This window comes from Staurois parvus, unplaced genomic scaffold (genome assembly GCF_062004578.1).
Source record: "Staurois parvus isolate SC_StPar_1 unplaced genomic scaffold, SC_StPar_1.0 ptg000151l, whole genome shotgun sequence".
In the NCBI taxonomy this organism is placed as follows: domain Eukaryota; kingdom Metazoa; phylum Chordata; class Amphibia; order Anura; family Ranidae; genus Staurois; species Staurois parvus.
The window spans coordinates 23,798,748-23,870,836 of NW_028317947.1; the positions used below are offsets into that span (position 1 = coordinate 23,798,748).

At 44.3% G+C, this 72,089-nt stretch overlaps 2 protein-coding genes across 2 annotated transcripts; both read left to right on the forward strand.

The window, feature by feature from the left end:
• The first annotated feature begins 9,987 nt into the window (after positions 1–9,987).
• SLC13A3 (solute carrier family 13 member 3) lies at positions 9,988–54,545 on the forward strand. Its single transcript, XM_089674681.1, has 13 exons — positions 9,988–10,138; positions 25,185–25,450; positions 27,312–27,475; positions 30,593–30,659; positions 36,602–36,787; positions 38,038–38,163; positions 38,998–39,093; positions 41,868–41,972; positions 42,960–43,057; positions 44,757–44,869; positions 45,427–45,588; positions 46,089–46,226; positions 48,519–54,545. Exons 1-13 carry the CDS (start codon positions 10,028–10,030, stop codon positions 48,684–48,686), a joined length of 1,800 nt encoding a protein of 599 aa, XP_089530807.1. The 5' UTR covers positions 9,988–10,027; the 3' UTR covers positions 48,687–54,545.
• Positions 54,546–60,998: 6,453 nt separating this feature from the next.
• OCSTAMP (osteoclast stimulatory transmembrane protein) lies at positions 60,999–70,411 on the forward strand. The gene is made up of 3 exons (XM_089674743.1): positions 60,999–61,045; positions 67,831–68,881; positions 69,851–70,411. Exons 1-3 carry the CDS (start codon positions 60,999–61,001, stop codon positions 70,223–70,225), a joined length of 1,473 nt encoding a protein of 490 aa, XP_089530869.1. The 3' UTR covers positions 70,226–70,411.
• Positions 70,412–72,089: the final 1,678 nt, after the last annotated feature.

Consider the following 72,089-nt stretch of genomic DNA (forward strand, 5'->3'; position numbering starts at 1 on the left):
AGGAGGGGAACGATGGGCCAATCTCTCATGGTTTATGGGCTACTTAAATGTGATTGGTTGGTGCACGCAACAGGCCTGCTTGTCTTGGCTGGCGTTTCCCAGGAAAGGTCGGAGGTCACCCAGAGAGAGAGGGGCGCAGGGACACAAAGGGCGCTTCATCCAAGAATTCGAAACATTCCTGTACACAACCTGACCACGTCTCACAGGAGGCCCTCCTCATCACACCGCTCCTCATAGTGTATGATAACAAACTTCTGCTGACTACAAGAGGTCGCCCGCCGTGACTACAATCTGCGCAATGTTTACAATGCATACGCTGTGGTCGGTTTATCTTTTACCCCTTTTTTTTTTTACTCCTTAAAGTGGCTGCAGGCACAGTACACATCACTCTGTCCTAAGCCAGAAACAAGGAGAGCAGAGAGGTGTATTCCTTTTTTTGGGGGGGGGGGGGGGCATTAGAGAGATGATTGACCACATAGATGAACACAGCGATCACTGCTATCTACTTTAAAAGTGAATCAACTTTCACCGTTAGGGTCATTATAGGGGCATATAATTACTGACCAACCGTGCTATACCAAAAGAAGAAACCAAACCAGTAAAGCTTGACTGAGGCATAGTCCCTGATTGCGATGGATGTACACGGGCTGGATGCTATGGTTGTCCTGCTCTTAGCGGCTTATCTACTGCTAACAGTACATGGTGGGCCCACGGCCATCCCACCAACTCCCCAATGTGGTGATAAGATCTTGCTGGCCTCAGCAATCTCCTTTCCACCCACAGGTTTCCTTGTGCTGCCTTGTTTCTCCAACAAAATGACCACAAAAAAAAAAAAGGACTGTAGTCAAGGGACCAGGACAATTTGAGCCTACGGGGGTAAATCCACTAAGGGTCAATACATATTGTAAGCAAAAAAACCTTTATTGAAAAATAAATATCACAATGATACAATTGTCAAACTAAATCAATAGCACTCTTCCCTCTCCCACAGTTAAAAACACAACATTGTCTAACACATTTATATTTTGGCTTAGCCTGTTACACAAAATGCATTTATATTTTGGCTCAGCCTATTATACAAGACGCATTTATATTTTGGCCTGGCCTATTACACAAAACGCATTTATATTTTGGCTTAGCCTATTACACAAAACGCATTTATATTTTGGCTTAGCCTATTACACAAGACGCACTTGTATTTTGGCTCAGCCTATTACACAAGACACATTTGTATTTTGGCTTAGCCTATTACACAAAACACATTTATATTTTGGCCTGGCCTATTACACAAGACGCATTTATATTTTGGCCTAGCCTATTACACAAAACACATTTATATTTTGAATTAGCCTATTACACAAGACGCATTTATATTTTGGCTCAGCCTATTACACAAGACGCATTTGTATTTTGGCTTAGCCTATTACACAAAACGCATTTATATTTTGGCTCAGTCTATTACACAAAACACATTTATATTTTGGCTCAGCCTATTATACAAAACGCATTTATATTTTGACTTAGCCTATTACACAAAAGGCATTTATATTTTGACTTAGCCTATTACACAAAACGCATTTATATTTTGGCTTTGCCTCTTTCACAAAATGCATTTATATTTTGGCTCAGCCTATTACACAAGACGCATTTATATTTTGGCTCAGCCTATTACACAAGACGCATTTATATTTTGGCTTAGCCTATTACACAAAACGCATTTATATTTTGGCTTAGCCTATTACACAAGACGCATTTATATATATATTTTTTTACTTTTTTCTGATCTCCGGAATGGATTAATTGGTTTTCAATGCATGTACAAATTTTTTTTAATCATGTCCCTGTACAGTATTTATACCTTCAACCACTTGCCTACCAGGCACTTATACCCCCTTCCTTACCAGGCCAATTTTCAGCTTTCAGCGCTGCCGCACTTTGATTGACAATTGCGCGGTCATGCAACATTGTACCCATATGAAATTTTGATCATTTTTTTCTCACAAATAGAGCTTTCTTTTGGTGGTATTTAATCGCCACTGGGCACTTTACTTTTTGTGCTATAAATAAAAAAAGTGCAAAAAATTTGAAAAAAAAAAAAAGTTTCTTTGTTTCTTTTACAAAATTTTTCAAACAGGTATTTTTTCTCCTTCACTGATGTGTGTTGATGAGGCAGCACTGATGGGCACTGATAGGCGGCACTGATGGGCACTGATAGGCAGCACTAAAGGGCACTGATAGGCAGTACTAATGAGGTGGCACGGATAGGCGGCACTGATAGACAGCACTAATGAGGTGTCACGGATAGGCGGCACTAATATGCGGCACTGATAGGTGACACTGATTATGGGTACTGATAGACGGCACTGACTGGCATCACTGCTGGGCACTGACTGGCACAACCCCTGGGGACTGACTGGTGGCACTGACTGGCAGCACTGCTGGGCTGCACTGGTGAGTGGCACTGGTGGGCAGCACTGGTGGGTGGCACTGGTGGGCACAGGTGGGTGGCACTGGTGGGCACAGGTGGGTGGCACTGCTGGGCACAGGTAGGTGGCACTGCAGAGTGGCACAGGTGGGTGCACTGCTGGGCACAGGTGGGTGTTCTGCTGGGCACGGGTGGGCGGAGCTAGTGGGCGCACTGCTGGGCACAGGTGGGCGGAACTTGCGGGTGGCACTGCGGGGCACCGATCATCAGGGCACTGATCATCAGTGCCCTGATGATCTGTGCCGATCTCCGCTCTGACAACTGCCGGTTCTCGGCAGTACTTTCCTCACGTTCTGACAGCGTGAGGAATGTGCAGCCGAGAACCGGCACTTGCAATTCCCTGTGATCAGCGTGTCATTGGACACCGCTGATCATGTGGTAAAAGGCCGCTGTGATTGGCCTTTTACCACATCACGTGATCAGCTGTGTCCGTAGGACACAGCGATCACGGAGATCGCCGGGTGCGCGCCCCCTGGGAGGACGTCATATGACGTCCACTCAGAACTGGCCGGCCGCAGTGCAGCCGTCATTCGGCTATCTTCGGTTTGCAGCTAGTTAAAGTGCACTTTATAAAAGACTTTTTAAAAAAAAATTTCTGTCCTCCGGAACGGATTCATTGGTTTTCAATGCATTTACAAATTTTTTTTTAAATCATGTCCCTGTACAGTACTATGCCTTTAAAGTGCACTTTATAAAGAGTTTTGAACAGATAAGACTTTTTTTACTTTTTTCTGACCTCCGGAACGGATTAATTGTTTTTCAATGCATTTAAGAATTAATGTTTAATCATGTCCCTATACAGTATTTATGCCTTTAAAGTGCATTTTATAAAGAGTTTTGAACAGATTTTACTTTTTTCTGACCTCCTGAATGGATTAACTGGTTTTCAATACATTCCTATGGGAAACTGCGTTTTGGTTTACGAATTTTTCGCAATACGAAAAGTCCCGCAGAACGCATTAAATTCATAAACCGAGGTACGCCGGTAGATAGAAATCATAGATGACACTTGTTTATTACAGGTTTACATTTATATAGTGATGGCAATTTACACAGTTCTTTGCATTGTACATCAGTCCCTGCCACCAAAGAGCTTACAATCTAAGGTCACATTCATATATACACATACCAGAGGCAATTTAGATAGAAGCCAATTAACCTACCAGGATGGCTTTAGATTGTGGGAAGAAACCCACACAAGCACAGTGGGAACATACAAACTCCATGCAGATAGTGCCATGACCCGGATTGGAACTAAGGACCCCAGTGCTAACCAGTAAGGCACTGTGATGCACAGCACTGTGGGTCATCACTGGCATGTTTTTTAAATAAAATAGTGTTTTCACCTTTTCTTCATCTTTTATTGCATTTCGGTGCTGCCGACCTCCTGCAGCCACTTTCTGCCTACATCCACTGCGGCAATAGCTGCATGGAGTTTACTGTACTTCTGTCCCTTACATTGAGACATCCTCTGTGCAACATAGGAGAACAACCCAGAATGAGACAGAGCGTTGTCACCCTATAACAGGAAGCTCCTGAACAAAGGCTCTTCATAGCCGAGTCCTCAGTTACTATTCTAATGAAACCTGCAGACTTAACAATGTTACATTTACTTTTTAAATGACATCAACATGTTGCTGTTTATAGGAAATTAAAGTGATTGGGTTTACTTGTACTTGTCAGCCTAATGTTTGGGGTAGACAGAATGAAGACAGGATTTCCTTGGACCCGATTTCACACCTCCTGGGGTGGACCTGTCTGCCTTTTTGTCTTTAAATTCTATTAAATAAGGTGTTAAATGTCTGTGAATGACACCTATCCACCACACCCAGTGACACCTATCAGAAAATAATCACATTTCATTGGAATCAACAGGGGCAGAGGGATCGCCAGGACCAAAGCATAGCAATATTTCCTTTTTTATAAAATTTTTATATAAAAAGTCCTTTTTAATAATATCAATAAATCACTGCTGTTGCCACACTCCACCATGTTGTTCAAGTAGAAGGAATTTTTCAAAGGTTTGGCATCTTCATTTTTTCTAAATTTAACCCTTTAGTGAATGGTACACCTTATTCATTCACAAAGGGGGGCAGAATCAGAGTGGCCCCTTATTTAAAGGGGTATCCTGGTGCTAATGGGCCCCCCTGCCTGCAGACCCCCACAGCCACCCTGGGCTAGAGTTGTAGGGAAAAGGCTCTTGTCCCCTTTGGTATGGTGACACCCAGGGGGGGACTGACCATTTGGAAACTCGGCACTGCCCGAGGGCCCGGGGTCAGTAGGGGGCCCCATGAGATGCCCTGGTACCTTTTTCATAGGCTTTTTTGATTTTGGGCAAGGACACAGGGGCCCCATGATCCCCTATTGCCCGGGGGCCCCATGAGTTGTCAGTCCGCCCCTGGTGACACCGTTCCTAAGCCTGTGGTCTGGTAAGGCACGGGGGCACTTGTTCGTCCTCCTCCCCTTTCCTGGCCTGCTGGGCTTGTGCTCGAATCAAGGGTCTGGTAGGAATTTAGGGGGGACTCCATGCTTTTTTCTCCCATTTGTTTGGGGTGGGGTTCTCCTTAAAAGTCCTATCAGGCCTGAAGGGCCTAGTATGGCTTTTAGAGGGAACCCCACACAATTTTTAAAAACATTTTTTAATGTGGGGTATATCCTAACCTTCCTCCCAGACCTAAAGGGTCTGCTATGGATTAGAAGAGGGACCCCATGCTGTTTAAAAAACAAAAATAAAAATGTCAGTCTTGCTGCAGCAGGTTCTATACATTGTACAGATGTGCAACTTTGCAGGTAGTTCCCCCAGGGACCAGGGTTCTCCAGGGACCTCCCAGGCATGATATTTATAGGAATTTTTCTTTTTTCTTACTTTAAGCAATGAAAAATGACTGCCCCTTTAAAAACTGTAGTTTTGGGATTTTTTTTTTTCACTGATTCATGTCCCTTGAGGCAGTACACAAGTCCCCATACCCCTTTTAGGGCCAATAACTTGCATAGAAGCCTTCCAAATGGGCACTTTTGAATTTACAAGTTGGAGTCCTGTATTTGCATTGAGACTTGCACTGAGTTCAAAGTTCGTGGTCAAACAGTCATTAGGTTCAAACGTTCGACCAAGAACTGAACACAGGGGGACTTCGGCCATCACTACTGGTTATGTGGTGTAATGCGGCAAAGCCTAGGTAAGGCTCACATGATCTCTGGTTATGAGGGGCAATGCAGTAAAGCCTAGGTAAGGCTCACATGGTCTCTGGTTATGAGGGGCAATGCAGTAATGCCTAGGCAAGGCTCACATAGTCTCTGGTTATGAGGGCAATGCAGTAAAGCCTAGGCAAGGCTCACATGATCTCTGGTTATGAGGGGCAATGCAGTAAAGCCTAAGCAAGGGTCATATGGTCTCTGGTTATGAGGGGCAATGCAGTAATGGCTAGGCAAGAGTCACATGGCCTCTGGTTATGAGGGGCAATACAGGAAAGCCTAGGCAAGGGTCATATGGTCTCTGGTTATGAGGGGCAATGCAGTAAAGCCTAGGCAAGGCTCACATAGTCTCTGGCTATTAGGGTCAATGCAGTAGAGCCTAGGCAAGGCTCACATGGTCCCTGGTTATGAGGTGCAATGCAGTAAAGCCTAGGCAAGGCTCACATGGTCTCTGGTTATGAGGGGCAATGCAGTAAAGCCTAGGCAAGGGTCACATGGTCTCTGGTAATTAGGGTCAATGCAGTACAGCCTAGGCAAGGCTCACATGGTCTCTGGTTACGAGGGGAAATGCAGTAATGCCTAGGCAAGGGTCACATGGTCTCTGGTTATGAAGGGCAATGCAGTAATGCCTAGGCAATGGTCACATGGGCTCTGGTTACAAGGGGCAATGCAGTTCAGCCTAGGCAAGGCTCACATGGTCTATGGTTATGAGGGGCAATGCAGTAAAGCCTAGGCAAGGCTCATATGGTCTCTGGTGTTTAGGGTCAATGCAGTACAGCCTAGACAAGGCTCACATGGTCTCTGGTTACGAGGGGCAATGCAGTAATGCCTAGGCAATGGTCACATGGGCTCTGGTTACAAGGGGCAATGCAGTAATGCCTAGGCAAGGCTCAAATGGTCTCTAGTTATTAGGGTCAATGCAGTACAGCCTAGGCAAGGCTCACATGGTCTCTGGTTATGAGGGGCAATGCAGTAAAGCCTAGGCAAGGGTCATATGGTCTCTGGTTATGAGGGGCAATGCAGTAATGGCTAGGCAAGGGTCACATGGCCTCTGGTTATGAGGGGCAATACAGGAAAGCCTAGGCAAGGCTCACATGGTCTCTGGTTATGAGGGGCAATGCAGTAAAGCCTAGGCAAGGGTCATATGGTCTCTGGTTATGAGGGGCAATGCAGTAATGGCTAGGCAAGGGTCACATGGCCTCTGGTTATGAGGGGCAATACAGGAAAGCCTAGGCAAGGCTCACATGGTCTCTGGTTATGAGGGGCAATGCAGTAAAGCCTAGGCAAGGGTCATATGGTCTCTGGTTATGAGGGGCAATGCAGTAATGCCTAGGCAAGGCTCAAATGGTCTCTGGTTATTAGGGTAAATGCAGTACAGCCTAGGCAAGGCTCACATGTCTCTGGTTATGAGGGGCAATGCAGTAAAGCCTAGACAAGGCTCATATGGTCTCTGGTGTTTAGGGTCAATGCAGTACAGCCTAGACAAGGCTCACATGGTCTCTGGTTACGAGGGGCAATGCAGTAATGCCTAGGCAATGGTCACATGGGCTCTGGTTACAAGGGGCAATGCAGTAATGCCTAGGCAAGGCTCAAATGGTCTCTAGTTATTAGGGTCAATGCAGTACAGCCTAGGCAAGGCTCACATGGTCTCTGGTTATGAAGGGCAATGCAGTAAAGCCTAGGCAAGGGTCATATGGTCTCTGGTTATGAGGGGCAATGCAGTAATGGCTAGGCAAGGGTCACATGGCCTCTGGTTATGAGGGGCAATACAGGAAAGCCTAGGCAAGGCTCACATGGTCTCTGGTTATGAGGGGCAATGCAGTACAGCCTAGGCAAGGCTCACATGTCTCTGGTTATGAGGGGCAATGCAGTAAAGCCTAGGCAAGGGTCATATGGTCTCTGGTTATGAGGGGCAATGCAGTAATGGCTAGGCAAGGGTCACATGGCCTCTGGTTATGAGGGGCAATACAGGAAAGCCTAGGCAAGGGTCATATGGTCTCTGGTTATGAGGGGCAATCCAGTAAAGCCTAGGCAAGGCTCACATAGTCTCTGGTTATTAGGGTCAATGCAGTAGAGCCTAGGTAAGGCTCACATGGTCCCTGGTTATGAGATGCAATGCAGTAAAGCCTAGGCAAGGCTCACATGGTCTCTGGTTATGAAGGGCAATGCAGTAAAGCCTAGGCAAGGGTCATATGGTCTCTGGTTATGAGGGGCAATGCAGTAATGGCTAGGCAAGGGTCACATGGCCTCTGGTTATGAGGGGCAATACAGGAAAGCCTAGGCAAGGGTCATATGGTCTCTGGTTATGAGGGGCAATGCAGTAAAGCCTAGGCAAGGCTCACATAGTCTCTGGTTATTAGGGTCAATGCAGTAGAGCCTAGGTAAGGCTCACATGGTCCCTGGTTATGAGGTGCAATGCAGTAAAGCCTAGGCAAGGCTCACATGGTCTCTGGTTATGAGGGGCAATGCAGTAAAGCCTAGGCAAGGATCACATGGTCTCTGGTTATTAGGGTCAATGCAGTACAGCCTAGGCAAGGCTCACATGGTCTCTGGTTACGAGGGGAAATGCAGTAATGCCTAGGCAAGGGTCACATGGTCTCTGGTTATGAGGGGCAATGCAGTAATGCCTAGGCAAGGCTCACATGGGCTCTGGTTACGAGGGGCAATGCAGTAAAGCCTAGGCAAGGCTCATATGGTGTCTTGTGTTTAGGGTCAATGCAGTACAGCCTAGACAAGGCTCACATGGTCTCTGGTTACGAGGGTCAATGCAGTAATGCCTAGGCAATGGTCACATGGGCTCTGGTTACAAGGGGCAATGCAGTAATGCCTAGGCAAGGCTCAAATGGTCTCTGGTTATTAGGGTCAATGCAGTACAGCCTAGGCAAGGCTCACATGGGCTCTGGTTACGAGGGTCAATGCAGTAAAGCCTAGGTAAGGCTAGGTAATCCAAATATACTGAATGAGGAAAGAACAAAGAGAGGGCGCACAGGCCTAGCGCATTACCATAAAAAATGTTTAATAAGAAATAAAATAGGTGTTGTACTCACAAAGACAATAAGGTCAAGGCACATCATAAAAGAACAGCTGGGTCAACACCACGCTGAGTAACAGTCCGTAATGGGTAATGTAAACATCCAATAGGCTGACGCGTTTCGAGGACTTGCCTCTTCGAAACGCGTCAGTCTATTGGATGTCTACACTCCCCATTGCGGACTCTTACTCAGCGCGGTGTTGACCCAGCTGTTCTTTTATGATGTGCCTTGACTTTATTGTTGTTTGTGAGTACAGCACCTACTTTATTTCTTATTAAACATTTTATATGGTAATACACTAGGCCTGTGCGCCCTCTCTTTGTTCTTTCCTCATTCAAGGCTCACATGATCTCTGGTTATGAAGGGCAATGCAGTACAGCCTACGCAAGGCTCACATGGTCTCTGGTTATTAGGGTCAATGCAGTAAAGGCTAGATATGGGTCACATGGCCTCTGGTTCTGTGGGGCAATGCAGTAAATCCTTTGCAAAGATCACGCTTTGTGAATACCAGGAGCACGGCAATGAAAGCCTAGGCATCAATCACATAGTCTCTGGCTACCAGGAACATTGTGGGTATTACTCACCATTAAAGACTGCATGGAGTCTATCATTTTCAGTTGAACAAACCCTGTCTAACAGTCCCACAGTGAGACGAGCAGCGGCAAGGGACACACAGAACACATCGCCTGCACATGTAATGAAGAAATGTGCAAACTTTAGACATGAGTGGTAAATTAGCGACACCATTGGACAGGAAGACTTCCATCAGGCGGTTATTGGGGCTCTCGCTGCAAAACGATTCTCATTAGGTACAGTACAGTCTGCGTTTAGATGTGTATTTTCTGCACGACTGAACAATCATTACCGGACTGCAGGATCCTGTATGACATCCATGCCCATACTCCTGGTCATGCGTGTACATTTGTACCGTTGTACTTTTTTCCTACGTGACTACACGCAGCGCTCATTGATGACTATAGTGCTTTTTTTTTTCTGCCCGTGTGAATGAGCCCTAAATGTGAACTTTGGATTTTCTTCCGTCCTGTGACTACTCATACCAGTCCCTCTGCTGTTAGGGAACTTAATTCTTGCAATACAAAAAATGTGAATATATTCCAAACTTGAAGGATCAGTCCTTCTTAGAAATCAGTTTCTGAAAACCAGCGTCTGGTTGTATGTTAATGGCCCGGTGGGCGGAGCTCCTGGTAGGGGGTGTGTTGTTTGCAGTACAAAGTGACTTGGTGGAGTAGCTGTGGTCCAGGCTGATATAACCAGCAGCTGAGCCCAGGCTGTCTCCAGTCCTCCTCCTGTCCTCACTATGTCTGTCCTGGTCACTCTGGTCAAGAAGATCTGGTGCATTAAGAGGTTTATCGTCCTGATCGCCACGCCGCTCATCCTGTCCCCCATCTTCTTCTCTCTGCCTCCGCAGGTAAGATCCACCACTTACTAGGCACATTTTTTCTTTTTTTTAAAACTTTGACAGAAGAGAAGATAAACGTTTTCCCGGCTGCCGCAGGTCCAACGCTTGCAATCGCTTTAAAAATGCATTCTTGTGCGATTTTTGAACACATGTGAGTGCTCTTGGGTTGGGAAGTTGTAGGGTTGCCCCATATCACTGCCGTGGTGTCACTTTCTTGTGCACTTCCATGGTGTCTCTGCTGTGGTGTCGCTGTCATGGTGTCACTTTCGTGTGCGCTTTCATGGTGTCGCTGCTGTGGTGTCGCTGCCATGGTGTCACTTCCATGGTGTTGCTGCCGTGGTGTCGCTGCCATGGTGTCGCTTCCATGTGTGCTGCCATGGTGTCGCTTCCGTGTGCGCTGCCGTGGTGTCGCTCCTGTGTGCGCTGCCGTGGTGTCACTCCCGTGTGCGCTGCCGTGGTGTCGCTCCCGTGTGCGCTGCCGTGGTGTCTCTCCCGTGTGCGCTGCCGTGGTGTCGCTCTCGTGTGCGCTGCCGTGGTGTCGCTCTCGTGTGCGCTGCCGTGGTGTCGCTCCCGTGTGCGCTGCCGTGGTGTCGCTCCCGTGTGCGCTGCCGTGGTGTCGCTCTCGTGTGCGCTGCCGTGGTGTCGCTCCCGTGTGCGCTGCCGTGGTGTCGCTCCCGTGTGCGCTGCCGTGGTGTCGCTCCCGTGTGCGCTGCCCTGGTGTCTCTCCCGTGTGCGCTGCCGTGGTGTCGCTCCCATGTGCGCTGCCGTGGTGTCGCTCCCATGTGCGCTGCCGTGGTGTCCCTTCCATGTGCGCTGCCGTGGTGTCGCTCCCATGTGCTTTGCAGTGGTGTCGCTTCCATGGTGTTGCTGCCGTGGTGTCGCTTCCATGTGTGCTGCCGTGGTGTCGCTCCCATGTGCGCTGCCATGGTGTAGCTCCCATGTGCGTTGCAGTGGTGTCGCTTCCATGGTGTTGCTGCCGTGGTGTCGCTCCCATGTGCGCTGCCGTGGTGTCGCTCCCATGTGCGCTGCCGTGGTGTCGCTTCCATTGGGTTGCTGCCATGGTCCTTTGCCAAGTCCTTCAATTCTGATCATTGCACAGATGAGATTCTGATTTTTAACATCCTTGAGGCTACGTTTAGATGTGTGGCTACATTGCTGTGCCTCTGATAAGCGATCTGCGCTCAGATCACTTTTCAGAGGTGTTTGATAGAGGAAATGGAGGGGATATGATACCTCCTCACCTCCTGTTTTCACCCCGTAAATGCTACAAATGCGCTTCAACCTTGTGCAACCTCCTTTACCGCATGACCCTATTTGCGCTTCAACCTTGTGCGACCTCCTTTACCGCATGGCCCCATTTGCTTGAATTAGTGATGCTCAATGGTGGCGCTTTTGAACATCCTGATCCCTGCCTTTGCAGCTTAAGGGGGGGGTTTAAAAATGTAGCCCAGCCGTATGTTTTTAAATGCTACAAATGCGGTTCAACCTTGTGCGACCTCCTTTACCGCATGGCCCTATTTGCGGTTCAACCTTGTGCGAACTCCTTTACCGCATGGCCCTATTTGCGGTTCAACCTTGTGCGACCTCCTTTACCGCATGGCCCTATTTGCGGTTCAACCTTGTGCGACCTCCTTTACCGCATGGCCCTATTTGCGGTTCAACCTTGTGCGACCTCCTTTACCGCATGGCCCTATTTGCGGTTCAACCTTGTGCAACCTCCTTTACCGCATGGCCCTATTTGCGGTTCAACCTTGTGCAACCTCCTTTACCGCATTGCCCTATTTGCTTGAATAAGTTATTCTCGGTGGTGGCGCTTTTGAACATCCTGATCCCTGCCTTTGCAGCTTAAAGGGGGGGGGGGTAAAAATGTACTGTATTTTGTTTATTTTACCGCAGTGGTGTAACTAGACCTATTGAAATACATTTGTTTTTCTTGCATGTGTGTTTAAAAACGCATTTCACTGCCTCTAGTGTAATTGAGCCCTTAAAGCAATATTAAAACCCAAATTGTAATATATTGCAGCTTACCAATCCTTAGATGTGGTGACTGCATTAGTTTTCTTTTTTGAGGCTTTTCCCCCCCTTTATTTTCACCTGATGATCTGGCCGGTAACACAACCCCTGTATTAAAGCACCCCCACTCTGGATGAAGGAGCACAGGGGGCACATTTAGACAGCAGCATTGTCAGTCTGGGGGGAGGGGAGTGTTAGATGTACTAGCAGATTTACATACAATAACAAATTGAAGCCAAACGGCAGCGCACACGTTATAAGCAGTTACAGCAAACAGCTTTTTTTCCCTTTTGAGATAAAGGTTTTACTAAAATAACTTACTGACTGGACCATCAGATGATCTAAAAGGGAAACTAATGCAGCCATCCTATGTAAGAATTGGTCGGCTGCTATATAATACATTTTTGCTTTTGGATTTAATGTCACTTTAATGTCCCGCTGACCAGGCTTTCATCTGACTGGAGGTAAAGGAATGCAGATGGAAATGAAAATGCTTTCTTTAGTAGGGTAAGGGAAGGGTAGGATACCTGTCACATTTGTATTCCTATCAGTGTCACTATTGCAGATCTTCCCTCACTTCCTGTCTGGTGAAACCGTTGTCACCGGGACAGGAAGTGAGGGTTAATCTCTCTAATGGAGCTCTGGATAATAGTAGAACCTGACAGGGGTTCCAATCCTTTCCCACTCAATTAATAGCTAAAAAAAAGTTTTTGCTGGACGTACAATTTAACCACTTGCCCCCCAGAGGATTTCCCCCCCCTTTCCTGACCAGGCGATTTTATTTGCATTACGGCACTACGTTACTTTAACTGACAATTGCGCGGTCATGCAACGCTGCACCCAAATTAAATTTACGTCCTTTTTTCCCCACAAATAGAGCTTTCTTTCAGTGGTATTTGATCGCCTGTGCGGTTTTTATTTTTTGCGCTATAAACAAAAAAAAACCCGACAATTGTGAGAAAAAAACTATTTTGGACATTTTTAGCTATTAAACATGTCCAGTAAAAAATTACAAAAAATCAAATGTCATCATAAATTTAGGCCAAAATGTATTCTGCTCCATGTCTTTGCTAAAAAAAATCCCAATCCGTTTTAAATTAATTGGTTTACGTGAACGTTATAGTGTCTACAAATGTCGGTATAGATACTGAAATTTTTTTTGTTTAATACTAGTAGTTGCGGCGATCGCCTGGCAATAGCGGGACTACGGTGGGCATTCTGACACTGGGGGGGAACTGACTTGATGTCACTGACATACCCAGCGACACCAATGCAGTGATCAGTCTGATAAAAAGCACTGACACTGTACTAATGGCACTGGGCAGGAAGGGGTTAACATCTGGGGTGATCAAAGGGTTAACTGTGTGCTGTGTGTGTTTCACTGTAAGCACACTGCTTTGTATGGCTGTGCTATGCAGAGCCATACAAAGCAGTGTGCAGGAGCTGACAGGGGAGAGATCTGTATTGCTCACATACAGGTCTCTCTCCCATCAGTGATACTCAGCCGATCGCTGGGTGCCAGCAGGGAATCATCGTCTAGGACCCGGCGATTGACAGTTGAGGCCGCCAATGGCGATGCAGGTAGGATACACATGCGCCCCTAGCTAAGGAAGGAGGAGGTCAGCAATAATCACCTACATAGGTACGTGCAGCCTATTGCATTGGGGTGTGCACCCTAAAGCTCAAACACACATGCATGTATGTCCCTTTCTCTGCAGCCTCAGCTGGACTAGACAGTGAATGAATGGTCAGTGTTCTGTGCTGAGCGGCTTCCTGTTCATTCACAAACCGTAGCATAGTAAACACAGCTTATTATACTTCAGTTAGGAATGGACACAGTGATTAATATGTACCGGGCAGCAGGCAAAATCTAACCGGCACAATGTGATTAGGCACATCCGGCACACCCTGTGCGCATGCCTATGATCACCTACCTATTTTTTATTTATTACATAGCGCCGTCAATTTACGCAGTGCTTTACATGTATATATATATATTGTCAGGTCAGTGCTAGACTACTTTGTGTCCTAGGCAAGACCAGCTACTCGCACCTTCCAAAAAAAAGTAAAACTTCACCTGTAGTTCTATTTCACCCCTCCTAGCACACATCCTCTTTCCCCTCAAATTTTCCACCCTAGCACAAATCATCTCCCCCAAATCCTCCCTCCAAGCATAAATCACCCCCAATCTCAACTCCTAGCACAAATCTCCCTAAATCCCTCCTCCTAGCACAACCCCCTCCAAGTTACCCTTCCTAGCAAAAATCTTTCCTCCCCACCCAAATCCCCCTCCTAGCACAACCCCTCTCAATACCCCCTCTTAGTACAAATCCCTCCTCCTAGCACAACCCCTCCCAATCCCCCCTCTTAGTACAAATCCCTCCTCCAGGCACAACCCCTCCCAATCCCCCCTCTTAGCACAATCCCCCCTCCTAGCACAAATCCTCCCTATCCTCTCTCCTAACACAAATCCCCAAAATCTCCTCTCCTAGCACAAATTTCCCTCCAATCCCCCCTTCTATCAGGAATCCCCTCAATCTCCTGAGCACCAATCCAGTGGCCATGGCTGCACCCTACACAGCAGTGCACCCTAAGCGCCTAGTGGTGGCAACGACCCTGTATATTGTACATTCACATCAGTCCCTAACCCTCAAGGGGTGTACAATCTAAGGTCCCTAACTCACATTCATACATACACATACTAGGGCCAATTTAGATAGGAACCAATTAACCTACCAGCATGTCTTCTGAGTGTGCGAAAAAAAACGGAGTACCCAGAGGAAACCCACGCAGACACAGGGAGAACATGCAAACTCCAGGCAGGTGGTGCAGTGGAAGGGATTTGAACCAAGGACCCTAGTACTGCCAGGCAGAAGTGCTAACCATGTAGCCACTGTGCTGCCCAATATCTTTCTGTGCTAACCATTTAGCCACTGTGCTGCCTACCTCTATCTCTCAGTGTAGTGCAAAGGTAGAAACACTACATAGAGAAGTCACAAGACTCTCTGTAGACAAAATATTTTGCTCTCATGTTGATGTAATGGCAGGTCTACATATATACTTGAAATCTCCAGTATAGCTTGCTGACTATTTTCTACACAGGCATGAATGATGGGTTTCCTATAGACTAGGGCCATGGTAGAGAATCAGGGACCTCAATACATTTTTCCCTCTTGTAGAGGCCTCTGTTCTTCCTCACTGTTTTCAACCTGAAGCCCCATGATTGCAAAAAGTTTTTGCACTCCCCCCTGGTAGAAAATCATGGACAGAGATTGCAGAATTCAATGGTGATTGCTAAAACAGTTGCATACCTGGCCTCACTGTCTTCCCGAATATTAGAACAAATGTTCATCTAGTTGGGTCTAAGGCTATGTATGAGATGGTGGTTGGAAGACCTGACTGGTGGACTACTTTCCTTATAGAAGGTCTTTAAATAAGAAGAAATGATATTTTGTAAGTGTGGAGCACAAACTGCTGACCTTACCGACTTTATCTCGGGGAACCATGAGGAACTGTCCATCATAGATAAGAGATCCACCCAACACAGTTTAGCCTGTCAGAGGTCACACAATGCATTCAGGTAGAGGGCATGTTTGCTGGACTGGCAGTAAGTGGCCAGCTCAACCCGTATAGCTCTTGTCTTTGGGTTTCCCTAAAATAGCCAGGCAGATGGGGCAACCAAATCTTTTGTCATGGCTGAAGGTGACCCATGCCCACCATATGTAGCATTTCATGGTGATGGATTCACCTAGAGGTGGGTACAATATAGAGTGATTGTATGAGAACCACAAACATGGACCAGGTCAGCCCACATGACCATGTCGTCCACCTGGACTATCCAATATCTAAATGCCTACGGTCTATCTATCTGTCTATCTATTTATTTGTACGAATGTTCGCAAACGTTCTAATGTATGGCCAGCATTACAGACTGAAAAGATTATTGGTGCCCTACAACTGGTTCTGCCAAATGATATTAGAACTATGTAGGCCCATAAAATTAGAGATCAATAACCATTCAATGAGAGGTCAAGTAATCAGCTCAAGGAACCCCCAGCAACCTCAGGAGGAACCCTGGTTGACAATGATTTGGCCCGGGGTCAGTAGGGGGCCCCATGAGATGCCCCTAGTACCTTTCATAGGCTTTTTTGGGTCTGGTTTGAGTGTGAGCAAGGACATAGGGGCCCCATGATCTCTTATTGCCCGGGGGCCCCATGAGTTGTCAGTCCGCCTCTGATATCTACATAACTTTGTCCTCATTACTAATGGATAAACATGTATGATCCATCCATAGACCTGATGAAGTACAATGGGGTACCATAGTAGAGCAGTATTAGATTACATTGATATTTTGGAGTCTAGAAGTACCAGGATTCCCCCCACCCCCCAAGGTGAGAGAATTATCCAGAGAGAAAAGAAGAAGCAGAGTCTTGGCTGATCCCAAGCACAGTGCCCGTATTCATTGTGTCTAGTGTCCCATTAGTCGTAGTAGACTCATATGGCCTGTGACCTGACAGTGCCCAACTGAGTTATTGGTCCACTAATACAACTACACACACCTTAGACATGGTGGAATAGCTTCTTCTTCCCAGCAGTGCATCACCTCTTCACAATACTACATGCCAGTATGCCTGCCATGTTGTTAAATGCACAATATGTCCCAATTAGCAGGGTGCAAGGGCGGACTGACAACTCATAGGGCCCCCGGGCAATAGGGGATCATGGGGCCCCTGTGTCCTTGCCCAAACTCAAAAAAGCCTATGAAAAAGGTACCAGGGGCATCTCATGGGGCCCCCTACTGACCCTGGGCCCTCGGGCAGTGCCCGAGTTTCAAAATTGTCAGTCCACTCCTGGCAGGGTGTCAGTTTTTTTGGGCCCCAGGGTCAAGAGTGCTATTGGTCTGCATTGCACTTCTTAGTGTTTCAAGGAGGCCTCTGTGCTGCTAACGCAAATATCAATGCCATGATTCTGAGACCCCAAGTGTCAGAGTACATTGACACATTTCAGCCTAGTTCCCCAAGAATCAGTCTGTTTTTGTTCTAGATCGACACATCTCAGTCTAGTTTCCTAAGTGTTAGTTCATGTTAATTCTAGATTGACACATCTTAGTTCAGTTCCCCAAGTGTTAGTCCTTCTTTGTTCTAGATAGACACCTCTCAGTCTAGTTCCCCTTTCAGTTCATCTTTGTTCTAGATCAGTACATCAATAAATCTCTGTCTAGTTCCCCAAGGGTCATTCCATCTTTGTTCTAGATTGACAGCTCTCAGTCTAGTTCCTTAAGTATTAGTTTGTCTTTGTTCTAGATTGACACATCTAAGTCTAGTTTCCAAAGTGTTTGTCCGTCTTTGTCCTAGATTGACACATCGCAGTCTAGTTCCCCTAATGTTTATCTGTCTTTGCTCTATATTGACACATCTCAATCTAGTTCCCCTAATGTTAGTCTGTCTTAGTTCTAGATCAATACACCTCAGTTAATTTCTCCAAGTGTTAGTCCTTCTTTGTTCTACATTGACACCTCTTAGTCTAGTTCCCCTGTCAGTCCATCTTTGTTCTAGATCAATACACCTCCATCTAGTTCCCCAAGTGTCAATCCACCTTTGTTCTAGATCAGTAAATCTTCGTCTAGTTTCCCAAGTGTCAGTCCATCTTTGTTCTAGATTGACACTGCTCAGTCTAGTTCCTTAAGTGACACATCTAACAATCTAGAACAAAGACAAACTAAGTCTATCTTCCAAAGTGTTTGTCCGTCTTTATCCTAGATTGACACATCGCAGTCTAGTTCCCCCAATGTTTGTTCATCTTTGCTCTAGATTGACATATCTCAATCTAGTTCCCCAAGTGTTAGTCTTTCTTTGCGCTAGTTTGATACATCTCTGTCTTGTTCCCAAGTGTCAATCCACCTTGGTTCTAGATCGACACATCTCAGTCTATTTCTTCAAGTGCAATTTTGCTAGAACCTCAACTTTGACAAGGCCAAAGTGTTCTGGATCTCATGTATTCTGGGACTGATTTCCTAAAGGAGGAAATTTTCCAGTTAGAACAGCAAAGCGGTATTACTTCGTGCATGATTGGGTGTTCAAAATAGAGACACGTTCTTGGCAAAGTGAAAAATGTCCTCCTCTGGTTAATTTAGCCTATTATTATATCAATGAGCTAGCATTCTGGATCTAAAAATATTGATATGCCATTGTTCTGGGACTCCAAACATGAGAACTCTGTAATATGTAATGACAACAGAGGGACCCAAAATTGGATTAGGGTTCTCTACATACTATTCCAAACCTCACCTCCAGTTTACCAATCCTTCTTGGCTGTGACCTGGTTCCCAAGTCTCCCAAATGATAGACTTCCATCCACTAATAGACCTCCACCCCTGTCTTCATTAGGCCTTATTTATTGTCCTCATTTTCTACGGCAGAGGAATTTATCAACAAACAATGCCCCGTTGTGTATGCCACAGCCATAAATAACTACCGTACTTTGGCAGACACGTTGCTTCAAATGAGTTTTAACTCTTTATAAAGTGGTCCACTTTGGTCGGCTCATTTTCTTTCTTCCTGAATCAGTGAAATGTTTCTATAATGCAAATCACCTAATCTGCTATAATCCATGTGTTAATAAGCAGGGCCTTAAAGGAGATTATACATTTTTCTTTTTTGTAAATTTCCACTACATGGGGGATTAATTGGTTCAGGTGAGGAGTGTCAATATTACATGCAGTGCTTCAGAGAGAGCAAATCAAAGAGTTTTAAAACTGGGCTATATATAGAATGTTGGTTTAAAAAAAGTCGGTCCTTTTTCCTCCTATTCACTTAGACTAATCTTTGCCATGCTCCCATGTCACTCCTTATGCCTGTGGGAGTCTTAACCCTCTGTAGGCCCTGTGGTGGACTGTTGCACAGGGTTTCTGACTTTTCAAGGTCTGGTGATTGGCCCTCTGTAGGCCCTGTGGTGGACTGTTGCACAGGGTTTCTGACCTTTCCATGGTCTGGTGATTGGCCCTCTGTAGGCCCTGTGGTGGACTGTTGCACAGTGTTTCTGATCTTTTCATGGTCTGGTGATTGGCCCTCTGTAGGCCCTGTGGTGGACTGTTCCACAGGGTTTCTGACCTTTCCATGATCTGGTGATTGGCCCTCTGTAGGCCCTGTGGTGGACTGTTGCACAGGGTTTCTGACATTTCCATGGTCTGGTGATTGGCCCTCTGTAAGCCCTGTGGTGGACTGTTGCACAGGGTTTCTGACCTTTCCATGGTCTGGTGATTGGCGCTCTGTAGGCCCTGTGGTGGACTGTTGCACAGGGTTTCTGACCTTTCCATGGTCTGCTGATTGACCCTCTGTAGGCCCTGTGGTAGACTGTTCCACAGGGTTTCTGACCTTTCCATGGTCTGGTGATTGGCCCTCTGTAGGCCCTGTGGTGGACTGTTGCACAGGGTTTCTGACCTTCTCATTGTCTGGTGATTGGCTGTCCAGGCCTGAGGCTGGAAGAAAGGGGAAGTCACATGATCCTCTGTACATTAAAGAACCAGATATTTCCTTAGCCCTCCTGGGGATAATGAAAACAGAGTAGTGCAGTTAAAGTGTATGTATATCAGTTAGGGGCCTTCTTTCCCTACCAAGAAAGCCTATCACTTTGACCTTAATGGTGTTTATGGAGAAATACTGCTTCAGGCTTCCTCTAGTGCTGGTCACAGGGACACAAGCTTAAGCCTTTTTTTACCTGATATCAGCTGAAGGGTAAGGTCAGTCTGAACTTGGATATCTTCTTTCAAAAGAGATCACATGACCAAATACCTAGGCTTATGGTGATGTACTGATGGGTACAGGAGCAGTACTGTCTCCAAGAAAGGAAAATATTTTGGGCTTTCTCTCTTGGTTTTATCTCAGTATGATTTTAAACCACTTTAAGCAAAATCTAAGGGGCATCAAAATAGCAACCAGACCTATAATGGTCACCTATAATGGTCACCTATGGCTGGCCTTCTCATATTCTGTGTGTGTGCAATGAGAAGAACTTTTAGTGAAGACTTAAAGACACAGTAAAGGTTCAGTTGCAGACCTTATTGGTGCTTGATAGCAGCTAGTGTGTTTTGAGGGATAAGCTCCCCCTTCTTTGTTCCTATGTATTCTTCATTCAAGACATTCCTCATCACTCATGCACAGAAGCTACCAATATCGGGTACCAGCACTTTGACCAGTACCTCTGAGAGTTGAGCAACCCAAGACCCTCACAAGGTCCTGTCTATCACTTATCAGTTCAACAGGGTCATGGACACAAAGTTCATCATATGTCCTCACTCCTTGGCTTCTTTTTTGGCTAAAATGGAGCTGAGAAAATAGGAAGCGGTGGATCACAGCATCATTTTTGGAGTGCAGTAGCGATCAAGACAAAGAATGGGTATACAGCGGTGGAGCAAAAAGAAGGTAAATATAAGCAGCTGCTGGGATCACTTTAAAGTGAACCTGTTGCTTTGCCATGTATAGGTGCCTAATGGACAAAAGACACCTAGGCCCACCATCAGTAGTTGTTCTCTCTTCAAGTAAAATTGGATATTGTCTGTCCTAATCTAACAGTAACTGACCAAACAAACACTTTCACCTATCTAATCAACTACCCAATTGTTTTCTAAGCCAGTCATTACATATGCACATTCAGATAGTCACCAGACATGGCCACAATCAGGATTTAGATATGTGCACAAAGGTATTTGTTTTTCCCCTTTCTGAACTTTTTCGCTACCTCTTCCTAATCGTCCTTTTTTTAAAAAATCGTTTTTCCTTACGATCCTGTTTACAGAATGGACAGGTTGTGAAGGTCACATCCTTTATTAGTTCAGCTGTTCACTCTCTATAGGGATTAAAGGAACATTAGTAACATGGGTTATAGGAACATTTTGAAGCTTTATAACTTTATAAGAAGCCTTGTAAGTAATAATCAGTGGAGAAAAGGCTTACAATGCAAAGGACAGAATATGGCTAAGTAACAAAACTTGACGAGCATGACATGTTTAACAAAGAGACTGAAAAAAAAGAAAAGAAAAGTGTGTTTATGGCAGTAGAAGAGAAGGGGATGGGGAATGTGGATTGGGAATGGACATGGGTCCATTAAAAATAAGAAATAGTGTCGCGTTCCACTACCAATTGAAAAAAAATGTGTAAATAAATAACAATTCAGCTTTACAAATGTGCATAAAGATATCTCTGCAATTATATTATTGCTGGAAACATGTCCTTATAAAATCCTTGTTTTTGATACTTCTTCCAGTGCTACGATACAAAATTATAAGCTGTGCAGTTCACCAATCATAAGAAAAATTTGTACACCTTGATCGGTTGTGCTCTCACCTGGTGTGTATGACCAAACTGTTAAGTGAGGTCATAAAAGACTTGTGTCCCTTTAATGGGGCTGAATGGTAAATGGATGGGATGATTCCTCTATCCCTGGGATGGATGGATGAACATAGTGTTCCCTCTTTCTAGCAGGGGGTCTCCTTGCTTCCTTATAGATTTTCCTGGAGCCGAATAGATGGATGGGAGTATCCCTCTTCCTACTAGGGGGTCTCCTTGCTTCCTTATAGATTTTCCTGGAGCCGAATAGATGGACGGGAGTATCCCTCTTCCCACTAGGGGGTCTCCTTGCTTCCTTATAGATTTTCCTGGAGCCGAATAGATGGACGGGAGTATCCCTCTTCCCACTAGGGGGTCTCCTTGCTTCCTTATAGATTTTCCTGGAGCCGAATAGATGGACAGGAGTATCCCTCTTCCCACTAGGGGGTCTCCTTGCTTCCTTATAGATTTTCCTAGAGCCAAATAGATGGACGGGACTATCCCTCTTCCCACTAGGGGGTCTCCTTGCTTCCTTATAGATTTTCCTGGAGCCGAATAGATGGACAGGAGTATCCCTCTTCCCACTAGGGGGTCTCCTTGCTTTCTTAGGAATTTTCCTCCATAGGTGTAATGGCCATGGAATATAATAACACATATAGTGCCTTATCCTTTTTTAAAACATAATGTATTAAGTATAGTAGTGCACTCACATGTATTACAAGTTAAATCTGCATTGTAATGTTAAAATATGATTCCACAGTAAAGTTTTTCCTTTCTTGTTAAATACTTGCTGTATGTTGCTTCAAGCGTCATGACGTCAGAGCCCCTCCCCTACGCGTTACGCCACCGGGTCACATGGCTTCATCAGGGGAAATTCAGCATTAGTATTATTTTAAATAGTCTAATATACACCATAGTAGCTCACAAGACCCCACATTTCAGGACATGGGTCTATTACTCTGTAATTAAAGCTTAACTCCAGACACAAAAATATAAATTTACATATAATACTTAATAGCCACAATCTTGAGCGCACCAAATGCCTTTGCAAACCCAATTATTGATTTGCAAAAGTAGCAGTGATACCATCACTGTGCTGAACATAGCCTGTGCAAAAGCAGAGCTGGGGAGGGGCGCAGCAGGCTCCACCTACTACAGGAAGGGGCGGAGACCAGACCACTCACCCAGCACAAGGGCAGAGAGCAGCAGTGACCGGTCTTTATTACAGAGCACAGTTTCATGCTGGATTACTGCACAGGTCTGGGAGAAATATACAAAGCTTTCCAAGATTTGTGAAGAATAACAGGACTCTTCTACAGTATTTAGACAATATTGACTTATCCCTGAGTTCTGCCTTGAAGTAGAGTTGTAATCACCTTTAAAAAAAAGAGTTCTTACTGCTGTAGTCATTAATTGAGAGATTTCACCCTCAGACAAATACAAACTCACGGAGGTTCCAACTTTGACCCCTTTGCTACTCAAAGTGTCCTTTTTACTGCCCCATTGGAAAGATTCCCACTTCCTGTGATGGCGGCACAGCAGGAAAATAAGAAAAACAATCCCAAACACTTGAGTTATGGCTTTCTGAAAGAAATACAGTAAAGAAATCTTGCCACTGGAGTCTCTGAGAGATATAAGAAGCTGGCAAGTGATTCAACCCAGCTGATGCCTAGCTAAAAGTGAAATATCAGTTGTGGGTGGAACTGGCCTTTAAACTGAATAATGTGTCCTTTTATGTGTTAGAAAAGTAAAGTCTTTCTTTGAATGCAAAATAAAAAGTAGCTGTCGTTGTTCACATTCTGGCTGTGAGAGGTTGCAGCTGATCAGCAATTCCTGTGATCAGGTTGTGGGCGGCAGTGCCACCAAAGCAATGGCCATTGGTAAGTTGACAGCTATTACTGCATGTTCAGGGAAGGATGCTGCCACAAACTTTTAACCGGAGGAAAAGTTCTCTCCCATCAAATATGAGATGGTAGTAGAACGTGATAAATTGACTCCAGTTGCTCATACAACAGGGGGTCCCCCACAAAGTCCCCATAAAATTAATGAACATAGTGGCAAACAATTATCTCAAGAGTTCTTTATCCTTTATTGTTCATATCAATGTGACAGCAGGAAGAGAAATGGCAGCCAGTGTGTTTCCGGGAATAAAAGATCCCCCTAAATCAGGGCATGGGCACAATAGCAACGTTTCTTAAATGGATTCAATAAAAACTCTTGGAGGACAATCTCTGTCAGGAGAAATAATTGTGACATCTAGATTGACATAAAATGGGGATCCTGGTGTCATGTTTTTCTTCCTGTTCTCAAAACATTGTTGACTTCCTACACTCATCATAACATCAAACCGTAGTAATATATATGCAAATGTGCCAATACACAGGCAGCACATGGTGTCAAAGCAATATGAGACTAAGCCTCCGCTAATATGGCAATACATGGGCAATAAATATGGCAATACATGGGCAACAAGTAGGCAAGTGTGGCAATCCATGAGCAACAAAATAAAAATCATGTCAGACTGGCAATTGTGGCACACTGGCAGCCATAGCATGTGGATAACACACTGGCAGTTGTGTCAAAATATGGGCATCACATGGGCAACTCTGATAATACAAATAGCCTAAGCAATGGTGGTAATATACGCATGGGGCATCATAACAACTTGAGCAATTACTAGGCAACTAGGATTTTACATGGGGCACAGACAGCTAATAGTGACAGTACGTGGGCAACAAAGCAGAATCATGGTATTACATAGGCAACAAATTGGCAGTCATGGCAATACATAGGTTATAAACAAGCAGTTGGTACAATGGGCACCAAACTAGAAACTGCTAATATATGTGGGTAACAAATGGGCAGTCAGGACATGGTAATATATAATAACAAGAGCCCGTTCTTTTAATAATGGATTCTATAGCTGCACTTTAATCCTAATAAAAATAAATAACACATAGGTAAATAGGGAATCATTACAGTACTTGGGCAACTAACAGGCAACTATGATAACTCATGGGACACAGGCAGATATTCTTGTCAATATATAGATAACAAAGCTTAGTCATGGAAATGCATGGGCAACAAATGGGTAGTCATGGCAATATATGGGGAACAAACAAGCAATCATTACAATATGTGGGCAAAAAATGGGCATTCATTCTAATATACGGGGAACAGACTAGCAACTGTTAGATACATAAATAAATGAGTTCCAGTTTTCTTTATGGTTGCAGGAAGGAAAATGTCTCTTTGTGGTCCTGCTGATGGCAATATATAGGTTATAAACAAGCAGTGTGTGGACAAATAAATGAGCAACAAGCTAGCAATTGCTAAAATACGTGGGCAACAAATGGGCAGTCAGGACATGGTAATACATAATAACAAGAGCCCATTCTTTTAATAATGGATCCTATAGATGCAACATGTTCCTTATAAAAATAAATAACACACAGGCAAATAGGGAACCATTACAGTACTTGGGCAACTAACAGGCAACTAGGATAACTCATGGGACACAAGCAGATATTCTTCCCAGTATATGGATAACACAGCTCAGTCATGGAAATGCATGGCAACAAATGGGTAGTCATGGCAATATATGGGCAACAAACAAGCAATCATTACAATATGTGGGCATTCATTCTAATATACAGGGAACAGACTAGCAACTGTTAGGTACATAAATAAATGAGTTCCAATTTTCTTTTTGGTTGCAGGAAGGAAAATGTCTATTTGTGGTCCTGCTGATGGCCTTCTACTGGTGTACGGAGGCTCTACCTCTGGCAGTTACTGCCATGCTTCCAATAGTGCTGTTCCCTTTCATGGGCATCCTGCCCTCCAGCAAGGTTTGCCCGCAGTACTTCTTGGACACAAACTTCCTGTTTCTTAGCGGATTGCTCATGGCTGCTGCTATCGAGGAGTGGAATCTACACAGGCGGATTGCCCTCAAAGTTCTCATGTTAGTGGGAGTACAGCCCGCCAGGTACTGTATTTTTTTTATTTATTCTCTTTTTGACTATTGTGTGCTCTATATTGTACTGGTAACCCAATTTCGGTCTGCGTTCACTCAGTCGGTAGGGGTTTGTTGAAATAACTTTAAAAAGTCAGCCAAATAAGATGTCTGATGTGTGTGTGTGATAGCGCTTGTTAGATGTGTGATGTGTGTGTGTGATAGTGCTTGTTAGATTTGTGATGTGTGTGTGTGATAGCGCTTGTTAGATGTGTGATGTGTGTGTGATAGCGCTTGTTAGATGTCTCATGTGTGTGTGTGATAGCGCTTGTTAGATGTGTGATGTGTGTGTGTGTGTGATAGCACTTGTTAGATGTCTCAGGTGTGTGTGTGATAGCGCTTGTTAGATGTCTGATATGTGTGTGTGATAGCGCTTGTTAGATGTCTGATGTGTGTGCGTGACAGCGCTTGTTAGATGTCTGATGTGTGTGCGTGACAGCGCTTGTTAGATGTCTGATGTGTATGATAGCGCTTGTTAGATGTCTGATGTGTGTGTGTGATAGCACTTGTTAGATGTGTGATGTGTGTGATAGCGCTTGTTAGATGTCTGATGTGTGTGTGATAGCGCTTGTTAGATGTCTGATGTGTGTGTGTGATAGCGCTTGTTAGATGTCTGATGTGTGTGATAGCGCTTGTTAGATGTCTGATGTGTGTGTGTGATAGCGCTAGTTAGATGTCTTATGTGTGTGTGATAGCGCTTGTTAGATGTCTGATGTGTGTGTGTGATAGCGCTAGTTAGATGTCTGATGTGTGTGTGTGATAGCGCTTCATAGATGTCTGATGTGTGTGTGTGATAGCGCTTGTTAGATGTCTGATGTGTGTGTGATAGCGCTTGTTAGATGTGTGATAGCGCTTGTTAGATGTCTGATGTGTGTGTGTGATAACGCTTGTTAGATGTCTGATGTGTGATAGCGCTTGTTAGATGTCTGATGTGTGTGTGTGATAGCGCTTGTTAGATGTCTGATGTGTGTGTGTGATAGCGCTTGTTAGATGTCTGATGTGTGTGTGATAGCGCTTGTTAGATGTGTGATAGCGCTTGTTAGATGTCTGATGTGTGTGAGTGATAGCGCTTGTTAGATGTCTGATGTGTGTGTGTGATAGCGCTGGACTGATCGAAGAAAAAATTGGTTTTGATGGATCTACCATAAAGGGATTTTTCCTTCAACGAAGCAAACTTGTGACTGAAGTCTAGTATGGGTGGACCCTGTTGTGGTCCCAGGCTGCTATATCTCCGATAGTGACACAAGGAAGCGTTTGCCAGGCAGTTGATTCTTGAATGTGTACGGAGGAGCACCTGGTACAAAACTTCATCTCACTTAAAGGACTTTCTGAAACATCTAACAGTTAAGAGCACCAGATACACCCAATGTGTTTCTGGGGGGGGAAAAAAAGTCTTTCTCCTTTTCAGGGCTTGCGCAGTTGATGTTTATAAAATACAACAGAATGCACCTAGGGACCCATGTTAAGGCTTGATGAAGACTAATGGTTCCTGACAACACTGTAAACATCAACTGCTCAAGCTCTGAAAAAAGGGGGGGGGGGGCATTTTCTCCTGAAACGCATTGGCTCTTAACTATTAAACGTTCAGAAAGTCCTTTATGTGAGATGAATTTTTGTACTACGGGCTTCTCCTTACACATTCCTACTGGTACTGTCCAACACTGCATGGGGAGAAGGAAGGGACACATTTGATTGACCGCTATGGGCGATACATGGAGTCTAGTACATCTATCCATTTCACCGCTCCCCATAATTTAGCATTTTCCGCAGCATCTGACTGGCCTCTACTTATCCTCCTCCCTAGACACCTTTTTTTTTTTTTTTAATATTGCAGACTCATACTGGGGATGATGATGACCACCGCTTTCCTGTCCATGTGGTTAAGTAACACTGCCTCTACCGCCATGATGCTTCCCATAGCCAACGCCATCCTGAAGAGCCTCTTTGGAGAAAAGTTTAATGAAGAAAAAGGGAAGAAGGGCAATGAGCATAACCCAGGTAATTCAAACTGGCACACATGGGTGACCATGGTTCTTCATGGAGAGGTCCCTATTGGAGTCCATCTTTACTTTATGGGAGTGTACAGTTTGTTTACATAGTTTTTATTTATTATCAGTACTAAGGAAGTCCTGCTTGCTGCAACAGGCAGGGACTAAGGCTCCTTTTCCTATTTACCAGGCTAATCTTAGCTGCTGCCCCCCTCTAAAAGCTTGTAATTTACACAACTCAGTAGCTCAAATTCAGGTTGACACAATCTTTTTGAGATGTTGAGGACCATCTTGAAGTTTGGCAGAAATGTTCTTGTTCCAGCAAACCCAATATAGTGGCCTTACAGCACGAGCTGACCATAAAAAGTCAACTTTTTGGTTTGGGGTGACTGTTTTCTATATTTCTAGGTTTTAGTGTAAACATCTCTGCATCATCTTTGGGTTTAAGAAAAATTTGTACACAAATGCGCAGGTAAATGCAGAAACCATTGACATTCCAATGCGGCTTCGTACTCACTTGTATAGGCGACTGTATGTGGCACCTGCGACTCCCTGGGTGTAGGAAAGTGCTGGGGATTTTATGCCTCTAGACATCTATGTGCCTGAGGCCTTTGTAGTTTTTATTGGTATCTTTATTCCATGTAAACATTTATTACAGGATAGACTTAGGATACAGATGTGAAAGAGATTCATAGGTTTTCCAAAGAAAAAGCACATCTGACACTCTGCTTTAGGGCAGCGTCTCTCCAACTGAAACATTACAGATCTGTGGAGTATGAGTCATCCCCTAACTTATTCAGCTGAGTGTGTAATCTGAGCTTCAGGTACTAAGTGCTTTAACCACTTACCCCGCTGAGGATTTACCTCCCTTCCTGACCAGGCCATTTTTTGCATTACTGCGCTGCGTTACTTTAACTGACAATTGCGCGGTCATGCAACACTGCACCCAAATGAAATTTCCATCCTTTTTTTCTCACAAATAGAGCTTTCTTTCAGTGGTATTTGAACGCCTGTGCGTTTTTTATTTTTGGCACTATAAAAAAAAAAGGCTGACAATTGTGTTGACTTTTTGCTATTAAACATGTCCAATAAAAAAATTTAAAAAATCTAATTTCATAAAAATTTAAACCAAAATGTATTCTGCTACATGTCTGTACTGAAAAAAAAATATCGATACGTGTATATTAATTGGTTTATGTTAAAGTTATGGCATTTACAAATGGTGGGATTTTTTTTTTCATTTTTACTAGTAATGGCGGTGATCAGTGACTTGTAGTGGGACTGCGGCGGGAATTCTGACACTGGGGAGAACTGGCTTGGTGTCACTGACATCCCCAGTGACACCAATACAGTGATCATTGCTAAAAAAAAAGCACTGACACTGTAGTAATGGCACTGGGCAGGAAGGGGTTAACATGAGGGGCGATCAAAGGGTTAACTGTGTGCAGGGAGTGTTTTACTAGGGGGCGGGATGTGCGTGATTCACTGTAATCACACTGCTGTGGATGGCTGTGCTGTGCACAGCCATCCACAGCAGTGTGCCCGAGCTGAAAGGGAGGAGGACTGGTAGTAAGCAAAACAGTCCTCCTCCCCGTCGGTGATCGTCGGAAATCACTGGGCGCTGGTGAGTAATTACCGGCCGGGACCCGGTGATTGACAGCCGCGGTCCCCTACCCAGAAATGCAAAATCACGTATATATTTATTCATTTAATTTATTTCAGGTACTTATATAGCGCCGTCAATTTATGCAGCACTTTACATATATATTGTATGTTCACATCAGTCCCTAACCCTCATGGGGTGTACAATCTAAGGTCCCTAACTTACATTCATACATACACATACTAGGGCCAATTTAGACAGGAACCAATTAACCTACCAGCATGTCTTTGGAATGTAGGAGGAAACCGGAGTACCCAGAGGAAACCCACGCAGGCACAGGCAGAACGTGCAAACTCCAGGCAGGTGATGCCGTGGTTGGGATTTGAACCAATGACCCGAGTACTGCCAGGTGGAAGTGCTAACCATTTAGCCACTGTGCCGCCCACGTATATATACGTGATTTTGCACACCCGTGCCGCCCCGTAGCAGTATTTCTACTATAGGGCGGTCGGGAAGCGGTTAAACATAATAGCTAAAATTAGCCTGGTAAACATTTGAAAAGGTGTCTAGAACTGCTGGTTCCTATCGTGAATATGAAATATATGCAATATATGTTAGTCCTGAGAATAATAAAGAACTACAGTATATCCAAAAACTATATATTCTTTCTAAAAGAAACAATGATGTTGCCTGTCATGACCTAGTTGTACAGTTTTGTCTGCATTAAGGACAGGGGGGGTTAAAAGTCCATCATTATTAGACAGATCAGAGAATAGATTAAATATTAAACGTCTACCAAGACAGAGCAGGAGAATACATGATAGCTCTGCGTCTGTCTATTGCCCCGTATTTCCATCTGCTGTAGGTCTATACTATCCCTAGTCCTCATCCCCAGGTATTGTAAGAGCACAATGTACCATCCCTACTCAATATGTTGGTGTCATGTATTGTACTGCTCCAGTGTAGTATCTGATCACATGCTTGTCTGGGTGGATTCTCATAGTTAGACAGGGTAGAGGAGACACTGGAATTATAGCATAAAAAAACCTTTCCATCAAACAAGCATGCTCATGTGCCTGAGGCTCAGGGAGCTAAAATAATAAAAAGGAAAAAAAAAAGGTCGGAGATTCCATTCAGACATCTAATCCAGATGCTTTTTTTATTCTGGTTGCTAGCAAAGTACCTAAAACTATCTTTATATTATCCTTCTGTTATATAAAGCAGCACTCACACTGGGAGAGGGAGAAGATAGCACTCACAGCCAATGAAAGCTCTGTTCACAGATGCAGCACTGTCTGTGAAACTATTAAATGAAGGGAGAGAAGAGTGGTGACCTGATTGGTGTCCTGCTACTCATTCCTTATCCAGTCACAGACTTTGCAGTATACTTTGTTGTGGACATCCTGATTCTGATTTTATTTTTTAAAATATGGTTTGTAAAGAGATTTGTTTTTTTTTAAAGGTTAATTTTTGTTCTCAAAAGAAAAACTGCAGCTCTAATGAACACATTCATCTGTCTTTTAGCTTCTTTGCAAGAAAAAGGATTACATCCTGTGTCGACAGAACTGCAGCTGCTTACCTGCATGGAGGAGTAAGTTTGTTTTGTGTTCAGACATTTAGAAACTAGTGATGGGCTGAACAACCCCCTGTTTGGTTTGCGGTCGAACAATCGAACCTAATGAAAGTTCGACCGTGAACTTTGAACCAGGACAATTCACTAAGTGGTATCTTACCACACCCGAGTAAGTGGTAAGATACTGCACAGCTACTAAATTACTGCGGGAGTTATATTATTAAGTCATGCTGTATTTTAATACATTCTTTAATAGAAAAAGAATTGCCGGAAATTAAAAAATTAACAAAAAAATGGAGTGGGGTTCCCCCCTCCATCCATACCAAGCGTTTCGAGTCTGGTATCAATTTTGAGGGGAACCCACAAATCAAAATTTAAAAAAAATAGCATGGGGTTCCCACCTCCATTCATACCAAGCCTTTTGAGTCTGGTATTAATTTTGAGGTGAACCCCCACATCAAAATTTAAAAAAAATGGCGTGGGGTCCCCCCAAATCCATACCAGACCCTTATCCAAGCAGGTCAGGAAAGGGGGGGACAAGCGAGCCCTCCTGAACCATATCAGGTCACATGCCCTCCACATTGGGGGTGCTTTGGGGCAGGGGGCTCCCCCCCAAAGCTCCTTGTCCCCATGTTGATGGGGACAAGGTGCCCGCAGACCTCCATTACCACCGGCCACAGTTGTGGGGGTCTTCAGGCAAGGGGCTTATCGGAATCTGGGGGCAGATCCCTGCCCCCCTATGTAAATGAGTATGGGTATAAGGTACCGCTACTCATTCACAAAAAAAAAGTGTAGTGCAAAAAAATTACAGGAGACCGTCTTTGACAAGTCCTTTATTAAAAACAAACATTTTAAAAATTAAATAGATCCAATGTCAACCACCGATGACCCGAAAAAAGAAAAGGAAAAAATGCTCCGCTCTCGACGCTGTCTCCTGCTGTATGACAGCTGCACCAGCCTGATAGTTCTTAAATATATAAGGGTGACATCAACCGGGTGAACCCGTCCCCTTGTGACATCATCATGAGCTGTGATTGGCCTGTGGTCAGGTGCTTTGCTTTGGCCAATCACTATGCACTGTCAGGGTGCAGTACATTGTGGGGCATGGTGAGTGAAGAGCCCGCCGAAAGCCCTTACCATTCGTGCGTTAACCGAACACATGAATGGCCAATGTTCGAGTCGAACTTACATTCGGCTTGAACATCAAGCCCAACTCTATTAGAAACCTTCATGTGCTCCGGTTTGATAGTACGCCTAGTAATCTACCACTTGTATGCAATAGGGAAGCATGGGCTAGGATTAGCACTCCTGGCTATGTTTCAGCGGAGACTTCCTCTCTTGGTGACAACTGTACTCTCCATTTCATTTATGGGTGTCACAAGTACAGGAAGTGAGGTAACACCTCCTTGATGGAGTGACACTTCTATGCAATAGGGAAGCATGGGCAAGGATTAGCACTCCTGGCTATGTTTCAGTGGAGACTTCCTCTTTTGGTGACAACTGTACTCTCCATTTCATTTATGGGTGTCACAGGGACATGAAGTGAGGCAACACCTCCTCGATGGAGTGACAGACATAAATCAAAACCTCCCAGAACTTTTTTACTATTCCCCACCCTATCCAAAAGTAAAGATAAGTTGGCTTAAGTTCAACTAGAGAGAGATGGAGAAAAAAAGAGCATTAAAGAAAATTGAGTAGAAATGGAAAATTCTGTCTAATCAGATAAGTTTAAATGAAGGAAATTCCTCCTCTGCACACCTCTGACCACCATGGCAAATAGTCACATAGAGATCAGAATATATCTTTTACTAACAGAGGTGGGGTGGCAAAGTGACTGAACAAACTGAGATAGGGCACTTATCAGCCTCCAATGGGTGTTTAATACAGGGAAGGGCTTATGTAATCAATAGGTAAGAGGCTCAGTCCTTTGTAGGACAGTCAGGAGGTGTTTGTACTGCAGTCCTATAGAGATTACACAACAATGTGTTGGAAAGGTAAAAGGATGGGGTCAGCTAGACCTGTGAAATGGAACTATTTGAAAGAAATGCCTAGTGGCTTCGTATATACCTTATTTATTATAAGGACTGAAAAATCAAATGTATAAAATATTTTATGATCATGAAAAAAATATTTTAAATTATATACAGTTGTGACCAAAATTATTCAACCCCCACTGAAATTGAGTGTTTTGGCCAGTTTGACATTGCTTTTGATCATTCAGTCATCTTGCTTACATTTACATTAAAGAGGCACTTGTAGGTCAGACAAATATAACATAACAGTTATAATGAAATAACCACAAATGTCTTTTCTGTGCTCACAGCATTATCAGTTTTATTCAACCCCCAAGTGACATTCAATCTTAGTACTTAGTACAGCATCCTTTTACAGTTATAACAGCTTTTAAACGTGAAGCATAGCTTGACACAAGTGTCTTGCAGCGATCTACGGGTATCTTCGCCCATTCTTCATGGGCAAAGGCCTCCAGTTCAGTCACATTCTTAGGCTTGCGCACTGCAACTGCTTTCTTTAAGTCCCACCAGAGGTTCTCAATCGGATTTAAGTCTGGTGACTGCGATGGCCACTCCAAAATGTTCCAGCCTTTCCTCTGCAACCATGCTCTAGTGGACTTGGAGGTATGCTTGGGATCATTGTCCTGTTGAAAGGTCCAACGTCTCCCAAGCCTCAGGTGTGTGACGGACTGCATCACGTTTCCATCCAATATCTCCTGGTACTGAAGAGAATTCATGGTACCTTGCACACGCTGAAGCTTCCCTGTACCTGCAGAAGCAAAACAGCCCCAAAGCATGATTGACCCTCCACCATGCTTCACAGTAGGCAAGGTGTTCTTTTCATCATAGGCCTTGTTCTTCCTCCTCCAAACATAGCGTTGATCCATGGGCCCAAACAGTTCTAATTTTGTTTCATCAGTCCACAGAACACTATCCCACAACTTTTGTGGTTTGTCCACATGGCTTTTGGCATACTGCAGTCGACTCTTCTTATTCTTTGGAGACAGCAAGGGGGTACGCCTGGGAGTTCTGGCACGGAGGCCTTCATTACGCAGTGTGCGTCTTATTGTCTGGGCTGAAACTTCTGTACCCACATCTGACAAATCTTTTCTCAGTTCCTCAGCAGTCACACGGGGACTTCTCTCCACTCTACGCTTCAGGTAGCGCACAGCAGTCGAAGTCAGCATCTTCTTTCTGCCACGACCAGGTAGCGTTTCAACAGTGCCCTTTGCCTTGAATTTGCGAATGATGCTTCCTAAGGTGTCTCTTGGTATGTTTAACATCTTTGCAATCTTCTTATAGCCATTGCCCTTCCTGTGAAGAGAAATCACCTCTTCTCTTGTCTTCCTGGACCATTCTCTTGCCTTCACCATGTTTGTAACCACACCAGTAAATGTCTAGAAGGAGCTGAGTATCACAGTCATTTTAAAGCTGCCTAATTGGTGCTTATTATGCTTGATTGCTGCTCGGTGACATCCACAGGTGTTTTCAATACCTGATGGAAAGCACCTGTATGAACCTCTGTTCTTCAGAGTGGTAGTCTTTAAGGGGTTGAATAATTGTGGCAATGAAGAAACCACATAAGAACCATTTACTACTGTATTACATAAACAATTGATGTCATTTTAGTTGCATTTGGGTAGTTACAACGTCCTTGTAGGATTTGATTCTGAATACAATTCCAAATGTACACTATAGTCCCTAAACCCCTTTACAGCATTGGGGGTTGAATAATTTTGGTCACAACTGTATATATATATATATATATATATATGAAGACGATGTCTATAATATAGATCAATCCATCAAATAGCTTACAACATTGCGCCACATTAACGTGACAGTTCAAATGTAAATTATTATTGGAGCCGCTATTTTTAAACTAATTAAACAATGTGTAAAGTGAATGGAAATACCATAAACAGCGCACTCTGCCCTCAACTACACTTAAATTAAATAAAAAAAATTTAATAACAAATGTGTATATATATATATACAGTGGGGCAAAAAAGTATTTAGTCAGCCACCAATTGTGCAAGTTCTCCCGCTTAAAAAGATGAGAGAGGCCTGTAATTGGCATCATGGGTAGACCTCAACTATGAGAGACAAAATGAGAAAACAAATCCAGACAATCACATTGGCTGATTGGGAAAGAATTTATTTGCAAATTATGGTGGAAAATAAGTATTTGGTCAATATGAAAAGTTCATCTCAATACTTTGTTATATATCCTTTGTTGGCAATGACAGAGGGTCAGACATTTCCTGTAAGTCTTCACTAGGTTGGCACACACTGTTGCTGGTATGTTGGCCCATTCCTCCATGCAGATCTCCTCTAGAGCAGTCATGTTTTGGGGCTGTCGCTGCGCAACATGGATTTCAACTCCCTCCAAAGGTTTTCTATGGGGTTGAGATCTGGAGACTGGCTAGGCCACTCCAGGACCTTGAAATGCTTCTTACGAAGCCACTCCTTCATTGCCCGGGCGGTATGTTTGGGATCATTGTCATGTTGGAAGACCCAGTCACGTTTCATCTTCAATGCCCTTGCTGATGGAAGGAGGTTTGCACTCAAAATCTCATGATACATGGCCCCATTCATTCTGTCCTGTACATGGATCAGTCGTCCTGGTCCCTTTGCGGAGAAACAGCCCCAAAGCACCCCCATGCTTCACAGTAGGTATGGTGTTTTTTGGATGCAACTCAGCATTCTCTCTCCTCCAAACACGACGAGTTGTGTTTCTACCAAACAGTTCTATTTTGGTTTCATCTGACCATATGACATTCTCCCAGTCTTCTTCTGGATCATCCAAATGCTCTCTAGCAAACTTCAGACGGGCCCAGACATGTACTGGCTTAAGCAGGGGGACACGTCTGGCACTGCAGGATCTGAGTCCCTGGCGGTGTAGCGTGTTACTGATGGTAGCCTTTTTTACGTTGGTCCCAGCTCTCTGCAGGTCATTCACTAGGTCCCCCCGTGTGGTCCCAGGATTTTTGCTCACCGTTCTTGTGATCATTTTGACCCCACGGGGTGAGATTTTGCGTGGAGCTCCAGATCGAGGGAGATTATCAGTGGTCTTGTATGTCTTCTATTTTCTAATTATTGCTCCCACAGTTGATTTGTTCGCACCAAGCTGCTTGCCTATTGCAGATTCAGTCTTCCCAGCCTGGTGCAGGTCTACAATTTTGTTTCTGTTGTCCTTCGACAGCTCTTTGGTCTTCACCATAGTGGAGTTTGGAGTGTGACTGTTTGAGGTTGTGGACAGGTGTCTTTTATACTGATAACAAGTTCAAACAGGTGCCATTGATACAGGTAATGAGTGCAGGATAGAGGAGCCTCTTACAGGTCTGTGAGAGCCAGAAATCTTGCTTGTTTGTAGGTGACCAAATACTTATTTTCCACCATAATTTGCAAATAAATTCTTTCCAAATCAGCCAATGTGATTGTCTGGATTTTTTTTTCTCATTTTGTCTCTCATAGTTGAGGTCTACCTATGATGCCAATTACAGGCCTCTCTCATCTCTTTAAGTGGGAGAACTTGCACAATTGGTGGCTGACTAAATACTTTTTTGTCCCACTGTATATATATATATATAAATAAACATATAAAAAAAGAAAAGAAAGAAAAAGAACAAACAAAAACTGCCACCAAATAAAGTGGCAATATGGTACCAGCACACATGTCCGGTACTCATGGAAAGGTCCCGATCTCCTCTTTCGTTCGGGACCTTTCCCGATCATGTGATGCCGTGACGTCGCGTCACGGTGGTCACATGACTCCTGGCTTCTGAAACCCTTAAAGGGCCGGGAGGCGCCGGCGTGAAGGGGTTAAAGTGAATCTGTGCTATGCCCATGGGAAGCAATAGGTTCAGTTTATTATGGTGAAAAAAATTTGTTTATCCTGCTTTTACGATGAGAAATTATGTGGCTTTACACGTTAACCCTTTACAGAAAAGAGCTGCCTGAGAAAGTGGAGATATCGATTGACATACGCAACGACATGGAGAAAGAACGGGAATACCAAAACAGAATTTGGAAGGCGTTCCTTATATCCATTCCATATTCTGCCAGTATCGGGGGGACCGCCACCCTAACTGGGACAGCACCCAACCTCATCCTTCTGGGACAGCTGAAGAGGTGATTGTTTTATTACGCTTGACCAGCCATCAGCGAGATGTAGACAACATGTATGCTTTGTGTGACTCAGTAATTCCACATATAGCAATGATGACATACCAAGTCTGACTTGTCCTTAAGGCCACACATATTTGGTTTCTGGTGATCTGGGATCCCCTTTGTGATCCAGGAGAAGAATTCCTAGACATGCCCACTGCAGGCTTCTTGTTGCCTCTCAAATACAGAGAATCAGATATAAAAAAAAACAAAGTTTGTGATGGCCACCAGTCGGACTCAAACTCTCATTGAGAGCTCAGATATAATTGAGAGATAGAGGATTACACAGTACAGGCTTCAGGAAGTCCACTCCCAGTGACCCTGTGAGGTGCTGTGTGTACTCTGGCTGATCATAGATAACATTTGTAGCTCATTGATTGGTTTCATTGTCACCTAGAATTGCTGGTTGAACCCCACCTCCAGTATTAAGCCACACCTCCAGTATTAAGCCACACCCACATTATTCTATGTACTTAAGCCCCACCCACATTATTCTATGTACTTAAGCCCCACCCATTTTGCATATGGCAGCATATATTTATTTAATTTATTTCAGGTACTTATATAGCGCCATCAATTTACGCAGCACTTTACATATATATTGTGCATTCACATCAGTCCCTAACCCTCAAGGGGCGTACAATCTAAGGTCCCTAACTCACATTCCTACATACACATACTAGGGACAATTTAGACATGAGCCAATTAACCTACCAGCATGTCTTTGGAGTGTGGGAGAAAACCGGAGTACCGGGAGGAAACCCACGCAGGCACAGGGAGAACATGCAAACTCCAGGCAGGTAGTGCCATGGTTGGGATTCGAACCAACGACCCGAGTACTGCCAGGCAGAAGTGCTAACCATTTAGCCACTGTGCTGCCCCATATGGTTGACTAAGATTCTGAATCCGCAGTGACCCTTTACACATAACCAGGGGTGGACTGACATCTCTTGGGGCCCCCGGGCAATAGGGGATCATGGGGCCCCTGTGTCCTTGCCCAAACTCAAAAAAGCCTATGAAAAAGGTACCAGGGGAATCTCATGGGGCCCCCTACTTACCTCGGGCCCTCAGGCAGTGCCCGAGTTTCCAAATGGTCAGTCTGCCCCTGCACATAACATAAGTTTTGTTTTGTAAAATCTCAATGGGGAGGAGGGAACTGTTCCCTTCAGTACTGCCTACATACAATCTAATGTACATGTCTATCTTCTATGCAGCTTCTTCCCAGGCTGTGACGTGGTGAACTTTGGCTCTTGGTTTGTCTTTGCTTTTCCGCTGATGATCATATTTCTTGTACTTGGTTGGTTATGGATCTCACTTCTACACGGCGCGTTCAGCCTCAGGTATTGAACTTACTGGCACGTTAGACATTTAACAAAAGATGAAACCCTAAAGCTCAGCTCCAGTCTTCTAACTCAATTCCCTCCATACGCTGGAGCTGCCCCCATGCCTTACCTTCTGTGGTCCAGCGCTGGTCCTCCTTCAAATTAATTCCATTCAATTCTTGTGGGCCTATGGTATCAAGGGGCCACCTCCTGGGGGTATGTCATCAGGCCAACCTGGACTCACAGAAGAATGCTGCAGAGACAGTCTCTGTGCCATTAAATTGTGCCTTCAACATGCCCCCACCACCAGAGGAGTAAGTGGAACCTTGACTCCGTGACCAGAATGACGAATATGGTCGGCGACCCTATTCAGTGCAGATTTTCAGAATTTTCCTTGTTTTGTCACTGCAATACACTCCTGGGTGCATTTATAAAAATAGAATATAAGTATGACCCTCAGCTCCATCTAGTGACCATAATGTGGTATTTTCCCAAATCCCTTTATTTTTCATGAATATATAACATTCGACCTGAAGAGGAAATAGGAAAACATGACATTTCGCCCCATTCATATAGAACATACTGTACATACCAGCAGATTGTTGGACAAATAGCAATGCAATTTTTTTACATTTTTGTTAAAGAACCCCCCTATGTATTTTCAGTACAGTTCAGACATGCACATCTCAATGCATACAAACTATAATGTCACAGCGTTCACAATGTGCTATTGTAAACCTACATGCCTGTATTTCCTGTACTGGACCTATCTGCCAAGTTATAAAGTACTGCTTTGTGGACTGTAAATACTTTCAATAATTCTTGCACAATGTTTTTACGTGGTTATATCAGATGCAAAAGGGAGAAGAAATCAGAGATTCGAGTGGATGCAGAGGCAAAAGCCAAAGAAGTGATAAAGGAGGATTACAGAAAGCTGGGCCCCACAATGTGAGTAAAGTATTCTGAGCATTTATTTTCCTATCCCAAGAGGCTTTTTCCAGATTCCTCTGTCTGGCACATAAGACATTTCAGTTCATGGCCCTCTTATACTTTAAACACCTGCTTACTCGGTTTTAGCCATTTTTATTGAGGGACCTGAAAAAGCCTTTCCTAGGATGATCAGAAACTGCAAACATGCACTAGGAGATAGTCAGAGACTAAGAGCATGTTACATGAGATGGTCAAAGACTGCAGACATGAAAAGGAGATAGTCAGAGACTAAGAGCATGTTATATGAGATGGTCTAAGACTGCAGACATGAAAAGGAGATGGTCAGAGACTACAGGGACGTTCCAAGAGAAGGTCAGAGACTGCAGACTTGCAAAAGGAGATGGTCAGAGGCTACAGGGATGTTCCAAGAGATGGTCAGAGACTGCAGACTTGCAATAGGAGATGGTCAGAGGCTACAGGGATTTTCCAAGAGATGGTCAGAGACTTCAGACATGCAAAAGGAGATGGTCAGAGACTACAGGGATGTTCCAAGAGATGATCAGAGACTGCAGACATGCACAAGGAGATGGTCAGAGACTACAGGGATGTTCCAAGAGATGGTCAGAGACTGCCGACATGCAAAAGGAGATGGTCAGAGGCTACAGGGATGTTCCAAGAGATGGTCAGAGACTGCAGACATGCAAAAGGAGATGGTGAGAGACTACAGGGATGTTCCAAGAGATGGTCAGAGACTGCAGACATGCAAAAGGAGATGGTCAGAGGCTACAGTGATGTTCCAAGAGATGGTCAGAGACTGCAGACTTGCAAAAGGAGATGGTCAGAGGCTACAGGGATGTTCCAAGAGATGGTCAGAGACTGCAGACTTGCAAAAGGAGATGGTTCTAGACTGCAAGGATGCTACAAGATATAGTAAGATGTCAGATATGTTGTAAGAGTTATTGGAGATTGGGGAAACATTACATGGAACTGCTAGAGATCACGGCTATCACAGCCCTACACAAATCAGTGCTTTAATATTTGCACTCCCTACAGCCCTCCTAAAATTGCTTGTACCACATGTAATATTTATCAAATCAAACTAGAAGCCAGGAATATTTTCCTTCCCTGGCCTAAGTAAGCACCTAGATAATTATTATTATTATTGTACAGGATTTATATAGTACCAACAGTTTGCTCAGCGCTTTATAATATAACGGGAGACAATACAGCAACAATACAGTTCAATACAAGAGGGTTAGAAGGGCCCTGATCCTTGGAGTTTATAATCTAGGAGGGAGGGGCTGGTGGTACAAAATGTAGTAACTGTGGGGGATGGACTGGTAGGAGGAGTAGAAGATTCCATTATTAGCTGAGGGCAGGATAGGCTTCCCTGAAGAGATAGGTTTTCAGAGATCGCCTAAAAGTGGGCAGAGTAGGCGATAGTCTGATAAATTGGGGTAGAGAGTTCCAGAGGATGGGGGTGGCTCTGGAGAAGTCCTGGAGATGAGCATGGGAGGAGGAGACAAGGGAGCTAGAGAGCAGGAGGTCTTGCAAGGAGTGGAGAGTACAGTTTGGGTGGTATTTGGAGACAAGATTGGTGATCTAATTTGGGGCAGAGTTATAAATGGCTTTATATGTTATTGTTAGTGTTTTGAATTTTATCCGTTGGGCAACGGGAAGTCAGTGGAGGGATTCGTAGAGAGGGGTGGAGGACACTGAATGGAGGCCAGTGGAGGGATTGGCAGAGAGGGGTGGAGGACACTGAATGGAGGCCAGTGAAGGGATTTGCAGAGAGGGGTGGCAGATATAGAATGGTTAGTAAGGTGGATGAGTCTGGCAGCAGCATTCATGATAGACTGAAGAGGGGATAGCCTGCGATGAGGTCGGCCAATGAGGAGGGAGTTACAATAGTCAAGGCGAGAGATAACCAGGGAGTGAATAAGTTGCTTAGTAGTTTCAGAGGTTAACCCCTTGGCGCCGGCGCCTCCCGGTCCTTTAAGGGTTTCAGAAGCTGGGAGGCGGGGCAGGGTTTTAGGGTCATGTGACCGCCATGATTCACTGTCACGGCGGTCACATGATTGGGAAAGGTCCCGATCGCAAGAGGAGATCGGAACCTTTCCGTGAGTACCGGACATGTGTGCTGGGAGTGCGCAGGGTGTGTGCTCTAAGCACATATGTTTTTTTTAATTGCACGCAAATGTGCGGCCGCTTGGCTGCAAGGCCCAGATGCCGGGAGGCTGCACATTTGCGAGCGGCCGGCGCCAAGAGGTTAAGAACGGGAGTATCTTGGAGATGTTGGTGAGGTGAAGTCTACAAGTCTATAATGAAGCACAGACTACGGTCTGCAGGGGCGATAAGTACCAAAGGGCAAAACGTGGCCCTCGGGTCTCAGGTTGGGCACCAGGAATCGGATAGGTTGCAATAAGAGAAGATATGCAATCCAGCATCCCTGCAAAAGAATAACTAGCATTTAAGCAAAGATGAAGGGCTTGGTGTGGTAAATGGAAGGAAAAGCCAAGGATGCCTGAAAGTTTGGTCTATGCAATGCTCAGACTGCAGAGCCACAGAAGCACTGCAAAAGGTTTCTGTTCAGATATTATTGCTGACCTGGAGGTCTCTCTTTAATTTTGACCTTTGTCTGGTACAGACTGAGGCTATTTTGTCTAATTACCTGTCAGGGTTGAAGTATCAAAGTCTTTTGGGGGTGTAATGATGACGCCTGTCCGCTTTATGCCCTGGCAGGTTGTACAGGCACACTAAGAATGTCTCCTCCATATATATTCATGTCTTAGTTTTGCAGAGAAAGCCGTCTTCTTCTTCTTCTGCCTGTTTGCCATTCTGCTGTTCACCAGAGACCCCAAGTTCATCCCTGGATGGGCATCAGCGTTCACCCCTGGGTAAGACATTGCTGCATCCTTACTCTTATCTTAGAAATCACACATTGGTGGGTACAACAAAAAAAAATTTAAGGGGTCCTCATCCAAAATTAGTATTTGCATTCGGTAGTTGTATCTCCCGTAAATTCCAATGGAGGGATATCCCTTCTAGAATTTTTGGTTCTACTCATACTGCTAAGTTATGGGGTCATAGATAACCAATTAAAGGATATTCCTTCCTGAATTGTGGGTTCTACTCATCTGCTGTTAGATGATGGGGTCTTAGGTCCCCAATGAAAGGATATCCTTTCAATAATTTTGGGTTCTACTCATCTGCCGATAAATGATGTGGTCATAGGTCTCCAATGGAAAGCTATCCCTTCGAGAAGCTTGGGTTCTACTTATCTGCCATTAAATGATGTGGTCATAGGTTTCCAATGGAAAGATATCCCTTTGAAAATTTTGGGTTCTACTCATCTGCCATTAAATGATGTGGTCATAGGTCTCCAATGGAAAGATATCCCTTCGAGAAGCTTGGGTTCTACTTATCTGCCATTAAATGATGTGGTCATAGGTTTCCAGTGGAAAGATATCCCTTCGAGAATTTTGGGTTCTTCTCATCTGATGCTAAATGATGGGGTTAGAAGTCTCCTCCAATGGAAGGATATCACTTTCAGAATTTTAGGGTCTAATCATCTTCTACTAAATGATGGGGTCATAGCTTTCCAAAGGAAGGATATTCCCTCCAGAATTTTAGGTTCTAGTCATCTGCTGCTAAATGATGAGGTCATAGAACTCTAATGGATGTACCATTATCAAATTATACAGTATAGGACTGACATACTTCACACCAGATTATCTTCTCAGCTATTGCTATGTATGAGTAGATCATATTTCCAGCCTTCATTGATAGCGGTCACAGCAGGATTGTTGTTAAGAATGTTAATCTTCTTGGTCTAATGCTTGCTAATGCTATAATATCATTAATTCACTGCGGTTCTCTGGCAGCTTCACCTCGGATGCAGTGACTGGGATTACCATATCTGTCATTTTATTTTTCTTCCCCTCTGAGAAGCCCTCCCTGACTTGGTGGTTCGATATGAAAGGTGAGCTTCATATTAATGATCAAGTAGTTTCCATGCCTCCCTCACTACAGGCTTCAATATACTTTCTGAATAAAATGTATCTGATCCATTTTTTCTAGTTTTGGATAGAGTAGGGAAGGGTTCGAGCCATGAGCAAGTCATGTGTCCCCATTGGGGATTTCCCTCTCTCTATTCATCCTGTGAGACAAAGTGAAGAAGTCACCAGAACAGGACTAGGAATAACATTTTCAATAGTGACACATGTTACAGTGAACACTAGCTACAGTAAGAGAGGACTTCCTTCACGACAGAGAGGTTTCTTCTCACTTTCGGTTGTATTTTCTAGAAAGGAAGTAAAAGAAAATTTCTGCTATGGGATCCAGAAAGCCACAAACCTGGTATTAAAGTAGTATGAAACCTTTTGTTAAAATTCTTACCCCAGCACTTGCAGTTCACAACATTCAATGCTGCCGACTCTTACTCGCTCGGTGCTGCTTCTCTCAACTTCTGGTCTTCACAGGAAAGCATTAACAGTGGAAAGTGCAGTTTGGGGATAGTCTGTTAGCTTGGAGAATAGAGGAGGGGTGGAGGAGGGGAGTGCCTTGCAACCCTAGGCTATGGGGCTGTGTGCTTCTGCTCATGAACACAGTGCAAGGCATGCATCACTGAATGGCGGACCGGGGTCTGGATATGGACTGAGTCACTGTCCCATCTGGACACATGCAGTCCTGCCATTTAAGAGCCTTTTCTTCCCCCAGCTGTCTCATGGTCATCCTCACAGAGCTGACAGCGGGATGCAGGACAGTTCTGGATGGAGGGTGGGAGCTGCCCGAGAACAACAAGCAGGTGATTGGTTGCTAGGATGAAGGGAAGTCCTGGCAATCAAACACTGTCTGTGTAAGGTAGGATAGTGTGTGGGGGGGAAGTTAAAGGGGCTAAGGACATTAGTGTGAAGGGGGGCCAATGTTGGGGGCTAAGGACTGTGGTTTGTGGGGGCTGAGGACAGTAACATGGGGAGGGGGGGGGGCTGAGGACAGTAACGTGGGGGGGGGGGGGTCTGGGGATAGTAACATGGGGAGGTCTTGGGACAGTAACATGGGGGGGGGGGGGGTCTGGGGACAGTAACATGGGGAGGTCTTGGAACAGTAACATGGGGGGCTGAGGACAGTAACTTGGGGGGCTGAGAACAATAATATGGGGGCTGTGGACAGTAACATGGGGGTCTGGGGACAGTAATGTGGGGGGATGATGTAAAAAGGGGTAAAGTACTCTTCAGTGAAGGGGGCAGAGGACAGTATTGTTGGGGGGGGGGGATGTCAAGGAAATGTGAGAACACTACTGTGAAAGGGGTGGAGGTGGGTGATGTAATGGGGGAGCTGAGGACACTCATCAAGTGGGGATCTTGCTGTGAATGAGGAGGGGACTGTGATGTGCAGTGGGATTGAGGACACTGATGTGAGAACAGGTTCAGCCTGCTGGGCCCCTCCCACAGCTCAGGCTATTTACAGGACAAGAATGATGTCACTTCTACTTTTACAAAGTAGTATCGGGGTTTGCAAAGGCATTTGGTGTACACAAAGTGGATTTTTTTTATCCTTTGAGGCTATTAAGGGAATGATTTAAATGAAATATTTATGTGCCTGGAGTTCAGCTTTAAATATCAATCCAGGATACTAACTAAAAAAGTTTAACAGATGATTTGGATGTTTCTACCCTTCAGCTCCGAATACAGAAAATAAACCTTTGTTATCATGGAAGAAAGCACAAGACACTGTTCCATGGAACATCATTTTACTGCTGGGAGGGGGCTTCGCCATGGCCAAGGGGTGTGAGGTGAGCGCCTGTCTGCTTTTTTCTTTTTTGCTTTGTATTTGGAATGTTGTGGTTTATAGGCTCTTGTTGCGACAGAAGGAGTGAGACCAGCATGGCAGGCTAAAGTGGCAACAGAAAAGTAATGACTGCGTTGGGTGTTTAGGTATTTTAGCTTTAAAGTGTATGTCTGGGAAAAATAAAAATATGTGGACATTTTCTAGCTGTAACCTCCTGCTGTGGGCTGACAACACAGCCTCTGTTGCACTAAAATCCAAAACAGGGGAAAATAAAGGGGAAAAGCTGAAAAAAGACAACTATTGCAGCCACCATGGACTCATGATTTGCAATATATTAAATTTTTGTTTCGGGGTTCAAATGCCCTTTAAAGGGGGACTCTGGGTAGCCTGTCTCCATTTCCTCTTTCAGTAGAATAGGGATGCTAAGAGGAAGTGCTGCTTCTTTTTTAATGACCCTGCACCTCTTCCCGTCTTTATTCTTCAATAGTGAATCGCCCGTTTTGGTTCATGTGACCCTAAAAAAGTAAATAGGAATAATAGAAAAATTTTTTATCCTTCTAGGTGTCTGGTTTATCCACCTGGATTGGAGGCCGTTTGCAGCCTTTGGAGGGTCTCCATCCTGCTGTGGCCGTCCTCCTCATTACTATACTCATCGCCTCCTTCACTGAATTCGCCAGTAACACAGCGACCATTATAGTCTTCCTCCCGGTATTATCAGAACTGGTAAGTATTCAGTGATGGTTTTTGTTTTTACTATATAAGTATACAATCTTTGTTTTGCACATTATTTTCAATAATGGAAAAAGGGTCCCCAAAGCACTTGGATAAAACATCAGTAGCTACCTGCCTTGTGGCTGGCTTTCTCCAATTGATTTAGTCCAGATCATAATACAGAGCTGCTCTACATTCGATTTAGTGAGGTGTTCTGCTTTTTTATTTTTAATCACTTGAGGGATAATATTAATTATTATTTAGTTATTAATTTTAGTAGTTAAGGGTTGACATCTAGCACCGTACAAAAATTGTGATAAGAAACCCTCACAGGCCTGCCAACAAAAACTTGATTGGTCCCATGATCACAAGGCGCCTGGGTAGCTCTGGCGTAATGAGTAAAGCACATATCTTGTGCTATATGGTTCTTAGCTGGGACCTCAGGGTACTTTTGAAATTTAGGCTATGCTACCACTTAACCCTGACTTAACGATGACACTCTGTTCTTCCAGGCCATCCGTCTTAAAGTGAATCCTCTATACCTAATGATTCCCGGCACCGTCGGCTGCTCCTACGCCTTTATGCTCCCGGTGTCCACGCCTCCCAACTCCATAGCGTTTTCTACGGGACATTTGATGGTGAAAGACATGGCAAGTATCAGAATGTCCGCCTTTCAATGTGGGACTGCATGGGTCACTTATGACCGTTTCTGATAGGGCCGGATCTAGCCTGTCTGATGTGGGGGTGCAGTAAAAAATGTCAGGGGGGCAGAGGATGTCAGGTCAGTAGGGTAGTATACAGGGGCTCAGCAGGGCAGAGGATAGGATGAGCAGTTTATAGGGCAGTCTACAGAAGCCATTAGTTTGTAGGACAGTGTACACGGGGTTATCAGAGAAGAGGACAGTGTGCAGCTGAACAGTGTACAAGTCCAGGGGTGGACTGACAACTCATGGGGCCCCCGGGCAATAGGGGATCATGTGGCCCCTGTGTCCTTGCCCAAACTCAAAAAAGCCTATGAAAAAGGTACCAGGGGCATCTCATGGGGCCCCCTACTGCCCCCGGGCCGTTGGGCAGTGCCCGAGTTTCCAAATGGTCAGTCTGCCCCTGTACAAGTCAGTAGGGTAGTGTGCAGGAGGTCAGCAGAGTAGCTGACAATGGTCAACAGAGCATATGACAAGAATGAGCAAGGTGGAGAAAAGGGGTTATCAAGTCAATAGGGCAGAGGACAGGGTCAGCAGGGCAGAGGACAGGGGTCAGCAGTGTAGATGACAATGGTCAACAGAGCATATGACAGGGATCAGCAAGGTGGAGAAAAGGGGTTATCAAGTCAATAGGGCAGAGGACAGGGTCGGCAGGGCAGAGGACAGGGGTCAGCAGTGTAGGCGACAATGGTCAACAGAGCATATGACAGGGATCAGCAAGGTGGAGAAAAGGGGTTATCAGGTCAGCAGGATGGAGGACAGGGGTCAGCAGGATGGAGGACAGGGGTCAGCAGGATGGAGGTCAGGGGTCAGCAGGGCAGTGTAAAGGGGTCAGCAGGGCAGTGTAAAGGGTTCAGCAAGGCAGAAGACAATGGTCAGCAGAGAAGAGGACAGTGTCACCGCTGGCTAAGCACTCAGCAGATCTCCTCCTCCCTTCCCCACACTGCAAACAGCCTGGGTACTCAGAGCTCCTCCACACAACAGCACATAGCTGAGATTGGATTCCCTTACAGACACGGCATCCATCTGTACAGTGCGATTGAAGCTGTGTCTGTAAGGAAATTCAAGCAAATCTCAGCTATGTGCTATGAGGGGAGGAGAAGATCTGTTGAGTGCCCTCATTTCATGTCTCACCACCAAAAAATCATCCCTCCTAGCACACATCATACTATCCCCAAACTTCTCCAAACATGTGTTTGGAGGGGGGATGGGGGGGGGGGTGCACAACAGAAATCTGGGGGGGGGCACAGCCCACCCCAGCACCCTCCAGATCCAGCCATGTTTTGTGAGGACCTTCAGTATAGGAGAACATCTTACTTACAGAGAACCAGAGTTTTTCTTTACTTCTAAAGATTGTGCAAGCCTACTTATCAAGTTTGGTGGTTTTATTTGGGGGGCGAGAGGTCATCAGATGCTTGCTGTCAACTACATCCCTCTGGCCGCGGTCTCCCAGCACCTGAGCACCTCTATCCACAGAACGCCCCCTATTTTTCTCAATGCATACAAGATGTTCTTTCGATGAGGTGGAGATCGTGATGTCACCACCCCTCCTCTCCACCTTGTCAGGACAGAGAATGTCTTGTGTTGATTGAAAAAAAAAATACAAGTCACCATGTCAAGCGAGCTCTCCTCTATGCATTACCTTACCATCACCCCCAATCACTAGCTGAAACTTCAGAGAAGGCTTATAGTAGACTTGATGATTGCATTGAATGAAATGCTCCATTCCCCCATTGCTGGCCTCCTTCTGCCAGTTCTTTGGCTGTCAATCTAATCCCCGGGCTTCTGTCATTGGTCCAGAACAAATTTGAAGGTCAGGAGTCCCAACTTCACTGGTCTAGATCTTTTATCTATATTTATCATCACCACAACACCTTCCTTATATGTTTGTTCTGTTGATTTGGTAACAAAGGATCAGAATTTGTATGGTTTGATACTCTTACTAATAAATAAAACAAAGATATGAGGAAGGTGTTGTATTCTGAGATATATAAGGAGGCAGGATCATGGTTTGCACTCATCACCATCCATAAATGATTCCTGGGGTGGAGAGGGATTATTTGTGACAGATTGATCTGGGTTACTGATCGAAGAAGATGTCAGTCAGACGTAGGGTATCTCTCAGCACAGGTTAGTAGTGTAGCTGTGATTTCATTCTATAACTACAGTATAAGATGGTATATTGTATATCTAGGGTAGCTCTCTAACACTTTCTTGTCATTTGTTTGCATCGCTTTGCAGGCAAGGACGGGACTTCTAATGAACCTAATGGGCGTTCTTCTTCTTAGCCTGGCCATGAACACCTGGGCATCCAGTATATTCGGGCTCAGCACTATTCCTGATTGGGTCGGCCTCCATTCGCACAATGTCACCTCCTTGGCCACGTACAATATGACTACCGGTGGCTGACCGGTTAGCTGTTCATCCTAGGTGGTCACGCAAATTGACTGTATAAAGACACTAATGTGAAAATTTATCGTCCTGCAACCTTGACTGCAGAACAACTACCGTACCTTACTGTGAAGGACTGTCCTCATCTCACCTTTTAGGAATATTAATCTTTTTTTTAATTGTTACACAATTGTGTCACTTCAATTCATTCAGAATTGTACACAAATGCTACGTACGTTATCAGTGACGCTGAGTTGCAGATATCTGCAACCTTGTATACCTCAGGTCCTACAGTTTTATGTTGCGCACAAGTTATTGGGTACCCAGTCTAATTAATGCTGGACACCACTGGTCCTTTGAATGGACCTCCATGGAGTATTCGATAAGGACCTACGGGCACTGTTCTGCGATACACTCAGATGGCCTGCAGACATAAAAAAAAAATAGTAAATCTCAGACCATCTTATTATAGACATACAATGATGAGGCTTCCATTGTTGGAATGAGGAGGAATGAAAGAGCCACCCTTGCTGGGATGCCAGGACCATGTCCAACTGACCACTGGAAGGTCCACTGTTGAGCCCCAAGCTTATCGTGGCAACATGTACAGAAAAACGGAAACAAAAGCTTAAGAAAAGTATGTATCCTTACTAACTAGGAAATGATGAAACAATTGCACATATTTACTCCACATTCTAAAATGTGTAGATATGCTGTCATACCATATACAATAAATTCTGTAAGTGTTGCTTTGTCCAATAAGAGGAGAAACAAGCTTCCAGCAGAAAGCGAATGATTAGAAGAGGATGAATGGAAAGTGCCCCAGCTAAAGATTGGAGAGGTTTACTAGAAGTATACAGTATCTGCTGTATGAGGGATAATTCAGCCTTACATTGGTGATCAGTGGGAAGAATGTCCCTTACATTGGTGATCAGTGGGAAGAATGCCCCTTACATTGGTGGTCAGTGGGAAGAATGTCCTTTACATTGGTGGTCAGTGCGAAGAATGTCCCTTACATTGGTGATCAGTGGGAAGAATGCCCCTTACATTGGTGGTCAGTGGGAAGAATGTCCCTTACATTGGTGATCAGTGGGAAGAATGTCCCTTACATTGGTGGTCGGTGGGAAGAATGCTCCTTACATTGGTGATCGGTGGGAAGAATGTCCCTTACATTGGTGATCAGTGGGAAGAACGTCCCTTACATTAGTGATCAGTGGGAAGAATGTCCCTTACATTGGTGATCATTGGGAAGAATGCCCCTTACATTGGTGGTCAGTGAGAAGAATGTCCCTTACATTGGTGATCAGTGGGAAGAATGTCCCTTACATTGGTGATCAGTGGGAAGAATGTCCCTTACATTGGCCATCAGTAAGAAGAATGTCCCTTACATTGGTGATCGGTGGGAAGAATGTCCCTTACATTGGTGATCGGTGGGAAGAATGTCCCTTACATTGGTGATCAGTGGGAAGAATGTCCCTTACATTGGCCATCAGTAAGAAGAATGTCCCTTACATTGGCCATCAGTTGGAAAAACCTTCCTTACTTTAGTCATCAGTGGAAGAATGCCAACCCATACATTGGTGCTCAGAATGCCACCATTATAGACAGCTAAAAAAGCTGTCATTGACCCCAGAACAGTGCAGGCACCATCTGATGGGGGGTCAATCAGCTACTGCTCAATGAACCACTAGCAACCTCTTCAGGGATTGTATGGCTCTACAGAAGCCTGGTTGGGAATGGTTGGGATAATTATTTTAATTGATAACAAAGGTAGACCATGACATGTCTGGCTACACAGTGATTAATGTACGTGTGGATAAAAAAGGAATATATCTAGTTTTGGAACCACTACAAAGCAGTTATTATTTTATATCACAATTACCTTTCAGATGGAAATTAGAGAAGCAAGGGGTCCCTATGAGTCCCCATCACATGTAGTTATAGCCCTGAGAACAGGTGTAAATACAGCAGAGGGGATTTCCATATGGCACAGTGAAAGTTTGAGTGGACATGCACTTTAAGACTGCCATCTTACATGAGGCCAGTTTTCAGAGTTCCTGGGGTGCTCAACATATCCTGTTAAAACATGCCCTACCAGTACAGGTCTCTTTGAAAAGCATGCTCATCTATAAGCCTCTGTTCAATAACTGGTCTATTGCTTACACTCTGGCCATAGGTGCACTTTAATCAATTCCTTCTCATTTCTGGTCGCTAAATGGCTTATCGAGGCCTATCAGCATGAAGCATTGTTTGGTCCAATTTAGGCAAGAGTGGCTGTTCAGCTCCTCTTTAGGTAGTACATTCCTGTGTATATTTATATTAGATTTGTAATAAGTGACATTGAATTGTACAGAGATGTATTATATTTTTTTGTTTGTTTTATTATATTGCATATAAAGGCAAATCTTGCTTTTTTTAAATTTTGGGTAGAATTATGGAGGGTTATAGCCCCTGTTTTTTTTTTCTACGTAGGTCCCATTGGAGAGATTTCTCTTCACTTCCTGTCCCACTGCCAAAACAGGAAGTGAGAGGAAACCCCCCAAAGTGGAATAATCCCTGATTGGACGATTTCTCCTCTATTCCTGTTCTGGTGACAACCCAGAATTCTGGCTTTTCCTTTACTTTTGGAATTTTCCTTTACTCTCATGCTTAGTGATAATGGTACACTGGCTAAATGGTTAGCACTTCTGCCTGGCAGTACTAGGGTCGTTGGTTTGAATCCCAACCACGGCACCACCTGCCTGGAGTTTGCATGTTCTCCCTGTGCGGGTTTCCTCTGGGTACTCCGGTTTCCTCTAACACTCCAAAGACATGCTGGTAGGTGAATTGGCTCCTATCTAAATTGGCCCTAGTATTATTATTATACAGTATTTATATTGTGCCAAAAGATTTGCTCAGCGCTGTACATTATAGTGGGGGACAGAACATGAGACAATACAGTAACAAAACAAAACACGAGGGGTTCGAGGGCCGTGCTCTTTCGAGCTTACAATCTAGGAAGGAGGGGTGAGTGGTACAGGAGGAAGTGGCTGTGGGGGATGGAGTGGTAGGAGGAGTGGAGGAGATCGGCAGTTAGGTGAGGGTGGGGTAGGCTTCCCTGAAGAGATGGGTTTTCAGGGTGCGCCTAAAGGTGAGGAGGGTAGGTGATAGTCTGATGGATTGGGGTAGTGAGTTCCAGAGGATGGGGGAAGTCCTGGAGAAGTCCTGCAGTCGGGCGTGGGAGGAGGAGACCAGGGAGCTAGAAAGTAGGAGGTCTTGTGAGGAGCGAAGGGCACGGGTTGGGTAGTATTTGGATATCAGGTCGGTGAGGTAGTTTGGGGCAGCGTTATGAATGGCTTTGTACGTCAATGTTAGTACTTTGAATTTTAAGCGTTGGGCAATCGGGAGCCAGTGGAGGGAGTGACAGAGGGGGGTGGCGGATACGGAGCGGTTGGTGAGGTGGATGAGTCTGGCCGCAGAGTTCAGGATAGACTGAAGCGGGGATAGCCTGTGTTTGGGTAGGCCGGTGAGAAGGGAGTTACAGGGAGATAATAAGGGAGTGAATGAGTAGTTTAGTAGTGTCTGGGGTTAGGAACGGAAGTATTTTGGAGATGTTGCGGAGGTGGAGCCTGCATGAGTTTGCCAAAGATTGGACATGAGGTTGGAAGGACAGGTTTGAGTCTAGAGTGACACCTAGGTCTTTGACTTGCAGGGTGGGACTGATGGTGGCGTTGTTGGTTGTGATGGAGAGGATGTGTATGTATGAATGTGAGTTAGGGACCTTAGATTGTACGCCCCTTGAGGGTTAGGGACTGATGTGAATGTACAATATATATGTAAAGCACTGCGTAAATTGATAGTGCTATATAAGTACCTGAAATCAAATAAATAAATAACAGAGGGGTGAATCTCCCTAACGGGGGGAACAGACAACATCAAGAACCCGGCAGGGGGTTCTAATCCCTCTCCACTCTATCTATAAAAAAAAAAAAAAGTTTTGTCTTCAGTTCTACTTTACTATATCAGTTTCCTGATTTTCTGCTGATCAGGTTAATGTTTCTCCAATCAAGAATGTACTGTATATTAATGACACAATGTACACTTGTAAATACTTGTCAATGACTTCACACCGCCACTTTAAAATGAAGTGACAGTTGGGGAATGAAAGCTTGAATCTAAGTGATTGTTGCCAGGCAACACAACACAAACTATTTTAATTCAATGATCTTCAATAAATGGGGATCAGGGCCTTTAATAGGGATGAGAGAAGTTGAGTGGATTGTTGTCCCAGAAAAGTTTGGTGACACGCATAGCAGTCAATGGAGAGGACTAAATTAAGGTGGTTTTAAGTGTTTTTCTTTTTAAGGCTCCGTTCTCACCTATGCAGTTTGATTTTTTATATTCCAATGGTTTTTATTAATTTTTAAACATTTTATAAAACAGAGGCAATAAAACATGCCCACACAGGGGCTATCAATTGCACAGAGAGGCAGTTTGATTTTTGACCATTTTGCAGTGCTTTCCACAGTTCATTATGTGTTTTTATACACGTGTTTTTGATGCGTTTTGCTCAGCTATTTCTCTTGTTCATCCCTGCAGGCTGATCGAGGAAAATCGTTCGATTTCTCCATCCATTCTACGCAGTGTGGATGGAGGAATGTCCCCTGCTGCCTACTGTATTCAGACAGCCTCAGCACCTGCAGCTGTCGGAATACCTGAACAGTGGCTGCAACTCATTGGATGCATGCATGTTCAGCTGGGAATTTTCCATGCAGTGCCTTCGCTTTTCAGACCAAAGCAGGGGCAAACTGACAACTCATGGGGCCCCCGGGCAATAGGGGATCATGGGGCCCCTGTGTCCTTGCCCAAACTCAAAAAAGCCTATGAAAAAGGTACCAGGTCATCTCATGGGGCCCCCTACTAACTCCGGGCCCTTGGGCAGTGCCTGAGTTTCCAACTGGTCAGTTTGCCCCTGGATCAAAGTATTTCAATTGGTGGGTACCAGCAGGGTCAACCTTGGCCTGGATTTGGCCCAGTTCATCAGAAACCAGATAGAATTCACGCTACGAATGGCCAGCTTAAGTGGGGGCTGAGCTAGAGGTGAGCATATTTAAAGGTTCATTTTACACGGGACAATATTGTCTTTCTTTCCCTTCCCCAACCTTTATCTAATGATCGGGCAACACAGTGGCTAAATGGTTAGCACTTCCGCCGTTCAGCACTAGTATCATTGGTTCGAATCCCAACCACAGCACCACCTGCCTGGAGTTTGCATGTTCTCCCTGTGCCTGCATGGGTTTCTTCCGGGTATTCCAGTTTCCTCCCACACTCCAAAGACATGCTGGTAGGTTAATTGGATCCTGTATAAATTGTCCCTAGTATGTGTATGTATGAATGTGAGTTAGGGACCTTAGATTGTACACCCCTTGAGGGTTAGGGACTGATGTGAATGTACAATATATATGTAAAGCGCTGTGTAAATTGATGGCGCTATATAAGTACCTGAAATAAAAAATCTGAGCACATTTCTTTTGTTCATGCTTTCAGACACTACACAGAAGGTATGTACTGCGTAGAAACCATTATCCTGGGGCTGTGGGCACTGCATCAGCCGGTCTGACAGTTTTTTTTTCTATCACAAAGGTGCAATCATTTTTTAATTGTCTCCATATTATAAATAATAAATAAAATATTACAAAATAATACTTTGGGCAGGTAAACGACTTCTACAAGTGGCATTTATTTCCACATGGATCCTTTGTATTTATAAATGTATGTATGCAAAGATGTAAAAGGAAGCAGCTATGTGTGTATAATGTGTTGTGTTGGTGGTGGTACCTTGATATCCAGTGTAATGATGGGTAAAACTTGAAATAAACTTTATCGATTATAACAAAAGCGGTTTCCTTTTTAAATCCAATTAACAAAACAATAGATCTATAAAAGCAAAGTAAAGTAGGTTTTATAGAGAGCATAAGTTTGTCCTTTGAATACGGCAGTGGTCTCCAAACTGCGGCCCTGGGGCCAGATGCGGCCCTTTGCTTGCCCTTATCCGGCCCTTGAAGCATTATTCCTTCCACTGACACCAACAATGGGGCAAAATGCCTTCCACTGACAACAAAAATGGGGGTACTATTCCCCCAACTGACACCAACAATGGGGTACTATTCCTCCCACTGACACCAGCAATGGGGCATAATACCTTCCACTGACACCAGCAATGGGGCATAATTCCTTTCACTGACGACAAAAATGGAGTACTATTCCCTGCACTGACTCCAACAATGGGGTACTATTTCTTGTTCTGACACCAGTGATGGGGCATAATTCCTTCCACTGACACCAGCGATGGGGCATAATTCCTTCCACTGACACCAGCGATGGGGCATAATTCCTTCCACTGACACCAGCGATGGGGCATAATTCCTTCCACTGACACCAGCGTTGGGGCATACCGTAATTCTTTCCACTGACACCAGCGATGGGGCATAATTCTTTCTACTGACACCAGCGATGGGGCATAATCCTTTCCACTGACACCAGCGATGGGGCATAATCCTTTCCACTGACACCAGCGATGGGGCATAATTCTTTCTACTGACACCAGCGATGGGGCATAATCCTTTCCACTGACACCAGCGATGGGGCATAATCCTTTCCACTGACACCAGCGATGGGGCATAATTCTTTCCACTGACACCAGCGATGGGGCATAATCCTTTCCACTGACACCAGCGATGGGGCATAATCCTTTCCACTGACACCAGCGATGGGGCATAATTCTTTCCACTGACACCAGCGATGGGGCATAATTCCTTCCACTGACACCAGCGATAGGGCATAATTCTTTCTACTGACACCAGCGATGGGGCATAATTCTTTCCACTGACACCAGCGATGGGGCATAATTCTTTCCACTGACACCAGCGATGGGGCATAATTCTTTCCACTGACACCAGCGATGGGGCATAATTCTTTCCACTGACACCAGCGATGGGGCATAATTCTTTCCACTGACACCAGCGATGGGGCATAATTCTTTCCACTGACACCAGCGATGGGGCATAATTCCTTCCACTGACACCAGCGATGGGGCATAATTCCTTCCACTGACACCAGGGATGGGGCATAATTCCTTTCACTGACACCAGGGATGGGGCATAATTCCTTCCACTGACACCAGGGATGGGGCATAATTCCTTCTACTGACACCAACAATGGGGCAAAATTCCTTCCTCTGACAACAAAAATGGGGCACTACTGGATGGACAGAAGTACAAATCCTTTGTTAGGTTCTGTATGTGACAAGGTCCCTGTGACATTGAAGTGAGGGGAATTCTGCAAAGGGGACATAGCAATGAAATCAAAGAGGACAGGCAGAGCCCCTGACAGCTTTGTCTTGTGATTTGTATCCAGTTTTCCATTATTTCTTATCCAAGTGACCAAGGGGACAGGAAATGAGGGAAAAATCTCCCCAATGAGGCCTTAGATAGCAGGGGCGGACTGACCATTTGGGCACTCGGGCACTGCCCGAGGGTCCAGGGTCAGTAGAGGGCCCCATGAGATGCCCCTAGTACCTTTTCATAGGCTTTTTGGGTGTAGTTTGAGTGTGGGTGAGGACACAGGGGCCCCATGATCCCCTATTGCCCGGGGGCCCCATAAGTTGTCAGTCCGCCCCTGTTAGATAGCAAAACATTTGTCAGAGGTTCTGCCTTTCCTCGCCCTGTTCAAACCGGCCTGAAATGACACATTTCTAGGTACTGAAGCCAGGGCCTCTTATAAGAGCCAGGCAGGAAGCATCTTCAGAACGCTGTCATCAATGGTGGCTAAATCGTCATCAATGGTGGCTAAATCGTCTGCTTTCAGCTTTAAGACCACAAGAGCAGCAAAGAGCCAGGCAACTAGTATTTTCAGAAGAAGAGATCAGCAAAAAGGGCCTCCATTCTCCTTAATACAGAAATTCTTTGGATCCCGCCACAAAGCGAGCCAAGAACTGATCTGTGTATATCAGATGACATATAGGTGAAGTGATGTGTCGTGTCCACTGGATGGCAGCAGCGCTCCAGTCTATCTGCGGGTACAGCCGGGACATGAAGAATAAATGGCTGGCTCTCTTTCCGGCTCTTGCTGTGTGCTCTGAGGTTCTGGGCTCACACCTTTACTTGTGGTCAGAGGCTACATTCCTAAACTTGCTTGATTTGTCAGGAAATATAGAAATCAGCGATCTTTTTCACTTTAGTCCAGCTTACCATTGGATGCCCAACATTTAAACACCTCTAGGGCCAGGTTTGTGCGAAGAGCGGTTTATGTACTAAGATGCTTGCGGAGGAAAGCCATTTAAACATGCAAACTCCATGCACATAACACCCTAGATGGAGGTAACCGCTAACTTACCCACATGGAAGAAAAATATATTTGAAATCTAATTTAAAGATATTCTTCCCGTATATATTGACATATATTTGAAATGCTACAATTTCGGCCGTATTCAATATATATATATATATATATTATACTATATGTTGAAATGCGTTTTATTACAAATATATAAAAATATTTTTTAAAATACATTTCAAATATACTGTATGTCTTTAAAAATACAAATCTACATTTTTGGAATGCATTTACAAATATATGTAAAAAAAACCCATTAAAATTACTTTTTTTTATATGTTAAAAAAAATCTGAAGAATATATTTAAAAAAATATATTTTTAAAAATATATATTTTTTAAAATATATTCTTCAGATGCTGCACCCCCTTTCTCTTCCCTCCCCCTGCATCTTAATCCCTCCTGCACCACCAGTCTCTCCTGGGTTAATGCTGGGTGTCATTCAACCCATGTCCTGGAAGCCACAAGTGTCACTGCAACTGTCCCCCCCAGGTGTGTATTATCACATTAAACATACAAATGTCATTGCCCACTCATTGATACACACACTATATTGTCCCCGCCCTCCAAATCATGTGATTCAGGTGTTCCAATCACCTCCATGGATACAGGTGTATACAATCATCACCTAGGCATGCAGACTGCTTCTACAAACATTTGTGAAAGAATGGGTCGCTCTCAGGAGCTCAGTGACTCCAAGCGTGGTCCCGTGATAGGTTGTCACCTGTGCAATAAGTCCATCCGTGACATTTCCTGGCTACTAAATATTCCACGCTCAACTGTTAGTGGGATTATAACAAAGTGGAAGCAACTGGGAACAACAGCAACTCAGCCACCAAGTGGTAGGCCACGTAAAATGACAGAGCGGGGTCAGCGCATGCTGAAGTGCACAGAAGTCACCAACTGTCTGCAGAGTCAATAGCTAAAGACCTCCAAACTTCATGTGGCCTTCAGATTAGCACAACAACAGTGTGTAGAGAGCTTCATGGAATGGGTTTCCATGGCCGAGCAGCTGCATCCAAGCCTTACATCACCAAGTGCAATGCAAAGTGTCAGATGCCCTGGTGTAAAGCACGCCGCCACTGGACTCTAGAGCAGTGAAGACGTGTTCTCTGGAGTGACCAATCACGCTTCTCTGTCTGGCAATCCGATGGATGTGTCTGGGTTTGGCAGTTCCCAGGAGAACGGTACTTGCCTGACTGTATTGTGCCAAGTGTAAAGTTTGGTGGAGGAGGGATTATGGTGTGGGGTTGTTTTTCAGGGGTTGGGCTTGGCCCCCTAGTTCCAGTAAAGGGAACTCTTAAGGCATCAGCATACCAAGACATTTTGGACAATTTCATGCCCCCAGCTTTGTGGGAAGAGTTTGGGGATGGCCTCTTCCTGGGCCAACATGACTGCACACCAGTGCACAAAGCAAGGTCCATAAAGACATGGAGGAGCCAGTTTGGGGTGGAGGAACTTGACTGTCCTGCACAGAGTCCTGACCTCAACCACATAGAATACCTTTGGGATGAATTAGAGCGGAGACTGCAGGCCAGGCCTCCTCCCCCGACATCAGTGCCTGACCTCACAAATGTGCTTCTGGAAGAATGGTCCAACCTTCCCATAGACACCCTCCTAAACCTTGTGGACAGCCTTCCCAGAAGAGTTGAAGCTGTTATAGCTGCAGAGGGCGGGGCCAACTCAATACTGAACCCTACGGACTAAGACTGGGATGCCATTAAAGTTCATGTGCATCCCAATGCTTTTGGAAATATAGTGTATATTGCATGACAGCCCATTTCTTGCTCTCATATATTGATTACCCATTTATTGCTCATGATTGCCCATTTGTTGCACATATATCGTGATCATTGCCCATTTGTTGCCCACATATTGTCATAATTGCCCATTTGTTGTCCACCTATTGTGATCATTACATATTTTTCGTGCACATATTGTCCTCATTGCCCATTTGTTACCCACATTTTATCTTGACTGCTCATTTGTTGCTCACATATTGCCATGATTGCCCACGTGTTGCCCATGTATTCTAACCATTGCTCTTTTGTACTCCAAAGATTGTTATGTAGTGTTCTTTTTTTTGCCTCCCTATTGTCAAGTTGTTTGTTTAGAGCAGCCTTTTTCAATCAGGGTTCCCTCTGGGTTCTTCAGGGGTGCCTTGGCCAAATGCCAAAAGATTTTCCAAAAACAATTAAAAAAACCAAGTGGATCAAGCCTGCCTTTTTGCAAAAAGCCTGAAAAAACACCTGACAAAAGCTACAAAAACATGCAATTCTGCTCCAAAAATGCTCCAGAAAAAAGGCTTGAAAAAAACATGCAAAAACATGCAATTCTGCTCCAAAAAACGCTCACACAAAAAAAAAGCTTAACCGACAAAAAAAAAAACCCTCTTAAAAACATGACATGTAGGTGTGAATGTAGCCTAAAATAGAACGGAATCTGAAAAAAAAAATAGATACTTTTCAGGCAGAGCATTTTTGTCCCCATAGACGTCAATGGAAATGCGTAAAAAAAGCGACATGAGCTTTTTTCGAGAGTTTTTAAAGCGTTTTGATCTCCGCCCCTTTCTCAGCAGCACTTCACATCTTTCTTGTTGCAAAAAGCCTGAAAAAACGCCTGACAAAAGCTGCAAAAACATGCAATTCTGCTCCAAAAATGCTCAAAAAGAAAAAAAGCTTAACCGAAAAAAAAAAAAGAAACTTCTTGAAAACATGACATGTAGGTGTGATTGTAGCCTAAAAGAGAATGGAATTTGAAAAAAAAAAAAAAGCTATTTTTCAGGCAGAGCATTTTTGTCCCCATAGACTTCAGGGGAAATGCCTAAAAAACGTGACATGAGCTTTTTTTTTTTTTCAAGCGTTTTGTTGCATGTTTTTTTGCACAAACAGCAGATCTCCGCCCCTTTTTCAGCAGCACTCCACACCTTTTAATTGCAAAACTCCTGACGAAAGCTGCAAAAATATGCAAAAAAAAGCGCTGCAAAAACATGCAATTTTCCTCCAAAAATGCTCGAAAAAATTAAGATTGAAAAAAAAAAAAAAGCCTAAAAAACTCCTGATAAAAGCTGCAAAAATATGCAATTCTGCTCCAAAAATGCTCAAAAAAAATTAAGATTGAAAAAAAAAAGCCTGAAAAAACTCCTGATAAAAGCTGCAAAAACATGCAATTCTGCTTCAAAAATGCTCAAAAAAAATTAAGATTGAAAAAAAAAAAAAAGCCTGAAAAAACTGACGAAAGCAGCAAATACATGCAATTCTGCTCCAAAAATGCTCGAAAAGAAAAAAAAAACTTGAAAAACAAAAAAAAGTGCTGCAAAAACATGCAATTCTGCTCCAAAAATGCTCAGAAAAAAAAAAGAAGCTTAACCAAAAGAAAAAAAAAAGAAACTTCTTGAAAACATGACATGGAGGTGTGAATGTAGCCTAAAAAAGAACGGAATTTGAAAAAAAAAATAGCTATTTTTCAGGCAGAGCATTTTTGTCCCCATAGACTTCAGAGGAAATGCCTAAAAAACGTGACATGATCTTTTTTTTTTTTTCAAGCGTTTTGTTGCGTGTTTTTTGCACAAACAGCAGATCTCCGCCCCTTTTTCAGTAGCAGTTCATACCTTTTAATTGCAAGACTCCTGACAAAAGTTGGAAAAACATGTAATTCTGCTCCAAAAATGCTCAAAAAACCACCAAAAACAAGAAGCTTAAGAAAATCCCTCACAAATTCTTGAAAACGTGACATGTAGGTGTGAATGTAGCTGAAAACAGAACAGAATTTGGAAAACAAAACAAAAAAAAACCTGCTCTCTGCACTTAAAAAAACATTTCTAAACCATCAGCATGGGAAAATTGAGTTTCTCCGTGGGAGGTTCAGGAAAATCCCAAGTCAGCAGTGAAAGGGTGTCCTGTAACTTCCTATATAATGACAAGTCACACAGCTGCTGACACTGACACACAGTCCCCACAATGGCAGCACACATGACAACTGCAGTCAGGCTCCTCTCCAAATGCAGGTACGTCTCTTCACATCAGCTGTAGGATACTTAAAGGCCAACTCCACCCCAATCAATATTTCAGTTTACAGTGGGTGTGGCTGGTCTGGATCTCCTAAAGGCTTGGATGGTGGGATTTCTCCATACTTTTTCCCTCTGGTGGGTGTCATTCTCTCATGGCTGGATTGCCATGGATATTTTATAATCTATCAAGGAACTGTGATGTCATCATACCGCTTTGTATCTGTTGGGGTGATTGGATGGAACTGGAAACGGTGGAGGCTGATAGCTTGCCTCTGGAGGGCCAAGAGATATAAGTGGCTTGGCATGTGATTGAAATGGTCAGCAACCGCACAAAACTGAAAATGCAAACCTGGGTGGAGCTGACATTTAGGGCGTTTTTTTTTCTAAAAAAAAAAAAATGTACAAGGTTATTTGTCCTGCAAAACTGCATATACATTCTGGCACAATTGAATGTTCCCAAGCTGTTTTCTCTCCAGGTTGAATGTTCTTCGTTCCTAGGAATAATCTGGAAAATACTGCATTATTGCCACTAGATGGAGCTAACGATCATATTTCCTATGGTCATCGGCTCCCTCTAGTGGACATAAAGTGGTATTATTATTATTATTATACAGGATTTATATGGCGCCAACAGTTTGCTCAGCGCTTTACAATATAACAGGAGACAATACAGCAACAATACAGTTCAATACTAGAGGGATAGGAGGGCCTGATCCTGGGAGCTTACAATCTAAGAGTTCACTTGATTCATTCTATACTTCTGAAGGAAGGACCAGGGGCGGACTGACAACTCATGGGGCCCCCGGGTAATAGGGGATCATGGGGCCCCTGTGTCCTTGCCCAAACTAAAAAAAGCATATGAAAAAGGTACCAGGGGCATCTCATGAGGCCCCCTACTGACCCCGGGCCCTTGGGCGGTGCCCGAGTTTCCAAATGGTCAGTCCACCCCTAGGAAGGACATCTGACCTGCAGAGAAAATAGCTCACAGGATGAATAGCTCTGCAATTTTTTAATACACCCCTTTAGAGTTAGGCGGGTCATGAAGAAGCCCAGAGCAAGCAACCAGCAATCCTTTTGCAGTACTGCTGTAAAGTGCTCCATTCTTACTGGCTGTTATGAGCTATGCTATTTGTATTGTCAATGCTGCTCTTGTATTGCTGTAATAAAGGAGGCTTTTATCATTTACCTTAGTGTGCTTGGGGGGATAAATGATAACTTCTGATTGGTTGTTGTTGGTTCTTGCGGTTAACAATTGACTCTTGCATTTGGCTGTAAATGCTGGTAGGTAGGGCTCTTTGAAGAAATAGGTGGGCCCGGGGAAAACACCTCATGGCTGGACCCTTACCATTTTTTTTTTAAAGTGACCACCAGACCCCAACCACAGACCCAGATTCTGGGGGGGGGGGACGCACTTTATAAGTCCCACTGCCTGTGCCTGATCAGTGCAGCGGGATCCTTCCCCTCAAACATACATAGTGACGTACCTGCAGCAACAGGCAGCAAGACGTATGCACGCTATGCCCCTAGAATCGGCGTCTGCTGGGGGGTCTGGTGATGGCCCCCCAACTAGGTGGGCCCAGGACAACTGCCTCATTTTTATTATAGCAAGAGTTACCATGGTGGTGTGCTAATCTCTAGTATAATGGTGTCATCATAATATGGAAGCTCCTCTAGTGTATATATATATATATTTATGCATATGGGCCCTTCAATACGTTCCACGCTTTTATATATATAAATGGTGGTCTTCATGGTGACTGTGAGGAACTTCTAAGTGCTGCATAGTTAGTCTGGCTGCAAAAAGACAAATGTCCATCCAGTTCAACCATTAAAAAAAAAAACAATATTTTTGGACACTAAAATTTTGGTAACATTTTAGTTAACCTTTATTAGCTCCTTCATTCACCTTCAACACCATAGTATCATAGTTAGTCTGGCTGAAAAAAAGACAGACATCCATCCAGTTCAACCATTTCAAAAACCAAAAAGTTATAATCCCACACCCGCAGTTGATCCAGAGGAAGGCAAAAAACCCAGCAAAGTATGATGATGGTGATCCAGGTCTTCTCATCCAACATCAGTCCCTGACTTTACAAATGATGATGGTGATCCAGGTCTTCTCATCCAACATCAGTCCCTGACTTTACAAATGATGATGGTGAAGCAGGTCTTCTCATCCAACATCAGTACCTGACTTTACAAATGATGATGGTGATCCAGGTCTTCCCATCCAACATCAGTACCTGACTTTACAAATGATGATGGTGATCCAGGTCTTCTCATCCAACATCAGTCCCTGACTTTACAAATGATGATGGTGATCCAGGTCTTCTCATCCAACATCAGTACTAGACTTTCCAAATGCAGATGGTGAAGTAGGTCTTCTCATCCAACATTAGTACCTGACTTTAAAAATGCAGATGGTGAAGCAAGTTTTCTCATCCAACATCAGTCCCTGACTTTACAAATACAGATGGTGATCCAGGTCTTCTCATCCAACATCAGTCCCTGACTTTACAAATACAGATGGTGATCCAGGTCTTCTCGTCCAACATCAGTCCCTGACTTACAAATACAGATGGTGATCCAGGTCTTCTCATCCAACATCAGTACCTGACTTTACAAATACAGATGGTGATCCAGGTCTTCTCATCCAACATCAGTCCCTGACTTTACAAATGCAGATGGTGATCCAGGTCTTCTCATCCAACATCAGTACCTGACTTTACAAATGATGATGGTGATCCAGGTCTTCTCATCCAACATCAGTACTAGACTTTCCAAATGCAGATGGTGAAGTAGGTCTTCTCATCCAGCATTAGTACCTGACTTTAAAAATGCAGATGGTGAAGCAAGTTTTCTCGTCCAACATCAGTCCCTGACTTTACAAATACAGATGGTGATCCAGGTCTTCTCGTCCAACAACAGTCCCTGACTTTACAAATACAGATGGTGATCCAGGTCTTCTCATCCAACATCAGTACCTGACTTTACAAATACAGATGGTGATCCAGGTCTTCTCATCCAACATCAGTACCTGACTTTACAAATACAGATGGTGATCCAGGTCTTCTCATCCAACATCAGTCCCTGACTTTACAAATGCAGATGGTGATCCAGGTCTTCTCATCCAACATCAGTCCCTGACTTTACAAATGCAGATGGTGAAGCAGGTCTTCACATCCAACATCAGTCCCTGACTTTACAAATTACAGTATGATGGTAATCCAGGTCTTCTCATCCAACGTCAGTACTTGACTTTACAAATACAGATGGTAATCCAGGTCTTCTCATCCAACGTCAGTACTTGACTTTACAAATGATGAAAATCATTCAGGTCTTCTCATCTAACATCAGGACCTGACCTCATAGGTGGCAGCAAATTCCCACAGGCACAGCTCCAAAATCTCAAGAAAAGAATTCCCAGAAGAGTGGAGGCTGTTATTGTCACAAAGGGAGCAAATGGGGGATGATCTTAGAGCCGGATGTCCAATAAGCTCATACAGGTGTGGTGGTCACGTGTGCTCAAACCTTTGGCCATAAGGTGTACTTCACGCAATTCAATGCGCTGCATAATGACTCAAAACAAGCATGTGTACATTTAAATAGACCCTTAAAACACATTCACCGCTTAACTGATCTATCCCATTCTGAGCCAATGCATAAATGACAAATGAACAGAACGTCTTTGATAGTGCCATATAATCACCTTTTAATGACCCATTTATTTGGACTCATTCGATGTCACCTTTATTAAGCCCTCAAGCTATAGAAAAATCCTCCCTAATGCTGAATACCCTATTAACCAAGCTGTAGTACAAAACCGATAAAGCCTCTCCCTGGAGCATTTTCAAAACACTAATGTATTTCCGGCCAGCTCTTTGCCCATACACAAACAGACAAAGCATGCACACACATTAAGCTATTAGAAAAAAGAAAAACTGCTCTTAACTCATCAAAGAAGCTTAACAGCAAAAAAAAGCATGTTTCCAAGATATTAGGTGGAAGGAGACTTGAACTGTGGTTTACAAACCTTCTATCAAAAAAAAAAAAGGGGTTGTCCACTTAAAACTCTTTTGAATTTAACTCGTTGGATACTGGTGAGATGAACCATACCTCACTATGGCACTCCTGCTTACTTTTCAGTATTATAAAAAATAGATGAAGGCAAATAGACTGTGCATTTTGCAAAGTTGCATTCCCCAAAGCTTAGTAAATGAGCAGAATCTCTGTGGACTTCCATCATCCAGCAAAATGCAGTTATTTTTTATTTTCCTTGCACGTGATTGGGCTTTACCTCATTTATTAAGCTCTTGGGCAACTGCACTTTGCAAAGTGCGCAGTCTATATGCTTTTAGTACATCAACCCCAAAGAGTAGGACCCTTATACAATGGTTACAGCAAATGGGTAGAGCTGGGAAGTCAAGTGAAGACTGTACTACTGAGTTCTCTGAAATAAGGAGCTACAGAATGTCATTCAATTGAGGTACTACTTCCTTAAATGGAGTTATCAGTTTAAGGTGGAATAATGCTTTAAAAAAATCAATTATTATTATTATTATACAGGATTTATATAGAGCCAACAGTTTGCTCAGCGCTTTACAATATAAGGGAGACAGTACAATTACAATACATTTCAGTACAGAAGGAATAGGAGGGCCTAGCTTGTGGAGCTTGCAATCTAAAGAAAGGGGGAGGTGATACAAAGGTGATAGCTGCATGGGATGATCTGGTGGAGGTGATTCAAGAACAGTTCTTAGGTGGAGGTGATTCAAGAACAGTTCTTAGGTGGAGGTGGGGTAAGCTTCCTTGAATAAGTGAGTTTTCAAAGATCGCCTAAAGGCAGACAGGGTAGGGGGCTGACCGGTTGTACTGTGGTAGGGAGTTCCAGAGGATGGGAGAGGCTCTGGAGAAGTCCTGCAGGCGAACATGGGAGGAGGTGATGAGGGAGCTAGAGAAAGATGTCTTGGGAGGAGTGGAGCGAGCGATTTGGGCGGTATCTGTGGATGAGGTTGATGATGTAGCTAGGGCCAGTGTTGTGGATGGCTTTGTAAGCTGTGGTTAGTATTTAGAATTTTATACGTTGGGTTAGTGGAAGCCAATGAAGGGATTGGCAGAGAGGGGCAGAAGTCGCTGATTGGTTGGTAAGGTATAGGAGTCTAGCAGCAGCATTCAAAATAGACTGAAGGGGGGATAGCCTGTGTAACAGTAGACCAATGAGGAGGGAGTTACAGAAATCAAGGCGAGATAACACAAAGGCGTGGGTAAGTTGTTTTGTGGTGTCATTGGTCAGAAAGGAGCGGATTTTGGAAATGTTCGAAAGGTTGAGGCGGCAGGATTTAGCCAGTGAGTGGATGTGGGGCACAAAAGAGAGGTCAGAGTCTAGGATTACACCTAGCACCCTGGCATGAGGGGAAGGACCAATGGTAGTGCTGTTGATCTTAATGGTAAAGTCATGATTGGGCGATCGGGGAGGAGGAAATATTACAAGCTCGGTTTTGGAAAGACTGAGTTTAAGGTAGTGGTGTGACATCCATGCTGATATGTCACTTAGCAGATTTGTGATACGTGAGGAGACTGAGGGAGTGAGCTGAGGAGTGGAGAGATAGATCTGGAAGTTATCAGCATAGAGGTGGTATTGAAAGCCATGGGAGGTTATCAATTGGCTCAGGGAAGAGGTGTAGAGAGAGAAAAGGAGGGGCCCAAGGACAGAGCCTTGGGGTACCACAATGGAAAGAGGGAGAGGAGCAGAGGAGGAGGAGTTGTATGTGACACTGAAAGTGCACTGAGAAAGGTAAGAGGAGAACCAGGAGAGAGCAGAGTCATGGAGGCCAATGGAGTGGGTGGGTGAGGAGGAGTGGGTGCTCAACTGTGTCAAAGGCAGCAGAAAGGTCTAGGAGTATGAGTATGGAGTAATGGTCATTGGTTTTAGCAGTTAGTAGGTCATTAGTGAGTTTTAGCAGGGCAGTCTCAGTGGAATGCTGTGGGCGGAAGCCAGACTGTCGGGGATCAAGAAGGTTGTTGTCGGTGAAGTAGCAGTTCATACGGTTGTCAACAAGGCGCTCGAGTAGCTTGGAGGCAAATGGGAGCAGGGAGATGGGTCTTAAGTTAATCAAACAGGTGGGGTCCAGCGAGGGTTTTTTGAGTATGGGGGGGTAACCAGTGCATGTTTGAGCGGGGAGGGAAAGGTTCCCATGGAGAGTGAGAGATTGAAGATGTGGGTTAGAGAGCTTAGGATAGAGCAGGAAGGAGGCTGCAATAATCGTGAGGGGACAGGGTCCAGGGGACAGGTGGTGAAGTGAGCCTTGGAAAAGAGTTCGGTAACTCCCTTGGTGGTAACAGGCTCGAAGGAGGAGAGTGTTGAGTGTGGTGTTGGGCCCGGTATGTTGGTTAGAGGAGGAAGCTTGACACTGGAGATCTCATTGCGAATTGTTCTGGAAATGACTGGCAATCTCCTGTGCAGTAAGTAAGTTGGTGGGTGGAGTCAGTGGGGGATGGAATAAGGAATTAAGGGTAGAAAAGAGTTGACGAGAATTGAGTGAGAGGGTTTTGATGAGAGTGTTGTAGTAGGTTTGTTTAGCAGCATGGATGCTGGAGTTGTGTTTGAGAAGAGTGGATTTTGGAAAGATTTTGCTAAATTTTTTTGATACGTTTAGACAAAATCTGAACAAGATTATAAAGATGAACTCCTGGCAAACAGCTGAGTAGAAATACATATACTGTCTAGGAATTCATTTTAACTTACCATGGACTTGTAATATGTGTATCTTTATATCTTACAGATCAGGCTGGGCATATTTTCAGACTTCCATCTGTCCACGAGTCCATACCTTTGCATTGGAAGTTTCTGAGGCATATTCTATCCCTGTGCCAAGAGACTGGAGGCAAACCTTATTGCTGGTCCTAATGTGTTCCATTATGTCATCTTTATCTGGAATTTTTCTTTTCACCTGGCTGTTTCATTCCCTACTCTATGATTATTTCCCTGCCTTTGTGTTGTCCACCACATTGGCCCTTCTTCTCTGTGTAATCCTCATCCTTATTCACCCCATTCGTTGCATGTTGACCATCATGATCCCAACCCTCGGTACCAAACAAGGCTCTCGATTATTGCTGTCGACCTGTTTCATGGTCATAGCTCTGAACACCATTCCTAATATCTTGCAAAACCTCAAAACCATTTTTCACATATTCCGCTGCATTTCTCAGCATTCCACAGAGCAGCTGTTAAACACCACCGAAAGTTTCAGAGATCTTGCTCATGATGTGAACAACCTGGTTACAGACACCACCTGCACCATGGAGAAACTGAGTGGCAAGTTTGCTCCAGAGGTCAACATTGTGGCCCAAGTCAACGCCTCTGCAATATCTAATGTGATCTCTGAAGCGGGGAACAGGCTGAAGGTCAACTTTGAAAATGTAGAATCACTTTTCAAGCATGTCATGCTCATGGCCAATAGAGTTATGGCTGGGATTTTCATTGTCTACACGTTGGTTGGTGCGACTTGGTACTTACGTAGCTACCTGACCAACATCAAGTTTGACAACAAGTATATTACAAGTCAGCTGGAGCAGCTAGCCAAGAAGAACAAAGTATCAAATCTGGCCAATGTTTCCTCAATCAAACTGATCAAATCTACAGGTTTCAAGATGTCCAAGAAAGAGCTCGGGGCCAGCCTGTTCCGATGTCTGGTGATTTTGCTGTTTGTCCTACTGACAGTGTTGATCATAGCCGCGGACCATATAGTCTTCCAGTTTGCTGTAGCGGTTAGCCAATGGGTGGATAGTCTACCATCTCTACAAGTGACGTTTGATTTAAAATATCAAGCAGATGTAAGTATCAATAGAGTAATCCCATTATGACAGAAATATCTAATACAGTTTCTAGGCCCAGGGCCATGTGATCTCTATTAAAGGGGAGCATTAATGTTCAGAATGGCTCCTCTTTGGCGAAGATCATGTGACCAAAGCCCTAGGCATTTAATCATTTGTTCAGCACTGGAAAAGTTTTTTTTTCTGCCAACAAAATTGCGAGCATTGCTTTAGGTTAACATTTAATTATTAGTATAGGTTACCATAAGAGACCTTGCTGTATTTCTGACCCACTGCCTTTAATATTTTGAGTAACCAGGACCGACCATTTGGAAAGTCGGGCACTGCTCGAGGGCCGGGGTCAATAGGGGGCCCCATGAGATGCCCCTGGTACCTTTTTCATAGGCTTTTTTGAGTTTGGGCAAGGACACAGGGGCCCCATGATCCCCTATTGCCCGGGGGCTCCAAGAGTTGTCAGTCCGCCCCTGTGAGTCACCAACCCAGAACAAGCATGGTGGGAGAAGTGTCTGAGGTCCTTATTTCATGCTTGCTCCAGGATTATGAATCAAAGAATGACAGCCAAGCATTTTCAGTTAGGCAGGAGAACAATGGTAGCCATACTATACACAAAACTAAAGACAAGCCTCTAAGTTTCTCCATTAAAAGACAAACTTTGTAAATTACAATATCTGTTTGGTTTTCCTCACTTCCTGTGCGGTCACTAGGACAAGAGCCAGGCAGAATCTCTCCAATGGGGACACAGATATCAGCGAAACCTATGTCCTTGAGTAAATTCCAACTCGCTCCTGCCCAGTGACTACACACAAGAAGGAAAAAGAAAATCTCTTCAGCTGGGACACATACAGTAATAAGATCCTGACAAAGAGTCTAATCCTTCACCATGCAATACAAAGCTAAAATCAAACAGCGCTTTCTCAAAGAGTATATGTGTTTGCTATAAATGGTCATTATTACCTTTTCTGTTTGTAGGTGACCCTCTTACAACTATTCACACTAAAGCATGTCACCTATTCCCGAGAACATGAGTTGGATGTGACGTTTTATTCCCCACACTGTAACCGTCCAGCAAGTCCACCAGAGAACTCCACCACGGCAGCAATTGGCTTCATCTACTGTGTTTTGTTTGCTATGGTATTTTTGGAAGCCTACGCCCAACGCTTGTGCCGAAAGATCTCAGCCACATTTTACAGAAGGAGGGAGGAAGAAAGAGTTCTTTACTTGTTAGATCAGATCCAGAAAAAGCTCCAAGATGGCCAACAGAACCCAGAGGGTCAGCTCTCTAATGAGGCCAGTGCTGACTTAAGGGTTGTAGAATCACCAATCTCATTTATAACACTTCCTTAAGAGACACTACAGACTTTTCTGCCATATTTATTTATTTGATCAGAATAATTTGAATTATTTTATCAGTGAATGTTAATTTATGTGTATGAGTATATATCAGTTTTATATATATATAAAAAGAGATCATTACAAGCTCTGCTTCCAACTTAGTAGCACTGCTCAGGGACTGTACTTGACTGCTTCTCTCTCACAGTCCACCAGTTAGGTCTAACTACTTGACTACAAGGAACAGACCCTCCAAAGATGTGACTATTTTAGAAGTCATTATTGTGGGATGCCAATCAAATTATGGAACACAAAGTAAGTAAAAAAGGAAAAGTCATAGACCACATAGGGCAAGGCAACCGGTTTACTTTAACGGTGGCCCCACCAGCTGTGTAGTAAAGAGAGGAATCCTTTTGTAAATCCATGTCATTACTTGGAGCCTATACAGAGCTAGGGATTCTCCGCACATCCCTGCATGACAGCGCAATTGCTGACTGTCTTGGTAACCAATCACTAAGCTCCAGTGCTGTAACAAGTGATGGAGGTAGGGCAGTGGCATGTTCCCCATACCCAAAAGTAATAAGTATTTTTCCTCACTTCCAGTGGCTAAATGGAGCAGCAGGGGGTGTGAAAGAGATAATTTGTGAAGATGTGGGAAAACCATTCAAACCCAACTCTGGACTCTGCCCCCCCCCCGCAAATGATCTTCTATCTTCTGGCCAGTATTGAGTTTCTCTCCCGATATTCTCTGTAGGTGGGCAGTCATGGAGAGAATGGCAGAAATCATTATGTCAGCATGGCTTTCTGCACAAGTACATACTGTAAGTGCAGGGCACCTCAGGGGCGGATCCTTAACACCCTGCACTTACAATTTGTCCTTGGTCATCTGGGTTAAAGTAGAAGGAAAGGCTATAAAATAACCCACCCTTCAAGTGTTGCCTCCTCACTGCTCTTATATATGATACACACAGTTTCTAATAATTCTCAGAATAAATCCCTTTTTGTAATCCTTTGCACAATGTCATGAGTCTGCAAAGCTCTGGCAAGTGTTACAGCAAGAAATACTTTCTACCAGCACATAGGGAAGTTGGATCATGGCTCTATTGCACAAAGCAGAGGCCCAGCTCTTTATTGGTCGGACGAGCTCACTGAACACTGCTCCAATAAAGGGAGTTGTTGATTAGAGCAGTGTTTAGGGGACATGTCAGACCAGGGGTGGACTGACAACTCATGGGGCCCCCCGGGCAATAGGGGATCATGGGGCCCCTGTGTCTTTGCCAAAACTCAAAAAAAGCCTATGAAAAAGGTACCAGGGGCATCTCATGGGAGCCCCCTACTGACCCCGGGCCCTCGGGCAGTGCCCGAGTTTCCAAATGGTCAGTCCGCCCCATGTCAGACTGATGAAAGGCCGGGTTGCTGCTTTGTGTGGCAGACACTCCTATGCGCTGGCATCACAGGATATTTTTACCTTTGCTGCAACATTTATCAGTATAAAGAAGTAACAAAGCCCTAGCCCCATATTTATTACTGGCTGCATTACACTTGATTGTAAAGAAATAAATAATGAGGAATAACTGGGTTTTAAAAGAATAAGCCTGGAGTTGGGCTTTAGAGTTTACCTGTTGCTTTGCTCTGCATAGGCTATGACTTTCACATCTTTACCATAGGTTGACTCAGGCCACCCAACTCCAGCTATAAGCAAAATATCACTTTTGTGTAGATTTAATGGGGGAAAAAAGCTACACAGTGTCTTATGTATCAATTTTACCAAACCCAAAGTTACCCTTTATAAATGAGGGAAGATCGGGTCTAGCCAACACCTGGCCACAGGGGCGGACTGACCATTTAGCCCAGGGTCAGTAGGGGGCCCCATGAGATG

What these genes read in the sequence shown, in the direction of transcription:
- SLC13A3 (XM_089674681.1), top strand. Translation starts at nt 10,028, where the DNA reads ATGTCTGTCCTGGTCACTCTGGTCAAGAAGATCTGGTGCATTAAGAGG. An exon ending in GCATCAGCGTTCACCCCTGG is followed by an intron (nt 41,973 to 42,959) that starts GTAAGACATTGC and finishes GTTCTCTGGCAG; the next exon opens with CTTCACCTCGGATGCAGTGA. An exon ending in TTGGTGGTTCGATATGAAAG is followed by an intron (nt 43,058 to 44,756) that starts GTGAGCTTCATA and finishes TCTACCCTTCAG; the next exon opens with CTCCGAATACAGAAAATAAA.
- OCSTAMP (XM_089674743.1), top strand. Translation starts at nt 60,999, where the DNA reads ATGGCAGCACACATGACAACTGCAGTCAGGCTCCTCTCCAAATGCAG. An exon ending in AGGCTCCTCTCCAAATGCAG is followed by an intron (nt 61,046 to 67,830) that starts GTACGTCTCTTC and finishes TATATCTTACAG; the next exon opens with ATCAGGCTGGGCATATTTTC. An exon ending in ATTTAAAATATCAAGCAGAT is followed by an intron (nt 68,882 to 69,850) that starts GTAAGTATCAAT and finishes TTCTGTTTGTAG; the next exon opens with GTGACCCTCTTACAACTATT.